Here is a 72,089-nt window from a genome sequence, read left to right as displayed (position 1 = left end):
ATCTTAAAACAATGTGTTTGTTATCTCAATTAATGCAACGCTTTAACTTGGGTTTTCTTTTGATTTTACTTTTATTTTACCCTTCTCTAATGGTTGATCTGTAGACCATGGTTTACCATACGCGATCAAAGGAAGCTCTTCCTTCTCTTCCATATGAGAACCACAAAGGGAAGAGAAAAGCGACTAATGAGAAGGTTATGAGTAAGACTATTGAAAAGAAGCATCCTTCAGATGAGTTGGTCTCAAGCCTGAAAAAGAAAATAATGGAACTAGAAGAAGAAGTGTCTGATATGCGCGGGTGGGCCAAGATGTTACTCTCTGTCGATCCCACTCTAGAGACAAACATAGATAAGTCGCCTGTCACAAGTCAAGTCACTCTCCAAGGCAACCCTCCACTCACTCACCCTATTTCTCATCCTCCACCAACTTACCCCACTTCTCAAAATCAACCAAGCTCCATTCAAATGCCTCTAGAGAACACTCACATTTCAAATTACCCATATCCTCCTCAATATCATGCTTATGGTTCCAGACCTCCATATCTTACTCCGAGCCTGCTGAGTCCTCCCTTACACGCTCCTCAATATCAAACACCTCTACACCAAGTTCCTTGGTATTGTGCACCACTTCAAATGCCTCCATATCAAATACCTCCATCCCAAAGGCCTCCTCTACCATATCAAAAGCCTATTTATCCTGTTCACAATGTCAAAACCCTCACTCAAAAACATATTCACAAAAATCTATTCAACGTGGAGAAAAGGCCCATCAAAATGTACACTCCTTTGACTGAGCCCATGGATAAATTCTATGAAAAGTTGAGGATTGTTGCTCACATCGCCCCTGTCAGTGAAATAAGGATGAACACACGTGGAAGGTGGATTGAAATTTCTAAGGGTTGCGCTTACCACTCATGAATGAAAGGACATACCATAGTAGAATGTTGTGATCTGAAAGACAAGATTCAACAATTGATTGATACCAAAATCATATGCTTTGAGGACTTTGCACCAAAGAAATCCCAACAGAAAACATGTTGAAGGTCTTTTGAAGCACTTTCCAATAAAGGCTTACGCCATTTAAGCTTAAGTTCTCTACATTCATGTTTCGTCAAGCTCTGACAAGGAAGATACCCATGTTAGCATATGGAAAATAAAGTTTGGTTAGAATCTATCTTTTGGCTGTTGCTATATGCTCTGTTTAATGTCTTGAACTATGCTCTTTGTATTTGGAACTACGTCAGACCTGATTCCCGTTTAAGAGGGGATACGTAGGCGCTCCTTTGGAGTTCGGTCTTATCATAATAAAAATCTCATTTTCCCCCTTGGACTGTGTAACTGGGGCAGAATTTTTGAGAGGGTCTCAAAAATTCTGCCCAAGAGCATTCTCCTTGCTAAATCTCGATACTGGGGCAAAATTTTTGAAAGAGTTTCAAAAATTCTTTCAAAGACATATTTTCTTGTAAATCAAGACTGGAACAGAATTTTTGAGATCCTCTCAAAAATTCACAACTCTACATCTACAACAGAACAACAGAAGTTCTACACTGGGGCAGAAAATTTTGAGGGGACCTCAAAAATTTTGGCAAACACTACAAAAGACATTCTAGCAGACGTCAAAGGAGCATGCTACGTCGAATCTGGGATACAGATCAACCTCCCCTTAACTAACTATTTTTCTTTGAATGCAGAAAAAACAGGTACATATACAAGAAGCAACTTCAACACTACTTGAAGGATCAATGTGCCGATATATCCGACAATTCGCTAATCAATGGCGAAGGACCAAACTCAGCTATACTGATCTCAATCACCAGTCAAATGACATACTATCCTTCCAACAGTATGAAGGATCAAGTTATTTTGAACCCGACAATCGCCAGTCAAATGACATATTGTCCTTCCGACGTGATAAAGGACCAAATTACTCTATACTGAGCCTAAATCGCCAGTCAAATGGCATATTGTCCTTCCGACGTGATGAAAGACCAAATTACTCTATACTGAGCCTAAATTGTCAGTCAAATGGCATACTATCCTTCTGACAAGATGAAGGACCAAGTTATTTTGAGCTCGACAAATTGCCAATAAACGGCGCCCTATCCTTCTAACATGCATGAAGGACCAAGTTATTTTGAGCCTGACAAATCGCTAATTATTGGTACATCTTTCCAATCAGACGAAAGAATCAAGCTACTTCATATCAAGCCTGACAAATCAACATGCAGCTGCACTCACTCCTTACAATAGGACGAAGGGTCAAAGCTACAATATTCTGAATTCGTCAACAAATGACACTTAATCTTTTCAATAAGACGAAGGTCTATACCTCCAATCATCATTGCATGTGCCTGATATTGCATGTGCCCGAGAATTGCATTGTGCCCGATATTGTATGTGCCCGAGATTGCATTATGCCCGAGATTGCATTGTGACCGAGATCTGCATGTACCCGAGAATTACATCATTGCATGTGCCCGAGAATTGCATTGTGCCCGATATTGCATGTGCCCGATATTGCATTGTGCCCGATATTGCATGTGCCCGAGATTGCATTATGCCCGAGATTGCATTGTGCCCGAGAATTACATCATCTGCATGTGCCCGAAGATTGCATTGTGCCCGATATTGCATGTGCCCGAGATTGCATTATGCCCGAGATCTGCATGTGCCCGAGAATTACATCATCTGCATGTGCCCGAGATTGCATTGAGCCCGAATTTGCATGTGCCCGATATTGCATTGTGCCCGATATTACATTGAGCCCGAGGTTGCATTGTGCCCGATATTGCATTGTGCTCAAGAATTGCATATGTCCGAATAAACTCCAAACAAGCTACAAGTATCAACAAATGCTCGAATTACAGATGCGCTTTCTTTACTCATTGCTCATATTCCTAAGGCGTCATGGCCTAAAGGCATCATTTTTCATGGCCGGCAGACATCATATCATGGCCTAAGGATTTACTTTTCTGCTTATCATGATCCAAAGGTGTCATAGTCTAAAGGCATCATTTTCATGGCCCGCAAACAATATTTCATGACCTGAGTATATAATTTTTGCGTATCATGGCCCTAGACATCATAGCCTAAGACATCATTTTCATAGTCTTATGGCAAACATCATTGTCGATATGGGAAATTGCATCATGTTTACACCTACCATTTATCTGATATATATTTGCTCTAATAATATTATAAGCTACAGATTTGCAGAGACTAACATTTTGCAGGCAAGATCAATCTCCCTTTCGGCTACAATTATCGTGCTTACATCTATCACAACAAAGACCCTATCGAATTCTTTGCTACTTATATTACCGCTTTTCAATTAACCCTTGGCTACTCATATTATCGTTTCTCATCGGTTCCTTCGCGCTTAAGCTGGAAAATCTCTCTGTCATGTCTTTCATGGTACTCTAATCTTATCCATTCAAGCCAATATCGTTCCCGTTCGAATACCGTACCGCTCATTTCAATTCTTAGGAGTTTCGTCTGCTCCTGAGTCTAGAACTACACACGACCTGATTCTCGTATAACCAAAGATATGTAGACGGCTTAATACCAAAGTCTCGATCGTACCCCTTTTCAACTCTACGTAATTTCAATTGATTCCACTGACATCTCTCGTTGGTCGGACAAAATCGGTTACTAAGTCAACGTTGGTTGCCCAACAATTCATCCTTCATTCTCAAGCAACCAAGGGGCAGCTGTTGACACCCAATTTTGACCGACCTCTGACCCTTTTTGAAATGCTATTCGATTAAATACGTGTTTTTAAAATATTTCGAGTTTAGAATTTTAATTGATTTTGTCTAAAAAATATTTTTTTTTATCATGCTTGATTTATATAAATTATTGTAATTATTATTAAATTATTTTTATTGATAGCTAAACTCAAAATAATTACTTTATTTAAATATTTTAAAATATTAAATGTGTCTAATTACATGAAAATATTTTAAACATGTGTAGTATTTTATTAATGGAATAGCATTTCCTTAAACTTCCTTTAAATCATTTAAATGTTAGCCTATTTTATTCTAATTCCTTTCAATTCTAGCCTATTCAATTTCATTTTTTAGTTTAATCGTAACCACCTTTCATTTCAATTATAGCCATTCTATTTCAATTTTAGCCTATTCTTATTCAAATTTCATATTTCAAATGGTTTAATCTCATCCGTCCGTCTTTTAAGTTAAATCCTAGCCGCTGACTTAAACTAATCCTACGGTTCAGATCTAATCTCCCACAACCTTCCTATTTTAATACCTAAAGACTCCAAAAGAAACCCTAAAAAAACTTTCATTCCTCCTCTTCCTCTCAACTCTCCCTAAACGCCGCACCTCCCTCCTCCTCGCCATTTTTTCCGGCGAAAGCCATCGGAGGCGAACCTCTCCTTTCTCCTCTTCCTCTCTTCCTCTCTTCCTCCCTTTCTCCCCCTCCTCACTCTGCTTTCGGACGAAGCAAGCAGAGAAGGCTGCTGTCCGACCAGCAGCTGCAGGAGGCCAAATCGGCACCTCCTCTCTGTCCTTTTTCCGGCGAGGACCACCAACCAACAGTTCCAACCAGCTACCAGTGAGCCCCGATGAGCAGCGCCGGCCACCAACTCCGACCAGCAGCCTGAAAAGCAAGCAGCAGTAGTCGACGGAAACAACAACATGCCCTCTACTTCTCTGGCGAGGTTCAAACCAGCAGCAGTTGTAATGGAGAGCAAGCTCTGGTCAGCAGTGGTATAAAATTTGAATTTAGTGTTGGATAAATGACGGATCTGGACAGATCCGTCCAGGTTTGTTTCTTCTCAATTAATTATTATTCATCCCTTAACAGTCTCAATTATTGGTCCTCGATATGTTTAATGGAAAGGTATTTTCTATGCATGAGATTAACGGATGCTTTGAATTTCTTCACAGAAGGCTAAGTGGTTATTTTTATAACCTTAAGCATGTTTTGCTATAATTCGCTGATGTTTGATTGTTCTTATGTCTATATTGTCGGTTTCTGTGTAATTTGATGATCTGTAGAAGGAACTATAATTAGTATGTTCTTGATTCGGAATTGCTGACCTCTGCTTTTCAATTGATTATCCTCTCTAATTAATATGCTGCAAATTTGGTCCAACTTTTATTCCCTTTGTATGCGATGATTAGTTAATCGAGTGATGCTTATGAAATTGTTCTTAATATAGTAATTTTGATTATATTCCTTAAAGTTACCTTAAATTGATGCAATGTGCTAATTCGGTGCCATTCGCTTGCTGATTAATGTTGATCTTATCATATATATTTCGTATCAATTTATGATTTATTTGATTGTGTTAAAATATTGTGATATATGAACAAATCTGAATGTAATCCCCTCCTTCCTTAAATAATTATGTCTATCTGTTTAAGTATATCAATTTACCGTCTAAATTTACTCTTTCCTAGCTTGTTTTACATGGTGTATTATTAGTAATCGATTTCCTTTACCTTAATTAAGTGGGCAGATTTCTTGTTTATACTTGGTAAAAATAAATCAAAATAAGGCTGATTTTTTGTTTCCTTCTTAACAAGAAAAATATATGTTAGTGAATATTTCTCACCTTAATTAAAGCTTAACCAGATTTTCTTACTTGCTTATATTTGGTAGACAATAAATTAAAATAAGTCTAATTTTGGCTCTCCTTTAAAATAAGGAAAACTAATTCTAAATGTCTCCTTAATTATTTCTTTTCCTTTTATGTTGTGCCCTCCCTTTTGTATATAAATAAGGCTCATAATTCCTTATAACAGAGAGAACACTCTTCCACTCAATCTTACACACGGAAAGGAGACTCTCACATTGCTTACACCTCTCACATTACTCATACATGAATAAAAACACTCTCACATCTAGGGATTTGGCACATACTTACTTGCTTTAAGAATAAAATTTATAGCTACTCATAAAAGAAAATAAGAACTCTAGTAAAGCTTAGGATCTCTCTTTGTCTCTTATTGTTGTGTTGTTGTTTTGGATCTGACATTTCCATTCAAATAACTTCATTGCTGATATCTAATTTTGCATAACTGGTTAGTATCCTTTTACTAGTTTAACTTTTAGCATTGTTTGCATTGTTATGTGTTTAGTCGAATACAAGGGAGCATCCGATTTAGTTTTCGTTCCTCTCTTTCAATGTGTAACAATATGTCTATAGTCGCTCTTTATTGGATTTCTTATGTGTCTTGCTTAGTTATGAAAGTAAATTTGTTGCTATGAATATTTGATGTTGCTAGTATTTTGCTATTATATGTATGTGTTACTTTATCCCTTTTAGCAGGTTTTGAACTTAGAGTTCAAGATGTTGAAGAGTCTCCTAGAAGAATTTCGGATGAGTTGTTGTATTTAAGTTTATTTTAATGTTGTATATTTTAGTCATTTGTTTTTTATTTCGATTTGTAATATTTGTATAACTCTAACTCATATTTTAGTCATTTGTTTTTTATTTCGATTTGTAATATTTGTATAACTCTAACTCTTTAATATTATATGAAATAATTTGGGGATCGTCTAAAGGGGGAGGGGAATTACGTGCTACTTGTTTATTTTATTGACTATGCTTACAAGTTTGTTGATTTGTTTGTTAGTCCTTTTTATTTACAAATATGTTTTAGATCCAATTAAAATAAATAATATGTCATTGTCTTGATCATCTATTTAACCTTTAATTATAGTTTTGAAAGTTGGTTGGTTTTTTTTTTAATTGGTTATTATAATATTATGGGTTATTGTAATATATCATCCATCATCTTAATTATTAATAAATAAAATGATGTGTCGGCTCTTTGTTCAACTAGTTCCTTTAAATAAATAAATAAGATTGTGAAATTTGTCATAATACTTGGAATTATTTTTCTGCTTTTTTTAGAAGCCATGTCTATGTGTTTAAATAACTAAATAAATTATGCGTGTGTTATAAAAAGTGTTGTAATAAAATAATAATAAAAAATTCTATAACATTCATTGCTCATGGGATCTTTAAATAATTAAATTTGTATTTAAAATTGGAATTTATATGTTGAAGATATTTTGTTAATTGTTTTTTTTTATATGTTATATGAAGGTAGAAAGCATGCCTATAGGATTATGTTTAGATGAAAATCGTTCCTATTCTAATAATTTCACTCAAGATTGGTCTAAAATAAAATAAGTTATCTGTCGCTTGTCCACTTTTAGTGTAAAATTAATTATGTAATTAAATACTTTAACTACCCATCATAATTTGCTTTAGACAACTTATATGATTGCCCTCTTAAATTAATAATGCCTAAAATAATGTATGGCTGCTCCTTGCTTCACTTACTCAATTTAAGCTACTCAATATAATAAAATGAACAACGTGTGATTATTGTCTTAATTTTTTTTAAGAATTCTGCCATTTTTAAAATATGTCAATAGGGATTTAAATAATTTTATAACATTTTATTTGAGTGTAGTATTTATGCATATAGGTTTAAATAGTTCTAACACATGCCTAAGAAAATAAATCTCAACTTGTGCACTTAGATACCATGCCTATAGGAGTTAGATAATTTTTAATACATTATTTGGGTGTAAAATTATGCATAGAGGTTTCGAGCTACTTCTTTTTTCTTATCTAGAAATCATGTCTATAGGTTGTAGAGTTGTCTTATTTATTTATAATATTTTGTCTATAGGTTATATGCAATATTCTTAAAACACCTAGAAATCATGTCAATAGGTATCATTAAATAATTTCCAGCACGTTTAATAATATAAACAAAACTAATGTGAATATTTCTCTGCCTATTGTTAACTGATTTCTGCAAATAAATTACCTGCTGTCATTTTAAAAAATAGAAATAATAAGTCATTCCCTGCATGTTTTGAATCTGTCCTGTTGAGATAAATTTATAAAATATCTGCTACTGTTTTAATTGTTTCTGCCCACATGTTCCTATTTAAATAATTTGTCCTAATTAATCTAACCAATAATTTAATTAAATCTGCTCTGTAATAATCTTGCCCCCCTACTTGAGTTATTTTTGTTGTTGTAGCATTGTTATGCTGCCTGTTTATATGCCCACACTAAACATGAGACCTTCATTCTATGTGTGTTTGCTAGCATGTTTAAATTAAAATCTAGAGGCCAATATGAGACCTTACGTGCTAAACGATCGTCCAACTTGTTTGACTTGGTGTCTAGGTGGGCCTATTAAGATTTTATCTTTTGTCTAAACCCATCCTAGTAACAATCCAATGCCTCTTGGACCTTAAACGGGGAAGATAGGCACCTTTTAGAGACGTAAAGCATGCGGTGGTGGGGTAGGGGTAGTTTAGGCCCTATGGAGATGATGACATCGACTCGGTCTAAATGACAAAACTTGATTTTGTCTGTCCCTACGAGAAGCCGACCGAAATAAGAAAGTCGAGTGCTGATCCTAAAGTCCTTCAGAGTCTCCCTTTCCTTTTCCCTTTTATATGTTTATAATAATTATATTTATTTGGGGTAGTTTAATAAAAAATAAAAATTATTTGCTTATCTATTTGTGTAATTTCTATCTCCTCGCTTATCTCCTTATTGTTTAATATTTATTTATTATATTATCACTTAGTCTCGCATGTCTATCTAATTAACTAAAATAATTTAAGTGCCCTTAATTGCTTAATGTTGTTATCACCTAGTTTTGCATGCTTAATTTATTAAATTAATAATTTAAGTGATCTTAATTGTTTAATATTAGTTATCACCTAGTTAGCATGCTAATTAAATAAATAATAAATGAAGTGACCTTAACTGCTACCTGTAACCCCCACATAAATTGCATAAGATACGGCCGGGACCCACATTTGTGGACCTCGAGGGATGCCTAACACCTTTCCTTCGAGGTAATTTGAACTCTTACCCTGATCTCTGGTTCGTAGACCTTAGTTAGAATTAGCTAGGTTAGATAGGTGCCCTAACGCGCCTTAATTCGTTAGGTGGCGACTCTTCAATCAACCCAAAGCCCAAAAGAGTTGATATGTCGAGCACCAAAACCCGTTTTGCGAAAAACGGGGCGCGACAATAGTAACAGAGAGAGTAAAGAGATGAGGTGATCAACGAAGTCAAAATAAAATGGTATCGGATCTGATCTCTATTGTGCAACAAACGGACCTTGGAGTCGACCACATTGTCGTACTGAGAAAAAGCTTCTTCTAGGGTTCTATCATTGGTAGCCCATGCGAGCCCACCTACGAAGCATCTGTATTCAACCTCAGCAGACATTCTTTTTCAATTTTAATTCAATAGACAAGATGAGTTGATGTGCATTTTCTGGGTACAAAATGCTGGCTTTTATAGGCCAAGGAGACTACTTTTTTGCTTTCACCCTTAATTTTATGTGCACAGAGCACTAGAAGTGCTAGTTTGTTACCGATTGCGACGCTAATGGATAACTACTTGTGGCTACCACTAGTTAAAACTTAAAATTGTTGATTAACAGTCATTTTGATCACATACTGTTAATAGAAATTACCCCGTTTGGTTATCTGAGATGAACTAATGATATAAAATCATGTTTTGATATGTAATTTGGGTGATTTTATTGATACAAAATAAAGTTTAATAACTTTTTTAGATAATTTTTCATAGTTCAATGACATTTCAAGATTTTAACAAAATTATCAAAATTATATCAATTCTTTATATAATTTTATACCAAATAAATAAAAATTCATAACAAACTACAAAGTATAAATACACTATTACAAAGCTACCAATACTTATTGATCCAATTTTAGTTTAATAAAAAGTAGAATTGAACATGAGTTGTAGTATATTTATATTACAACTCTCATAAGTTGTGAAAACTATCAAAAATATATCAATCATATCATATCATATATATATATATATATATATATATATATATAAAGGAGTATCTTCATCCCGCTGATGTGGCATGCCTCAATGATCAGAAAGGGTATTTATCTATTTTCTTAGAATTTAGGCATTCTATTTTTTATACAATTATATTATTAATTATTAATTAATGATCAAATATAACTTTCTTAAAATAAAGAACCCCAAAAGGCTATCAGTTTTGCTGATTTTTAATTGCATCTTTTATCTCATGTTTTAACTCTCATTTGATTCTCCATAATCAACATTTACTTCTCCATAATTAGTGTGCTTAATTATGGAAAAAATAGTTACAAAATTTTATTAAAAAACTATATTCACTTAATTGCAATCCTTTAATGAAAAAGATAATGCAACATTTCAAAATTCTACTACATAATAATGCAATATTTCATGATTCTGACACAATTCCTTTATTTTTCTTTCTGAACTACTTTCTCATTATTCCTATTTATTCATTTTATATCTCTTCCTTTATTCTCTTTATTTAGCATTGCAATATTTTATTTTTATCTTCATATTTATTTACCTTAAGCAATGAATTTTAATTGTTTACAGGTTAATTGTTTAAAATTATCTTTTTATTGATTTTTCAGAGGAGTCGAAACATGAGCAAGTACAAGTAGTTGTTTAACCATGCTTTTGGTTGGTGTTCAATGTTTACCAAACAAATTTACTATTTAATTTTTCATCACAAGTATTTCTAAAAATTGTACAATGAATTTTCATTGTTGATTATTGATAAGGATGATAAATTGTAATTACGTAATAATTTGTTCTTCGTGAAAAAAATATAGTAATTTCGTTTAAATTTCTTATTGCAGATCACATAGATATGTGATGTTACCAAGAACACAAAGTAATATATTATTTTTTCATTATTGATTATAATTACTCATATAATCGGTTCATCGTAAATTATTGTTTTCTTTCAACTATCTATTTACTTTTTCACTGCAGATTATATGAAAATATAATGTTACCAGCGACAATATATATATATATATATATATATAAAGAGAAGATTATCAATTAAGCAAGATTAGTTTCATTCATGTGAGATTATCCTTTTGCAGATCAGTAAGTGCTTTCATGTTCATCTTCTTTTTTTAATCATTATTTTTATATGACACAAATAGTGAGAAAATAATATGAGAGATGTATGAATATCGTGGTGGACCAGTGAAAGTTCTATTTTGTAATTGCTTACGAAAACATTTGCCAAGTTTCTTATTTTCTTGTATTTATTTGTGTATTAAAACAATAAAAAGTGTCGAAAAATCTATTTAGCCATAACTTATTTTACGTTATTAAAAAATAATCTATGCAACTATTTTTTGATAATTACGGAAAATGAACTATTAGGATCAAATAGATTGTTGTAGTAGAAATTGTTAAACAAGCAACCATATAAAATTAAATAAATCTGAAATTTACTTGATACAATTAAGAGAGTGTTTTGTTCTTTTTGTTTATACTATAATAACTTAAAAAAATTATACTTTATTATCTTTGCAGGGTGTGACATTCATCTATTTTTGCAGGGTGTGACATCCATCCTTCTATATTTGTAGGGTATAATACTCATAACCTTTTAAAATAGGAAAAAGTACAACAATATGCGTATATTCAAAAAAAAAATTATAGGAATAAAGTCAAATAATAAGTGCATAAGAGATAATAATATAATTAAATATTTAAAAGATAAAATAAAAGTTCCAAAGATTATGTAAAAATAGAAATAAAAGGAAATAACGTTTTGTAAATTTGTAGAAACAAAATACAATTTTTATTTTATTAAAAATATTTGAATAAATTTTTTATAAAATATTTTAAAATCGCGCATAGCGCAGCCAAATTTACTAGTTATTTATATAATCTTAAATTAAATAAATATAAAATTATAACAAAAATATAATGCACTAGTACAAAGCTATTAATACATCCAATTTTAGTTCAATAAAAAACAGAATAGAACATGAATGGTAGTATATTTATTATATTTATTGTGGCGTTCGGTTCGTAATATAACATTTGATATTTCAAAAGTTAGTTTGAAATAAAATTTAAATATTGTTTAGCTGGAAATGTGAATTTATCGAATAATTTTTTACTTTTAATCAAACCAAGCATAAATTTACTCACACACATAACCTGATATTTTACCTTATCCCATTTAATTGAATATTATTTTATTTCACTCTAAATAAAATAAATTACTCCAAAATTATAGTCCAAATAATTAAGTTCGCCAATTAAACTAACCCAATGTATTCTTAATGAGATTAGTTATGACTTTTGGCCTTTTAAAAGCTATTTCAGCTTTAAAATACCTGACTTAAAAGCACTTTTTTATAGTATGCAAAGACACAAATAAATTAAAAAATATTATAAAAACTGATTTGACCAACTATTCCAAAGATTCTCTTGGTCGCTTGAGCAAGTAAAGGCCCATAATGAACTTCCATTAACAAAAAATTACATTATTTATATAATTAAGAAAGTATTGAAAGTATTTTTAAATTTGATACAAATTATTAGTTTTATTATCGATTATTGATAATTTTAAAAAATAAATTATTTGACTGATTAAACTTAGATATACCACCGATATGCTACATGACATAGAAAGTGATTTCAAGCTTTTGAGGATCATGAGACTCTTAATGAAAAATCGAGAGAAATGTTGAAAACGCTATTAAACTTGACGATAATTTAGGAATGTATTTCACTCATGTTACAAGATCAGAGATGTATTTAAGTTCGGATAGTCAAGTTAAGGGGTATATTTAAGGCTATCAATAGTTCGAAATGAAACTAATAATTTACGATGAACTTAAAAATATTTTTAATACTTTTCTCTTTATAATTTACAAACATATATATATATATATATATATATATATATATATATAATATTGATTTCTTCAACATTTTTATGTTTTTTTTATATTTAAATTATTTTTTTAATGAAAATTCCAAAATTAGTGCCAGTAAGCGAGATAATTTCCCTAGATAGTCATCGATGTTTGGGAAAATATCTAATAATATCACTTTTGTTTGTTTTAGGACTATAACATCACCCAACTTTGCATATTTTCCTCAAAATATACTTGACACAAAAAAATAAAACATATTTCAATCTCCTAATGAATGTCACGTCATATTATTCCCTTTTTACTAATAATTTTAAAAAATAATTACATAATGCAAAGTGAACATTTTTAAACAAACTCATATTTATTTTTTGTTATTATGATTAACACTAATTATTTATTCTAAATCATTTTTCAAATCATTTATTCTTTAAGTTCTTATAGAATGCGCAAGGTGAACATTAAAACAAGTAACAGTGAACCAAAAAAAGAAGAAAAAAAAGTGATGTTAGAGAATAATTTTCACGTACTCATAAAAAAATCAAAAGTATTATATCAACTAACTCTTTAATGGATTTTTTTCTAGCAACTATTCACTTTGTCCATTTTTATTTATTCATTTGTTACTTGTTTATTTTAGAAAATCAAGTGATAATTTATTACTTAATTCCTAATTCACTGTTATTATTAATTATAGTCATTTGCCAATGTATTTTTTAAAATATAAAATTTATTATTTTCAAAGATTGATATGGTAAAATTATATTTATTATTCCTTAAGAGATACTCCCTCTGTCCACTTTTATTTGTCATGTTGCGCTTTTCGAAAGTCAATTTGACTAATTTTTAAAGTTAAATTAGATTATGTTAATTCGATATTTTTTTAAAAAAAATTAGATATTCAAAAACTATACGAAAAGTACTATAAGTTGCAATTTTTTGCATATCAATATGCTGAAAATATATATCGTAAAATGTTAGTCAAAGTTCTTATTGTTTGACTCTAAAAAAGGAAACCATGACAATTAATTGTGGACGGAGGGAGTATGTCAAATTTATACTGAACAAGTAAAGATGTAAAGTGGACGGAAGGAGTGGAAACTAAATTTTCCAATTTAATTTTTTTAAATATTATTAAAAAAGAATAACATGATATAACATTCCATTAAAGCGTGCACTTTGCATATTCTTTAAGAAATCAATGAATGAATGAATTGAGAAATGATTTTAGAAAAATAATTAATGTTAAATGTAATAATAGAATTAAAAATGTCTATCTCTTAATATGACAAAGTGAAAAACTAAAAATGAGTTATTTTTAGTGAATATAACATATGTTATTTTTTAAAAAAATTAATTTTTTTAATAAAAATGAATAATATGGCATCTCAATAGGAGAGAGAATAATGTTTTTTCTTTGTCAAATATATTTTGAGTAAAATATGTAAAGTTGGTGATATTGTAATCCTAAAATAAACATAAGTAATATTACTAAGTAACTTTTCAAACATGAGTGACTATCTAGGAAAATTACTCGAGTAAGTGATGATATATGTGAGATATTTTTTTAGTAAGTGAAGACGTGGCGCTGGAGTGTGATAAATATTCTTAGAGCATCAGTTTCGCCTTCTGGGCCTTACTTTATCAGTGATTCCGTTTAGATAAAACGCAATGGAAAAATTACCCCATATACACATTTAAGAGTCAATATTACAGGTTTTAAATCTACTTTTAAAAAATTCTTGCTTATAACAGTTTAATTATGGGTTATAACATATCACTAATTATTTATAAATTAATTAAATTTTACTTTATTAAATAAGTAATTTTTTATAATTTTATATTATTATTAAATTATTTAAATAAAGAATATCTCATAATTATCTCTTACACAATTATAGGGATTTTACATTGATTACACTTTCTTATTTAATGTTATACTCATAACCTCCCATTAGTCAATCCCACCACCCTTCCCCCACACATATCCAACTATACACGCTATCACCCCACTTTCACCTTCTTCTCTCCCATTTTTCTCACCAGCCAACTACACCAACATTCAATCTTTCATCCAATTTTTTTCCAATAAAATTATGTCTAAGAAACCCATTGAAACGCCTCAAAAGAGTCTCAGATTGGGTGAAGGAACATCTAATGATGATGTTCATGTTTCAAATTTTAATATATTAACTCAACCCCCCCCCCCCCCCCCCCCCCCCCCCCCCCCCAACCCCACACACCAACCTCCCTTCCACTACAAAATTATTCTTTTTTTTACCCACCCCCCCCCCCCCCCCCCCCCGCCGCCTAAAATTGGTGAAAATCCAGCGAATATTCAAAATCCGACGACGGATGGTTCATCTAAGTTGAAGGAGCGACAAAGAGAGAAAAAATGAAGAAAAAAAAAGGTCACCCCTGCAACTCAAAAGGGGAAGAGAGGAAGGGGAAAATTGTTGAAACCTCTTCTGATTCCGATGTTGATTTTGTTACTGAAATCAAAAAGAAAAAAAAACAAATGTAGAAGTTGGAACATCTTCAAAACCATCAACAAGAAGAACAACAAAAAGTTATTTTTTTTAACTTTTGGACAATTTTTTTGTGTTTAAGTATTTGATGATATATAATATCATATGTTTTCTTTCAGGCAGATACTGTTTACATATGAATTACTGATTGCCTTCTACAATTTCAAGATACTATTTTAAAAATATCAGTGTGTTTCCAAACTGTACATTTATTGGATGGAATCTGTATGAAATCTGATTAATATGTGTATGACTACGCTTAAATATTTTGATTTTGAAAATTTTATGAATTGTGATATAATAATGGTATGCAAATGGTATGAATTGCGTTTTAACATTGGTGTGATTGTCTATTAACTGTGTTTATGGTATAAATTATTAAATTGGTATGAAAATGGTATGATTTGTCAAACTACTGATTTTTTCTTTAAAAAAAATCACATTATGCTTACTTTATATTCTAAACATGTTTTTGGGTGAAACAGGTATGAAATCTGATTAATACGTGTATACCTATGAGTTTAATATTTTATTGTTGGATATTGTATGAATTGTGATATAATATTGATATACAAATGGTATAAATTGTGTGATTATATGAATTTATCAATTTTTATACATGTTGTTTGGATAAAACGTGTATGAAATTTTGATTAATATGTGTATGACACTAACTGAAGTTAGTGTGGGAATGAAACACTAACTGCAATTTGTTTTAAATTTATTTATAGTAGGACACCAGTTGAAAACCAAATTAATATTCATGTAAACTTACGTTAAATTAAATACTCAAGATACCATAATTACCTTTTATAATTATCACTAATATTTACACTATCTCATGTATTAAGCTGGAATAAATTTTATTTTTAACAGTATGCAATCTATATGATTAATGAATGAACAGTGTATAAAGAATGAATGGTATATTAAACACTAAGTTTATAATGCACTTCAAACCAATTATGTTTCATATCAAAACAAAACATTAATCTAAACGACAAAATAAAATAAAAATTATATATAGTCTAAACAAATAAACAGTCATTAGTTTTGCACAGGATAATTTGAACATGCTTCAGTTGCGGCCAATTTGACAACATCTACTGCAAGTAACTTTGGACCTTTTGAATTTCACATCAGCAACCCTCTTTCATATATAATTCATTTCATTTGAAAATCAACATAATTCTCTGTTTCATTAAAAAAATAACAATTAGTCTAACATTATACAAATCAATTAGAAATATGTTAAATAATATTAACTTTTCATTCCAAAGACAATACAAATTTCATTCATAAAAATCATTATAATAACAATAAATTTATACACACTCGTCATTATTTTTTCATACAAATATCCTTCAGACAGTACATTACAAAACAAATTTCATACAAAACATAATATTTCACATTTAATACTCACTTAATACACATTTCATACAAGAATCATCATTCATACCAAATTTATACATTTTCATACTCATTTAATATACATTTCATACAAAACGATTATAAACTATATACATTTCTCGTCTCAAATAATTAATTATTGTCACCAACTTTATACAGAAATAACAAAACTAATATAAACTCAACAATTTCACATTTAATACCAATTTAAAACACTTGTAATACACTTCGTCAAGAATTTCAATTTTTTTTTACATATTTCTTAACACACTTTTTATACATAATTCATTCAACTTACTATCAAATTCATTATCAAATAAAATAAATTTTCATAAATTCGTCAACATTATAATTAAATTAATTTTACAGAATAATTAGCACACTTTCATATAAATTTCATTTAATTTATTCTATCAAATTTATTCATAAAATCACATTAAATTTATAATTTCACAAAACAACAACCGTATACAAAATAAATAAATAAACAAAAAAAAACTAAATTTTTTACATTTCACAACAGTAAACATAATATGATATCAACAGTTAACAAAATATGACTCCACCTTCAATTAATCGACAGTTTGATCATTTTTGTTTCATTTCGCTATTATTCTAAAACAAACGTTAAACAATAATAAATTCTAAATCGAAGGATCCCATCTTTTACCATGTTTGATTAAAGCTGATACGTAGTTGTCCATCACAACAAAATCAAGAATTTTCAAAGATGAAAAAAACTTCAATTACTCGAATGTGGAATTTTTTTTTGTTGAAAATTGAAGAGAGAAACGTTGAATTTTTTTTTTTTGCAAATTGAAGAGAGAGAAACGTTGAAAAAAGAAGAAGATAAAATCTGAATTTTTATTTGATTTTAACTGATTTGAGTGAATTAAGGATACTAAATAATCTTAATTAGTTTAAATCTCTTAATTCATGCTATTTATTAATTATCTACAAAAAAAATGATATGATCTGATTTTTTAGTTTATCTTAACTGATTTTGAGTGAATTAAGGATAAAAAATATTGTTAATTTGTTTGAATCCCTTATTTCATGCTAATCATTAATTATCTACAATAAATTCAAATTAAATTACAGGCCACACTTTCAGTTTTTACTTTATTATCTCTAATTCCGTTTTTTTAAAAAAAAATTCGTTTATCTTTTCTTTTTCTTTTTTAACTTTTTTTCGAATTAATAAAAATATTTCTTTTATTTGTGAATTTGTTATAACCTGAAAATTTTAATGTTATAGCTTGAAAGTCTAAATCTACTGTTATAGCCTGAAAATAGTACTATAATATATGTCATATATGAAATTTACACAAACGCAATCCCACCCAAAGTTGCACTAGCATGATTTCTAAATTACCATCCTACCCATTCTTCATATCAAAATTACTATCCTCCCAATTCTTCATTTTTCTTTAATGGATTTTGGATATTTTTCAACCCCATCACAAGTGAGGTCATAAGCTTGCAACATATGATAATTGAATGAACTCCTAAAAATTAATATGTCAAGTTTAATAGTTTCCCATCACAAGTAAGGCCATAAGCTTGCAACATATGATAATTGAATGAACTCCTTCGTGCTCCCTCCATTTCAAATTAATAAAATTATTAAAATATTTTTATTTTTCAAATTAACTTAATTGTTCAATCTTCAATACTACTTTTAGAATCTTCTTCCAATTTTACCCTTGATTAATTAGTATTGGAATTAGTAATTATAATTAATATTTAGTTATTTTAATCAATTTGATAATAATTACTAAGGGTAAAAATGGAAAGGTATGCCTAAGTTATGTCTTAATCTTCTTTTCTTAAAGGGTGTGAAACAACAATTCAATTAATTTGAAATGAAGGAAGTAACATTTTAGGTATTCTTTAACAATACAAGAAGAAGAAGAAAAGAAGTAGTAATAATAATATCACCAGATAAACTAGTTATTTATTTTCAACGAATCCAAGAAAGTGAGTTTCCATATATACAAAATGAAATTGAGCAATTATCAGTTTGACAAAATTATATTTATTTATTTTTAAAATTAAAAAAAAGTTGGAATATTTTCTTGAAGTGGGGTGTGAATTTATGTGATGATGCTTTTTATGGGCTCACGGGATCATACATCCTATTCGGTTCTTTTTGGATAAGAAAGAAAACCCAATTCGAATAAGAACATTGGTGGGCCAAGATTCAAACATTTACGGCCCAACAAGTTAAAAATTTCTAGGAATTTATGAAGTATACAAATAAACATTACGGAGAATCACCTATATACATACAAAATGTGACTTATTTTACGAAATATAATTGGAAATTTTCATTTACTAAACATAATAGAAGTCATCTTTCAAAATATGTACGAAATTTCGTGGATGAAAAATGTAGGAAATATGGGTATCATTGTATAAATTTTGTATAAGCCACAATTGTGGAGTGTAGTCTCTACTTCCGACTAATATTCTTCCTTTGCTTTAAGAAGCAGAAAAACTTTATGAAAAAAAGGTGATTTAAATTTCACTCACAATTTCGTATAAAAATTATGTATGAAATATGGGTATAACTGTATGAAGTTAATTTAGGTTTCTGAAGAAAATTTAATACAACTATGATAACATTGTGTATAACTTTCCTATATTATTCATACAAATTAAATACAAATACAATAATATACAAAACTTAAAATATATTTTTCATAAAATCAACATATAATTATCATACAACTCTCATACATACAATGCAACCGTAATTTCGAACTTCAACTTAAGACTGAAATTCAGGCCAAAACTAACTCAAATCTTATCCAAATTTTAGTTTTAAACCCCCTTCGGCATGCCGATTCTATTGAGATACTCAAAACGAAGTACATTTACAACAAATTAATTCTTAGAGCTTGAACTTCGAGTTTCTTTGAAAGTTGACAATGGAGTTTTTTTTTTTATTCTGATTCGTCTCTATACTAGGATGGACTTTTATTTTTTCATCTTTATCTGTATAAAATACAAATAATGAGAAAACAAAGAAGAGGAACAAAATGACTAGAAATAAGAATATAAATGTGTAATTTTAGATATTAATTTCTTCACACTATTATTTTCGGGAAAACATATTGTCTCTTGAAGTTTATATCCAAACAAAGGAGATGCAAATTTGTTATATTTTATAAAATTTTATTAGGCTTATTGAATAAAAACATATATGTAAATTTAGTAATATAGAATTTTATTTGATTATAGTAATAATTTTTCCTAGCTATATTTAACCCTCTCTTTAGAATATATGTTAATTAATCTATATAATATTTAGATAATTATATTCCTGCAAAATACTTCTTGCTTTTTCCTGCCCCCACCTCCACAACTTTTGAACATATTCTAAAGCATTTATACTTTTTATCTTTCAATAAATAAAATAAGTTATTCCTTGCATTTAAAATTTACTACATTCTCACATAAAATACAACACTCATATCTTACGTCTGCATGACTACAGCATTGGGGCTAATTAATGGCCAAATTCTTATTCTAGAGGTATTAAGTTAGCGTTGGGTTGTAATTTTAATATATTTTTGAAAAAAATAAATTTTGGCAAAGTTTGGATTGAAGTATCAAAAAGTGTTAGGCCGCGATATTCAAAACGTTTTGCATTTTTTTTTTTTTGTATAACAACATGTAACATGAATTATACTCGTAGATTTTACAAACTATAAAAAATATTCAATCACACCAAATAAACATACCTGTTAATCTCGAATTATCCAGAACTTCCACTTTTGTTATTCATTATCATTATCACAAATTATAATTTTATATGCAGATAAATTTAACACAAAAATATCATTTTTATAATGAATTAGATATGCATTATTATAACACAATATTTTAATAAAACTGCTAATAACACAATTATTGGATACTATAATTGGTTACGAAGACTCATCGATAAAAATATATATATATATTAAAAATACCTCTGAACTTGGCACAAATTATCAGTTTCGTCTCTGACCTATTGACAGTCTTACACATCTTGACTTAACTAACTAAACTTAGATCCACCCCAATCTGCCACATTACATATCAAGTGGTCTCAAACTCTTGTAGGAGCATGAAACTCTTAATAGAAAGTCGAGAGAAGTGTTGGAAACAAGCGAGAATTTAGGATTGTATTTCACTCATGTTGCAAGATCGGGGTGTATATTTTGAGTTCAGTTAGTCAAGTAAAAGGTATTTTTAAGGCGGTTATAAATAGTTTGGATATAAAACTAATAATCTACGTCGAATTTAAAGGTGTTTTCAATACTTCTCTAAAAAATAAATAATCACAATGATAGACATTTCTTTAGTATAATCTTCTCAAAACTCTTGAAAAGTTGATTCATCGATCAACATTTTATCCCGAAAGAACATAGATACATGAGAAGATATACGAAAGAGGAAGGCACACAATACAAAAGACGATAAAAAAAATTAAGTAGCTTTTAAAAAGTGCAGCCTGCCTGCTGAAGATCGTAACATAAGTAATTCAGTGCTTCATACGGAGGGAAATGAAAGCAGAATTCGTTCGAATCTTCCGTCATGTTCAATCTTTTTTTAGCGGTTTCCCCTTAAAACTGAACATTCATAATAGATAGCAAATTTTAATCTAAATTTTCTTGGAAATTCATTCATTAAAAAGAAAGTTGTATAACATATAATATAAAATCATTATGTGAATTACAATCATGTCTACGTCATAATAAAGAACACCTAATTTATGATATACCTTTTTAAATATGAAATCATAAATGAAATATTTCATAATAATAATGATTCTCAAATGAATTTTTATACTTTTTATATCTGATGTGTACAATTTCATTAATACTGACCGATACAAATACACAGCCTCTCTATCAAAGAATAATACTAAACTTTTGAGAACTCCTGACTAAAGAAATGGAAAATAACATTGTAGCTACTACCGAATGATCAGTGGCGGATTCAGAATTCGAAGGTTATGGATGCTTACTTCCTTTAACGTGAATTTGTTTGCCAATAAGGATTCCTTCTAGAAGCTTACTAATATTTTTATAGAAACATACACAACATATACAATACATATACATTGTAGAAACTCATCTTTCTAATTTTTTTGAAGTCTCGGTTAACCTAATCTCATCTAAACAATCCTAAATTTTAGTTATGAGTTCTTCCTGATGTTTCATGTCTTTTAAAATATTATTCGCTTGAAATAAACATTTATGGCTGGTTAAATTTTAAAATTTAAGCTTCAAATTTCTTCAGTGACGAAAAAGGTGAGAAATTATTGTTGTAATTAAAATTTTAAATACTTGAAAGCACCCAAAAAAGTTTAATGGTTTTTTTCATATATGTTGTGGTTCGAAAGTCCGAAGAGTGCAAGACAAGAGAAAAGGAAAGAAGAGAAGAGAAGAAACGAGGCTCACTGGTAGAACAAAGTTTCGAAGATTGTTATGATAAATTTGTATAATGTATTAAAAGAGAATTATGCATGCAATATAGATGTATTATGTGTGTTTTAAAATATATTATGTTTGTTTGACAAGAAAAATTGACACAATATATTATAAATGTATTAAAATGTGTGATAAATATATTATCCATTAATAAAATTTGTATTATATGTGTTTTATAAATTGTGTTTTGTAATATGTATTAAAATTGTATTATAAATGTATTGTAAGTGTTCAAGTGAAAAAATGTTATTGCTATTAATGATATTCTCTCTGTCCAACAATAGTTGTCCACTATTAAATTGACACAAAGATTAAAAAACACTAAATGACATGAGTAATGTTACCAAATCAACCTTAATAAATACTCCCTTCATTCCATATTAATTGAATTTTTGAGGTGTTTCACACCCTTTAAGAAAAGTAGATTAAGACATAAATTGAACATAGTTTTCTATTTTTACTCTTATTAATTATTGTCAAATTTATTGAAGTCATCACATTGAAAATCCAAATGAAGGGTAAAATTAGAAGAACACTCTAAAAGTAGTCTTGAAAACTGAACAATTAAGTTAATTTGAAAAATGGAAAATGCCTAAAAAATTCAATTAATATGGAATGGAAGGAGTATAAGTCATTTAAACAATGAAAAATGAATACGCCCTCTGTCCCTAATTACTTTTCCACATTTCTTTTTTTAGTTGTCCCTAATTACTTGTCCATTTTGATAAATCAAGAAAGGACAATTTTTTTTACCTAATATACCCTCAATTAATTATTTTGAAAAAGGTAGAACTTCTTGAAAATATAAAGTTTTTAATTCATCCACTTCATCATTAATAGGGATAAAATGGTAAACTTACTATGTCAATTATTGATTTTTTAATAGGTGTGCCAATTTAAAAGTGAACAAGTAATTAGGGACAGAGGGAGTAGTATTTAATAACAAGGGTAAAATATACACAACATAGTAAATTATTCAATTGTTTTATAAAATGAATACGTATTGTTCGATATCTCAAAATAATATAGTGGACAAGTAAAGATAGAATATATTTTCTCAGTATAGCATATTTATGTTTTGGATAAGGAATTTTGGTTCATTGGACCATTTGTCTAATTTTTTTCCTTTTATGAATATGAGTGAAATTGCAAGTTGTAAATCCAACTAATATGGTAATATAATAAATTATTTTATTTATAAGGTTAACAAATAGTTATACTGTACTAAATTTGCATGTGTAGCATTAAAAAGGATTTTGACAATCCACTAGTCAAACCTTATATTAGTAGGTAAAAAAAAAAGATTAGAATTTTCAAAGTCCAATGAGGCACCAATTGAGTTTTCTTTGTTTTGTGCTTTTCTTATTATTTGATTCTACATTTTCATTGAGTTTGAGAGAAGAGAGAAAAGCTTTGTTTCTATTGAGATCTACTTTAGGATTAAGAAGGAATGAATGGCCTAGGCCTAGAATGGTAAACCCATGCACAGATTGGAAAGGCATTCGTTGCAAAAATGGTCGTGTCACCGAAATTAACATATCTGGTTTCAGACGAACCACAATTGGTCAAGATAATCCTCAATTCTCTATTGAAGCCCTTCAAAACATAACATTTTTGGAGAGATTTAACGCATCGAATTTCAAACTTCCAGGTCCTATTCCTGTATGGTTTGGATCTAGAGTTGCACCTTCTCTACAAATTCTTGATCTTAGATTTTGTTCAATTACTGGTCTTATTCCATCAAGTCTTGGCAATTTGGGTAATTTAACTATTGTGTACTTGTCCAATAATGCTATTACTGGACCATTGCCAATGAGTTTGGGCCAATTATCGAATCTTGCTGTACTTGATCTTTCACATAATTCGCTCGTTGGATCGATTCCTGCGTCATTTAGGTACCTAGAGAACCTTATTATGCTTGATATGTCATCAAATTATTTAACAGGGCCAATTCCTCCTAGTGTTGTGACATGGCCTCATTTGCAATACTTGAATCTTTTTAATAATAGTTTCTCTTATTTGTCAAAAGATTGAAGAATGTCAATTGGAAAGAATCCCTTATAAACCTTGTTTGGATGGTTGTTATTCGTTATATTGTTAGTTTAAAATAATTAAATACAATGTTTGTTTTGGTTGTTACTTAATTTTTATTGTATTGTATCATTTAAATTCATTGTTCGGTAAGGATGAAAAATTTCAAACGATCGATTTTGTGTGATTGTGTCGTTGCCTTTATATTTTCTTCTCATTTTATCTTTATTTATTATTTAATAATAATCCAATTATATCCTTTGCTCTATCTTTCCCCATAACTCTACTAGTACCCTACATTTTTTTTGTACGTTTATCATTCAAATCATCGATGTGTGATATTGTGTAATGATTGAGAACAATATAATTATTCCAAACATTATGTTTATTAAAACAATATCATACGATACAATATAACACAAGACAATACAATAAGATAAATTAACCATCATAAAGTGAAGTATATCAATCATTTGATATGCTGCATTGGTATTTTTTTATTTTTACTACATAACATTCCAACAAATACCCACAATAAAAAATAATCATATTCATTTTTAATGTATAATTACTGTGTAATTTGTGGATAATTCGTGTATAATCTTGGAAAAACTATATATGGATCATAAAATTCAAAATAATTACATGTTCGTGCCTCAATCCAAAGTAATTCAAGAAATACACATTCTATCAAAAAAAAATTACAACTCATACCCCACATTCATTAAGGCTGATAATTTTCACTTAACTGATATTAAATCAATATCATATACTAGTATATTGGTATCATTAAGGCTGACACTTTTGCTTAATTGATGCTAAATTATTATTATTATTAATAATATATATATAGAGAGAGAGAGAGAAAGAGTATATTGTTGTAGTATCATTAAGATTTCAAGTTTACTCAACTTCTAAGTTAGAATGAAAAATTGACAACAACATATAACTAGAGTTGTCAAAAAGGGTCAGCCTAGTCCTATTCAGCTCAAGCCTCGTGGGTCAAGGAATTTGATGGGCTAACCCTTCATTTGAAAGGGTTTGAAAATTTTCAACCCAACCCAATCCAACCCTAGAAGAGTCGCGGGCTAGCCCTTTTTTTTTCTTTTCAAACTTAATTTCTATGACGTCAAGAAAATGAAAAGATTTTTTAATCAAATATAACAACAATGGCGGTGTTTCAATAACACTAGCAAAAGTTTAGTGTGATTAACATGTATCTAGGATACTAGATACACGAGATGCATGAATCTGGTGTGATGCAGCTCAAATACAAAAGCGAGATAAGAGCGAGATGGGAGGGAGGCGAGGGCGCGAGATTTGTCAATGTATCCAGATACATGCGAATCCACTTGGATACAATGTATCTAGAATAAATTACACCTAATTTTGAGTCCATGTATCTAGACACACCATAATCTGGTAAAATTATACTATTACAACATAGTATACATCTAAGTAATTAGCTTATACGCTAGTGAAATTTCTGTAATTTACCCTTAAATAAATTTTTTTAGCCCATGGGCTGACCCGACCCAACCTCAATCAAGCCTCACAGGTCAAAGACATATATGGATAGGACTTATAAGCCCTACTTTTAAATGGACTTGTAAAGTTGTATCCCAATCCTACCTCAATAATGGATTGAGTTGAACCGGCCTCATGGGCTAAGGCGCTAAGCCCATTTTGACGGCTCTACATATAATTAAGAGTAAATTTTAGGTTTAGCAAACATAAAAATCACATTTGTATGCTATATCTATAGTTTGTATAATTGCGTTTATGTTTGCTATGACTATTAATATGTATATTTCGATATACATATACAAAATAATCAATTGTATCATCTGTTTCGGTATACATATACAAAAGAATCAATTGTATAATCTGTTTTTGTATAAAGCGAGAAAGACAAAAGAAAACTGGGCAGAGAAAAATCTGTATATGTATAATTATAAATGTATATGACAAAAATATATGTATTTATATTTGTATATACAATTTTCTCTCACTTTATACAAACACAAATGTATAATTTGTGTTTGTATAAAGTGAGAGAGGCGAGTGAGAGTAACGAACGAGATCTGGGAGAGTGGCGAGCGAGATTCTATGGGGAGAGAGACGAACGAAAAGATATGTATGCGCTTGTATAACAGTGACCAGCAGAAAACAAGAGTGGCGAGCGAGAATTTCAAGGAGAGAGGCAAATGACAACAGTTTGCTACAGATTACAATTAAATCAAACTGTGATTATAACATTTAATTTGAATTAATAATTTGTTATTTTATATAATTTTCCCTATAATTATTTAAAATAAGTGTCTAAAAAGGAAATGAAAAAAGTAGGGGTGCTGGCAAGTGAGGCCAAAGTGACCACAATACATGTCCATGTCAGTGGCCACTACCTTCTAACCTGCCCGGAGAAATTCAACTCTGAGAACTGACACACGCATAGGCATCGGTGTTTCTTTTGTTTGGCACAACTGGGGGAAAACACCGGGCAAACCACCCCCTTTAAATTAAATCTTCTGATTACAGAAGCGGTTTAGGGTTGGAAGGGGAATCGCGTGCAGTTCTCAGCTCCACACCCCCGTGTGACATCTTCGCTTATGCTTTTACTTTTAAATCACTGTGTTTCCTTTTGAATATCCGATGTGGGACAAAGAGGCCACTAAAGTGATTTTGTATTGCATTATGAAGTGAAGGCTGTATTTTGTTCTCTTTGACTGCCTCTGTTTTTATCCAACCTCCATCGAAGTGGGAGCATACACACTGTATAAAAGTAGAAAAATGGAGAGGTTCGCGCTTAACTACTTCTCCCTCCCCTTTTCACTATTTTTAAGTATTTTCTGTGTCACCCATCAACTGATAGAAAAGAATAACCCAACTATTATAGCACTTGTATACTTTTCAAGACCAAGAATCAAACCCCAGACCTTCTGATTCAGTACAGCGCTGAATGATAAGCAGTGGGGTTTTGCCTCACTTGTATTCATATTTGTATACCCCAAACCTTCACAAGTTTCAATGAAGGTTCACCAAGAATGAGGCACCTACTGGGTTACCTTTCTTTCCTCCTTTTCTTGCTTTTTCATTCTACATTCCAGCAGCAAGAAGATAGATTGGCTTTACTTCAATTGAGATCGTCTTTAGGATTGAGAGCCAGAGAGTGGCCTATTAAGGGTACCCCTTGTTCAAATTGGAGAGGTATTTCTTGCAACAATGGTAGAGTTACTGGGATTAACATTTCTGGTTTTAAGCGAACACGAACTGGGAATCAAAATCCTCAATTCTTGGTTGATGCCCTTCAAAATTTGACTCTGTTGGAGTCATTTAATGCATCTAATTTTGCACTTCTGGGTTCTATTCCTGATTGGTTTGGCATTGGACTTGCATCTCTACAGGTTCTTGATCTTAGCTTCTGTTCAATAACTGGTGCTATTCCTTCAACTATTGGTAATTTGAGAAGTTTAGCTGTTTTATACATATCTAATAATGGTCTTAGTGGAATGGTGCCTTCAAGTTTGAGTCAATTGTTAAGTCTTTCAGTTCTTGATGTTTCACACAATGCACTTGGTGGGTCAATTCCTGCATCATTTGGGTCTCTTGGGAATCTTACTTTGCTTGATATGTCTTCAAATGTTTTGTCTGGGGCTATTCCTCCTGTAATTGGGACTTTATCACAGTTGAAATTCTTGAATCTTTCTCGGAATATGTTGTATGGGAATCTGCCGCCTGTAATTGGGAGATTCAGTTTTCTTGATATATCAAACAACTATTTTCAAGGCAAAGTTCCTCAGTACTGGCAAAGCAATGTGACCCTTAATAGAAATTGCCTACAAAGATTGGAAAGTCAAAGGGATACAAGAGAATGTGCATCTTTCTATGATGAGCGGGGCTTGATATTTGACAATTTTGGAATGCCTAATGCTATGGAGCTTCCGGTTCCTATATCTGAAAAGAAGAGTCCCAAAAATGTGATCATATCAGCTGCTGTTCTAGGGGTTGTCGGATTTATTGCTACTGTGATGCTCTTTGTAGTGCTGCTGATTTGTTGCTGCAAGAGGGGCGCGGCGAATCAAAGGGTCACTGGTGTAGGGCCTGTTCCTACTACTGCAAGTCCTCCCCCACCTCCAGGACCATCATTGAAATTTTCAAGTTTAGGAGTAGCATTTAACTACCAGCAGATCCTTCAAACAGCCGGTCATTTCAGTGATGTAAATCTTATTAAGCATGGACATTCAGGTGATATTTTCCGCGGAATCCTGAAAGGTGGAGTTCATGTAGTAGTTAAAAGAATTGATTCCAGCTCAGTTAAAAAGGAAGCATACTTGTTAGAATTGGACTTCTTCAGCAAAGTTTCTCATTCTAGAGTAGTCCCTTTTCTGGGACATTGTTTAGAGAGTGAAAATGAAAAGTTTCTGGTATACAAATATATGCCAAATGGAGATCTCTCTAGTTCTTTGTTAAGAAAAAACAATGCAGATGATGATAGTTTGCAGTCACTTGATTGGATAACGAGACTGAAAATCGCTATTGGAGTTGCTGAGGGTTTGTCTTATCTGCATCATGAATGTAATCCACCTCTTGTGCACAGGTATTTTAGAGCTTGTTGTGATGCATTACTCTTACTTCCACTTATCACGCTTAATCTGACAACTTTTAAATTGCAGTAACAAACCAAATCTATTATCTTTATACTGCCTATCTGAATCATAAGTTATCATTGTGATGGGACACTTGATCATGAATCTTGGAAGAGTAGTTGCATATTCCTCTACATATGTTTCTTTGGTTGTAGACTTTTGGCGAATTAGCATAATAAATGATATGCATGTTTTATTAATACATGATATTTCAGAAAATTAAAAACATCCATTATTCATGAAAGATGAAGTGCTTAAGTTTCCTCCATACTAATTGGCGTCACTGAAAACGTCACTGAAAAAGCCTCTTCTTACTGATAAAATTTGGCCAAGTTAATGCTGGCACCATTTTGTACTTCATGAATTTCAACTGTCTATCAGTGCCAATTAGGTCAATACTATAAGAGACATGAGTGAAAGATATAAGCTAGAGCTGGATGGTTTGGCAATTAAATATACTCTGAGGTGTTCTTTCTTTGGAACTAAGTGGCCACATGATACAAACCGGAGCTGGATATTTAGCAATTATATACAATCCAAAACTGTTCTTATCAGTGATCTAAAAGCTTGCTAGGACACATGAATTGGGCGAATCCAATCATAAACTATTTTCAGAAAATATGAAACCAAACTTTGTCTTGAGATACCCCTGTTACAACTTACAAGAGTAAGGGTGAATAGAATAAGCCCTTTACTCTTTTGGCCGTGTATTACTTCACAATCTTGGGCTAACTACTCCAGACGTACTGAGTGAAACCTAATGACAAAAAAACTCCTATTGGCAACTCGGTCTAAATTTTGACAAAACTCCTATCACTGCCATCTTTCCTGAACAACTTGGATCACAGCCCAAATGTTAACCAACAACAACAACAACATACCCAGTGAAATCCCACTAGGTGGGGTCTGGGGAGGGTAGAGTGTACGCAGACCTTGCCACTACCTCGTAAAGGTAGAGAGGCTGTTTCCGAGGGACCCTCAGCTCAAGTACATCAAATCCAAGTGAAAGGCGAGGAAAACAGTGAATAAAACATAAGATCCAATAAGAAAGAAAGTATATAATCAACAAAGGAGACAGTAACATCCATAGAACAATGTGATAAGTGAAACGCAGTAAACAACAAAAGGTTAGGACTACTACAGACACTAACAACCCATACCCTCTCAAGGGAGGACAACATGCTAGCCCTACTAACCTTCAACCTTAATACGCGACCTCCACTCCTTCCTATCTAGAGTCATGTCTTCGGTAATGCGAAGCTGAGCCAAGTCTTGTCTAATCACCTCTCCCCAATACTTCTTAGGCCTACCTCTACCCCTCCGCGTACCATCTACAACCAACCCCTCACACCTCCTCACTGGGGCGTCTGCGCACCGTTTCTTCACATGTCCAAACCATCTCAATCTCGCTTCCCTCAGCTTGTCCACCACAGAGGCCACAGCCCAAATGTTAACCCTTCTCCGGAATTGTCCTTTTTAGAAAAGATTTCTATTTAATTTTCTCATATTGTTTCAGCAGAAGCTTGTAGAGAATGATAACTCAATGAACAACTTTGTGGATTTAATAACATGTCTGGTTGTTTGAAATTGATCCAGTATGTAGATAAATAGCAAAATATCAGATGACAGCTGCGACAATTAGCTTCATGAAATTTTACAAAGACAAAGAAAAGGAATAGACAAGACTTCATCCTTGTTTTGCTCTTCATTATATGTTCTCTATGTGTTATTCACGTGCAATAAATTACAAATTTTCCATAACAAGACGATTTGGCCAATGAGGGGCCATGGTTATGTACACTTGTACTAGCTATTCTCTCTAGTTGCATGCATGTCTATTTCCACTTTAGCAAGTTCTGATTTCTTCTAGATTCTATATCTAGTGACATGGCTTAAGGTTCACTGTTACTAGATCTCTTACTGCTCTAGCATATTAAAATTTATTTCTGAAACTACGGCGAATTGAGGTAGCTTTGCTTATTAATTTTTTGAAAACTTTCTAACATCAAGGTCTTCTTGTGTTTGACATGGGTGCCACTTTTGATACTGAGATTTTATGAGATCGCTATACTTGTTTAGTTGAGTACTAGCTGGTAAATATGTTAGGTAGGTCATTTAGAAATCTCATAATGTAGAAGTGACCTTTTCTTATTCTTTCATCAAAGGATTTCTAATAGGATAGCACTTTGACTGACTTTTTTCATTTTAAAACATCAGCATAGCTCCTTGACATATCACATCTCGTGATAAACTATGTACAGATTGATTGAGCTGGTATAACCGTGACTATCAAATTTATTTCTTGGATTTCCTTTGTACTTCAGTAGACCCATCGAGCTTCTTTCTGAAGTTAGTTTGAATATTTACTAAACTTGCAAAACAGGTTTAGATATCACCATGATTTATGTCCATTTCTTCCTTCCAATTTTAATCATCTTCCAATTTTAATCATGAATGTACTCTATTTCACTATAGGTTACTACACTTTCCTCAAGATGTTCACCACATTTTTTCAGTTAAGTATTTTTTTTTTTATGTGGCAACTAGAATTTCTTAAGCACATGGATAAATAATTATATTCTTATCTTCTCTCTGTTTCTTTTCCACCATACCACGTGGTAGACAAAAGATGGTCTAAGCTGGAACTTCCCAAACGCCTCATAATAGACCATACTTAAGGTAGTGCATGAAAAGGAGAAACCAATTGCACAAATTTCTGCATTTTCCCTGAGCTATATCAGTGAACTGTAAAAAAGACGGGTTTTATACTATTCGTAATGGTTACATTGTCTTTCTGCTGCATTGCAGATGAAAATTCACATAATCTCGGTTATATAATTTATGCCTTGGGGTACTATGGTGAAACACCTTTTTTGAACCTTGTCTTGCTATATTTGCAGAGATGTCCAAGCAAGCAGCATACTTCTTGATGATAAATTTGAAGTACGGTTAGGGAGTTTGAGTGAGGTCTGTGCACAAGAAGGAGACACCCATCAAAACAAGATTTCCAGGATGTTGCGGCTGCCACAGTGAGTAGTTGTCGCTTTTCTTTTCATTTTCTTTTATATGACAATATCTTTATTTGGGATTGAGGCATAAGTGGCTCTTTTCTCTAATCTTCTTTCTACTCTACCAAGATTTATTTATAGCCTACATTCTCCCCACAGGAAACATTTTTCTCAATTCTTGTATGTGTTTTAGATATATGAGTGGTTGTGATTGTCTTTTTCCTGCAAGATATCTAGCTCATTTAGTAGTAACAAGTAATTATGTTATTACCTCTCAACTGGAACTACATATTGATAGTCTTTTCTTCCTACTATGCAGAACATCGGAACAAGGCGCATCAGGTACACTTGCCACTTGTTAATTCAATTATGATGAGTAAAGTTTACTCGATATTTTAACATTTATTAAGTCCTGCTTTTCGGTAATAGCGTACTGTTTAAAATGATGAAATTTGACTTTCTAATCTTCTTTTCTGATGGACAGGTACGCCTAATGCCACTTGTGCATACGATGTTTATTGTTTTGGAAAGGTTTTGCTTGAGCTGGTAACTGGCAAGTTGGGTATCAGTTCATCTAGTGATGCTACCATAAAAGATTGGTTGGACAAATCACTATCTTGCATTAGTATGGATGATAAGGAACTTGTAACAAATATAGTAGATCCTTTCCTAATCGTAGATGACGATTTATTAAAGGAAGTATGGGCCATGGCAATTGTTGCCAGATCTTGTCTCAATCCCAAGCCTTCGAGGAGGCCGTTAATGAGGTATATCCTCAAAGCTTTGGAAAACCCATTGAAGGTATTTAGGCAAGAACATGCTATTTCCGAACGACTTAGAGCAACTTCATCCAGAGGGTCATGGAATGCTACTCTATTTGGGAGCTGGCGTCACAGCTTCTCGGATATAGTAGCTCCACCAGCTAATAAGGTGGAAGGTGCAAGTAGTTTTAAGAAGTCAGCAATTATGGGGTCTCAGGGAATTGGTCAAGTTGCAGAAGGGGGTCCTTCTTTCTCAACTGGACGACACTCAAAGGAGATATTCCCCGAACCATTGGACGTGCAGGATGCAGAGAGAACGCATGATGAATAGAAGGTTATCGTTCTTGATTCTTTGGGTGCCTAGCCTGTTTGTTGGTATCCTGTACATTATCCTCCCATTCTGGATCCTTGGGTTACTCCAGGTTACCATGTTCAAATTTCAAATACAGCATCAATTGTGTATGGCTTTAGCTGTGAAGGTTCTTTAGGTACAGTTTGATACAGCAGGATTTAGCAGTGTGTTGCTTCTTTTTGCTCAATTGTTTTAATAGTTTCTATTTGGGCTCATTCTTTTCTGTAATTGTTCTTCTCTTTTGCCTGTCCCTCCATGAAATGTAAATTATAAATGGAGAAGTGAATAGGAAAAATGGAATTTCTTTTTTTTTTCAATCTGTGAATAGATTTGACATATTATACAATTAAAATCAAAGGCTTACCCTTATTCTCTTGTGCCAACTTTGTAACTTGTGGCTACAGTATATTATTTACTTTTATGCTTTTGTTAAACTCTACTAAGAACTATTCTAATCTTCAAATTTTACTTTAAGCCTTCAGACTTTTGAAGCAAAGTAAAAAGGAAGTTTGGTGTACGAAACATTGTGAGATCATCATATAGGCGTAAGAAGTATTGGGATGAGGCAATTAGGCAAGATATGATGCAATTTCAACTCATCGAAGACATGACCTTTGATAGAAAGGTCACTAAGGTATGCAGGACAAGGATTATGGTAGAATGTTAGTTATTAGTAGTCGAGAGTATTTACCTTTCCTTTCCGTAGTTGAGAGTATTTACCTTTCTTTTCCTTAAGTTTAGTATTATTCTTTTCCCCCCTTATTTTTGAATTTCTATCACTACTTGTTGTTTCGCCTCAATATCTTAATATTTTGATGTTGATTTTATTTGTTGTTATTACCTCTTTTTTATTGTTGTTCAAGTTACAGGTCTTTCAAAACAGTTTTTCCACCTTCTCAAAGGTATCTATATCTATGTAAGGTTTGTATGCATTCTACTTTTTTTGAACTCCAGTTGTGAAATTATACTGAATTCATTGTTATTGTATATGATAGACAACCTATCCAAATGCAAGCATGATTCTATAGGTCGAAGTCCTGACTTAGTGGTCATATGAAAAAAAAATTACCATCGGAAAATGGTCAAAAATGCCTTTAAACTATATGAAATGAACAAAAATGCCTCCCGTTTATACTTTGGCTAAAAAATGTTCTTACCGTCAATACTTTGGTTCAAAAATGTCTTTGCAATCAATACTTTGGTTTAGAAGTGCCTATAGTTACTAAATGGGTCAAATATGCCCTTTTAAATATTTTTTTTCTTTTTAAACACATCTTCTTCCTAATAAAAATACTATTAAAGAACCCTATTCTCGTTTTCTTTCTTTTAAAATCACTATTTTCTTCTTAAACCCATTTTATCAATTAAAATAGAATAACATCATGTACCCCTTTAACATATAATATATGGCATATTTATATAATGTCATAGTAAATCCATCATTAATTTTTATTTATATAACGATAAAAAATAATTATAATAAAATAAGAAAAAAATTATTATTTTTTATTTTTTCTGAATTGAAGTAGGATAAACATTTGCTAATTTTTTTTTAAAAAAATTATTATAAAAAGAATGTGTTATAACTAATATATTTATTTGGAAAAAGGGAACTTTTGACCCATTAAATAACAATAAGGACATTTTTTGACCAAAATATTGACGACAAAGATATTTTTAGACCAAAACATAAACAAAGGACATTTTTATTCATTTCACACCGTTAAAAGGGCCCTTTTCCGTTTTACTATTGATATAAAAATTTCGCTTTTTTAAAGCAAAGTAAATGGAAAAAGAAAGATACTATAGAAATGAGCTAGTCTAAAATTTGGAAGTTTACTGTATTTGTTTTAAAATAAGATATTTTTGACAATAACAAACTAAAATTGCACATAAAAGAGAAAGAAAATACGGAGAAAATAAATGCCAAAAATGTAAAGGTCCCACCGAGACTTGAACTCGGGTTACTGGATTCAGAGTCCAATGTCCTAACCACTAGACCATGGGACCATCTTGCATGCTTGTTAATCTAAAAAATACCTATTCTATATTTTCAATTTGTTTGTGTTTGTTTTAAATTGATAAGGGAAGCAATTTTTTTTTGAATTTTATAATTTTAAATTGAAAATATATAGAATATAACAAAATGATACTATTTAACTTTGTGGTTTTAAAAATATCAGGTGGAAAGTTAAAAAAAAATTAAAGAATTGTTAAAAAAAAGAGACATTGTTTTTTAAACTTATTAAAAAGAAATGTAAGAAAACTATATTTGGATGGAGGGAGTATTTATTTATTGCAAGAGTCTAATTACTATCTTAATAACAGGCGGCGACAAGCACACAACTCTTGACATTAGTTGATTATAAAATGAGTAACTTTCACATATACAAAACATAAAAATCATATGTGTATGTTATAATTATAGTTTGTATAATTGCGCTTCATAGCAAACTTTATATTTGCTATGGAGCATCAGAATGAATAACTCGCTGGCAATAGCTTCAAATTTGTATAATCTCGTTGGCAGACCATTTGTATAAATCGTTGGCAACCTATCGTTTGTATAAATCGCTGACAGCCTCTCAATTCAATTTTATGTGTTTGTATATCTGCATAAATTTTGAATTTGTATACAAATGAATCGAAATAAAACATTTGGATATCAAATCTCTCTCTCTCTTTATACAACACAAATTATACATTGTAATTTGTACAATCTGTGTTTGTATAAAGCGAGAAAGAGAGAAGGCAAAAGAGAACTGGGCAGGGGAAAATCTGTATTTGTATAATTATAAGTGAATATGACGAAAATATATGTATTCGTATTTGTATATACAATTCTCTCTCTCTTTATACAGACACAAACACATTTTATACATTTGTGTTTGTATAAAAGCGAGAGAGGCGGGGGAGAGACTGGCGAGCGAGAAATCTAGAGAGAGAGGTGAATGACAATTATTTTCTATGGGTTACAATTAAATCAAACCATAATTATAACATTTAATTTAAATTAATAATTTGCTATTTTATACAATTTTCCCAAATAAAATTCTATAAGTATAGATTTTATGAATAAAAAGAAATGTGAAATTGTGAAACATAAATGCTAGTCAATAGGGAGTGCTGGTAGGCGAGGGTGATTTGCTCGAAATGTGTGGACCCACTTCAATTAGAAGCAGATAACTGTTCATTTACATGTTTGCTTCTTATTAAAGGTATTTCTAAAAGAATTCGTATTTTTTTTTTATATTTAAAAATTGCGTTAAAAAGTACTACTATAACTCACAATAATAACAACTTAAAATATCGAGTTATATATTTTAAAATAATGTAAAAAGTACTATAAATCACAATAATTAATTACCTAAATTTTTTTTTAAAAAAAATAATGAAAGAGAAGATAATTAACCAAAAGCTATAATAAAAAAAAACATGTATAATCAGTTTAGCAAACACTAAAGTATAGAGACTGTATTGGTGCAGTAGATGGACTGCTCCTCTTTTAACTAAAGATCTCTTAACTAGAGATCTCGAGTTTCAAAGCTAAAATCCTTAAGAACGCTATCTTTAAATGGGCCCTACTCGGTGCGAAATTGTCTTCCCGGGCATCTATGTTATTAGGAAATTTTTCGCATATAGCCACTCAAAATAACTTAATTATGCTCCATAATTATAGTTTGATAATTACAATTCGTAACTACATATTAGAAGGAGGAGAGAGGCGAGCAAGATTGTGAGAGGGAGAAGGGAGGTGAGCGAGAGAGGGTAGAGTGTAGAGAGGTGAACTGTATATATATGTCAGTTAGATAATTATATACATGTAACTAATATGTATATTATCAATGATTGTATTTGTATATAAACATACAATTTGTATTCGTATACAATTGATGGAGTTCAAACATTTGTATTTGTATATTCAGTCACTCTCTCGCTTTCTACAAACACAAATTATACATTTGTATTAAGTGAGAGAGAGACTGACAAAAGATAGGCGAGAGAGATACTGGGCAGGGAGAGGAGAGATGACTGAAAATGAGGAGAGAGGCGAGCGAGATTCTAGAGAGAGTGGAGAGAGACGAGAGAGGGAGGAAGAGAGGAGAGAGGAGAGAGAGGAAGAGAGGAGAGAGGCGAGAGAGAATGTAATTATAACCAGAAGTAAGTTTTGAATTTTAATTAATGCAAACTGTAGCTATATTAGTTAATTAACTAATACATGTTTGTTTCGTGTAATTTTCCCATGTTATTTTCCCTCATTTTATGACAAAAGAATAAAACGCAGCGTTTTGACCATAAGCTCGCCTTTCAGTTGTTGCCGATCGCAAGGAAGAAGCCTATTTGCATCTCCAATGGCTGCCATCTTAGCTCGCAAATCTCTATCTGCTTTACGTTCTCGTCAGCTTGTAAGTTTCCAATTCTCTTTTTACACATTCCAATCCATCAATCAATCGATCCCAAATTAGTTGGGATTGACTATCTGCTATTCATGGTATGTTCTTCCTGTCCAATTGAAACCTAACTGTATATCTTCATGAAGATTTCAATTGACGGTGTTTGATTATCCGATAATTTTTTTTTCTTTTTATCAATACAGTTGTGCATTATCTACAAATAACAATTTCTGTAAGATTATGTGCATCTAATTAACGTGAACTTACCTGCAAAGTATTGGAAGGAATTAAGTTTGAAAAGAGGTAATAGATATAGATGATTCATAGAGTGGAACTGAACTAGTTTGGTTAAGAGGAAGCTGATTGATTGAAATCTCCCTGAATGACACTAGATTATATCAGCTTTCGCTTTAATCCATTGTTCCCTTAGCCTAATTTGTCTTGTAAAATTAGTGTTTGCTTTTGAAAATGTGCTATCAAACAGTAAGGGATGCCAACAATGGTCGACAAATTTGTTTTGCATACTGATATTTTTGCGATTGGAATTCCCTCGAGGCACATTTTCTTTATTCTGGAATTATTTCTGAAAAAGTAGGATAAAGAATGGTCTTGTGCTGCATTTCCCTACCCTTTAAAAAACACAAACCCTGATAAGATATTTTGGCTGGTTTGATGTTTGGATTAGCTTAACTGTGTCGGGAGGAGAACAGGTTTTGGGTTGGTGAGATTAGAAAGGCAAGAAGATAATAGATATCTATTATTGCCTACTTCTACTCATGATTATCACCACTAAGATATGCTCTCTGTTTGAGAAATTTTGGTGGAAATGAGAGAGGTGACAGGGACTTGGCTACTTTAGTCTTTTGTTGTGTCATTGTCGCTCCCAACTACATAGGTAAGTGTACGCGGTCGTACAAGTAATATAGTGATTGGAAGCAATCAGATGTAGAATCCACAAGGACTTATGATTGACCGTTTACTGTATTAAACTAGTTCTAATTATTTATTCAAGCTATAAAATCTGAAGATTTGTTTGTGGGTTGACTAAACTAAAACTAAAAAAGAAAATAACTGATGAACATAGTTTTGGTTAACACAATAAAAGACAGATTCCAGGGTTATGACACTTCTATGTACTCAGTTGTGTCTACGCCTTTGTTCTCTTGCAAATCACTGATATGTAAGCTCCCACAAATGCATTTACATCTCCCGTAGATGAGTCAAATAGGGAAAACTAGGTATATTCCTATCCTAGCTGCAAATCCACTCCCCCAGGATCACATCCTATTCTATTTGACCCTTGTTTTATCTTAACTTTCCTCTCCCGAGTTCTGTTACGGAGTATAAATTTATTCTACTAGTAAGCACAAAATCAAATAAACGTGGCCGTTTATTCTACTAGGTAAATCCACAAAGACATGCTTACATCTTCATACTTGGCCATTTTCTTGAACATTTTGCCAACAAAATCCACATAGCACATCAATTAGTCTTATAGTGTGAGAAGGAACAATAGTTAGGAGTATTGAACGTGTTTATTCTCAAAACAGGGTATAAACGTGGGTGAGATATGGCTAATAGATGTATAAATACGCCTAACATCAATCACAAAGATCATTTCGTTCCACTTTTAGTAAAATAGTGAAGGATATTCCATTAGTAATGATAAAAGGGGTGGAGGGGATCTGTATATGTTGTTCAGGATGCATAATGTGTTTATAAAATATGTCAAAAAACTCGAAGCTGAGTGGTTTGATCGTTTCTACTATGTTTGGGAAATTCAGGTTTTGGCAGGACACACAATTGAAGGAACTAATGGCTACAACAGAACTCTGCTTGGCACCCGATCATTTGCTACCAAGCATTCATTTTCTACTGACAAAGGTCTGTGCTAAGCTCTTCGACCCCCCCTCCAATCCCCCAAGTTGAAATCCCCTTTTTACTTTGCATATCGTAAAATAGAAAGCATCTATATTACTGACCTAGCCTAGACTAATGTTGTATTGGGCCTAGTGGCTACTGATGAGGGCCCAGAGGTGCATGGTTTTTGATCTCCTAGATTTCACATCAACATGCTGTGTAGTATAGGACCTCTACAATCAAGAAAAAATATATTAATGTTTTGTACTGTGCGGATGCCCATATTAACTATCAATTGTGATTAAGGACAAAATGAATTTGGCTTTACTGGTTTCATGGTAGCATATGATGACCTATTCCAGATGTACAATGTTGCAAGTGAAATCTAATTTCTAGGTTCATTTTGTAGAATAAATGATTCTAGTTATCTTTTCTCATGCATCAGATGATGAAGAAAGAGAGCAGCTAGCAAAGGAGTTATCAAAAGATTGGAATTCAGGTAAAGACCTTTTCAAAGATCTCTACTTGGCTTTGCATTTTGGTTTCTCTGCACTGCTTTATGCATTATTGAGTTGCTGAATGTTGTTGAATAAATGCAGTTTTTGAGCGAAGCATCAATACATTATTTTTGACTGAAATGGTTCGAGGTCTAATGCTGACGCTGAAGTACTTCTTTGAGAAGAAAGTAACGGTACTGGATCGATTTTTTATATCATTGTCTTGTTTTCTTCCTGTCTGCTGATTAGCTGTGCTCCACCTAATTAAACCATGGTTGTATTTTACATTTTATGGTGTCTCTCCATCAATTGAGCAGAAAATCCAATAACCATTTTCACTGTGCAGATTAACTATCCATTTGAGAAGGGTCCTTTAAGTCCTCGTTTTCGTGGAGAACATGCTCTTCGACGTTATGCAACTGGAGAGGAAAGATGCATTGCATGTAAACTTTGTGAAGCTGTAAGTGCTAGTTTGAAATGACTTATATCAGCTGTAATAGTGATATACATTTGCCAGAGGGGCTTTGCTGCTTTTGCCTTGCGGTAAAGGAAGTACAATGTGGAATATGTGGTATGCACCATGTCCTTGAGTTTAAACCCAGCTGATGAATAAAACCTGGTGCTTAAGTGGGAGGAGGGTAGAGGGATGGGCCTATTCTCTCCCAAGTGTTGAACCTATGCACCAACTGGGGCTGGGCCAGCTAAACCACAGGGGATTTCTCAGTTATCAAAAAAAGAAAAAGAAAATGAGAGTGATAAATCTTTTTTTTTGCATCCTGCTTACATTGATAGCTGTTGGTTACCCTCATGAAAGTTATTGTTTATGTTATTTAAAAAAATGCATTCATAGGCATGGTTACTATCATGTTTCAAAGGTGAGACTTTGCGAAGGTAGAATGTGAAAGTTGATCTTTTATTTTTGAGATTGATAATAATTATTTGTGTCTTAGCTAACTGCTATTTTAGTTTTCTAGGGAGTGTATGCACTTAAGTTTACAAGTCTCGATGTATTTTTGCCATGGACTTTTTATTCTTCTAACTGTGCTTCCCCACAAAAAAAGGGTGTAGCAAAATAGAGGTTAAGTAAAGTTAAAAAATGACCCAGGACTTTGGTCTAGTGGTAAGGTCGCAACATGTGATATGTGAATTAGGTGCACATCATAGGTTTAATCCAGCCGTAGACGAAAGCAGTGTTTTAAGTGGATAAAGGGTAGAGGGGTAGGCCCAATATCCACTGAGTTTAGAAACATGCACCACTTCGACCCTTGGGATTTCTCGATTATAAAAAAAGTTCAAAATGCCCAAAAGATGATTCGATACAATGTAGTTAGTTTATTGCATCAACCTTGAAACATCTCCTCTTCTCCAGATCAAGTATCCTGATCAGTTAGTCTGGTGATTAAAAGGGAGAGTTGACAATGCATGCTTTACAATGTTGCGAAAGCAGTGACTATTACATCATTCTCGTCTGGGAAGAGTATGCAGTTTATAGAGCAGCTCCAAGAAGTGTAAAAGCAGACAATCACGTAAATTTTCTTTATACAATGGTCACTAGTATGGTCAATGTTTATACTTTTTAGTTGGCATTGCGACAGCCCAAACTAGAAAGAAAGAGCTGCCATAACCAGTGATCTTTTATCCTTTCTTCAAAAGGTTGTTGTGTCCACCACTATGAACCATGGTGCTGCCAGATTATGTGACTTGTGCGATGATGTTTCTTGCCTACTTCAGTTCTATATGGTATGATTTGTCTTAAGTAGTGAAACAAATAAAATTTGAATTCTAACAGATTTGCCCTGCCCAAGCCATCACCATTGAGGCCGAGGAGCGAGAGGATGGAAGTCGTCGCACAACTAGGTAGATGATGGTAGTTTTCTCAATATCATACTACTAGCTATTAGGACATCCATCACCCATGCTTATCTGTAGATTGAATTTTACAGGTATGATATTGACATGACAAAATGCATTTACTGTGGATTCTGCCAAGAAGCCTGCCCTGTTGATGCAATCGTTGAAGGGCCCAACTTTGAATTTGCAACCGAAACTCATGAGGTTTGTGGAATCAAGTAAATTAACCTTGTATCAGAGTTAAGGTTGACATGAATAAATATTTTATATCCTAAAGCATGGAAAATGTGGATGATAACTACACGACTTTTTAACTAACGTATTGCTTAACCCATTAGGAACTTCTTTACGACAAGGAGAAGCTTCTTGAGAATGGTGATCGATGGGAAACTGAGATTGCCGAGAATCTGAGATCCGAAAGCCTCTACCGCTGAGTACTTTTTTTTGAGTTGAGATACAATGAAACTTTCTAGCTTCTGAGGAATTAATAAAATAAAGGGATCTACTGAAGGATGTTCTCTTTTTGTTGTTTCCGTTGCCTTTCCATTATTGAGATGGCTCTATTTAAGTATACATATTGATTGGTGAAAATATGAAGCATCTTATTATATTTGATGACATTTTGTGAAGGTTCTTGTTCATTCAAGTTGCTGTGAAACTAAACATGGTGTCTCTTTTAGTTTTAAGGAATTGGTGTTTATTGTATGAGCCGTGTGTAACTCATCTATTTGTTCATTACTTCCTTTTTGTACACCATGGAAGTGAAGTAAATTCAAATGTAAGTGTTAGATTATTACAAGCTTACATACTATTAACTACTGTACTTTGTTTAAATTATAGTATTTTATTAAAAAAAAAAAAGATTAGAACAGGAAAAGCTTCAGATTGAAGTAATAAAGTTGTAGAAAATGGATTCGATGACTGATTCAACAATTTAGTGTTTATTTACATTTATACTAGTTTTTTTTTTTTAATAAATAAGAGGTTATTATTTGTGTTTTCTAATTCAAATGCGATTAACTATTACTAAAATTTAATCATGTAGAGACAAATTATTCCTAGATATGGTCGTTTGAAAATATTTTCAGAGAATTATCCAAACGTCAAAAATGATAATTCGTAGGTTTATTATATCCACTGAAAATAATTCAACAGTAACTTGCCACTGTTAACCTTTTGGGACCCTCTTTCAATTTTGTGTTTTCATGCTACATCTTTTTGTATTATTTCAATTTCAGTTTTATCCATTTCTTTGAAAAGTCACTTTTTATCTAGGACAATTTTAATAACTCAATTGATTGATATTTTTATTTTATTAGCTTGAATCTGAAAATTATTTTTTTTTAAAAAATAAAAATAATAATACTTCCACGTGTGTTACAAGTTACAACGCAGAGAAGAGTGAAATTCATCATTTTCCACCTTCTAGACACGTGTAGGCCCTCAAATTGCCCATACTTTAGAGAGCAACAATATTCCACATATATTCAAAAGAAATTCTCGTTTTCCCTTTCGGCGTTTCAAAGTAACTTTTCCGCAAACATTCTGCACAAGTCCACACAACAACAAATACTCACCAGATCTACTCTATCCCAACTTCATTTTATTTCTAGAGATAGAAAGAGAAAGAGGAGGTCATAGGCTTTCACCGCGCGTTCTGATGGATGAGAAGTTGATACAGCGATTGGAGTCCGCCGTGTCAAGGCTGGAGGCGCTTTCAGTCGGCGGCGGAGTTTCACTTGGAGATGGAGAAGCTGCGGCGGCTTTAGATCCATCCATTATTGCCTTTGACGATCTGAGGTCACAGTTTGTCGGGAGAGTTTGCACTGCTGCAGAGAAGATTGGTGGACAGGTTTTGGATGTTACTAAGATTGTTGAGGAGGCTTTTGAAGCTCAGAGAGAACTTCTTATCAAAATCAAAGAAACTCAGGTTAGCTTCTAATTAGTTTGGAATGGATAGAAAGGATTACTATATCTGATTCTAACTAGTTCAGGATATGCTGATGGTTAACACAAAATTACAGTTGGATTTATTTACTGTCACTGTCTGGTATACGAGTTGAGTGTGTTAGTATACAGTTGAAGAATTGTGACCTTTTTTGTTATGATAACTAATGCAAGTGATATTTTCTTCGGTTTGTCTATTCAATTAAGTAGAACAAATGTGAGGACTTATATATCATGTACCTTTTTGTTTTCTCGTTGTTGTATTTCTTGTGCTTTGTGCATCATGAGAGTGGAAAAAGCGCGAGTGATTCTTACAGTAGATGAGTAGTCTAACATGGAGGGTAGGGAGACTCGTTCCAGGTGCATCAAGGTGTTAGTACTCAAGAGTTGGATAAGGTCTTGTTGCCGAGTTTCTGCTAATTGAAACAGTTGTGAGGTTTCTCTTTGGATTGGACTTGTAATTTCTCTTGAAAAAAAAGTTCATTTGGAGCATAAGAAGTCTCGTTTCAACTGCATTATTAAGATAGAGCTCAGAAGCACAATAAGTTTTACTGGTAACTTCTGTATCCAAAAAAAGGAGTCTTATTTGTAGCTTTTGCAGTTCTGCTAATTGAAACTATCATGAACTATCTAAGTTATGGACCGACATACAAATTTTTGTCGAAAGAGGTGTTCAATTTATCACTTTGAGATTGTCCATAGTGCATGAAGTGTAATTACTTGTGCAATTATGCAAAATCTTTCAAGTTTATCTCCTTTTATTTAATGCGAGACACATACTGCTGCTATAGACTGGTTAAGAGATCATCTGTTAAGTAGTGTGCTATTTATTTTATTGAAAACAAAGTGAAATAGGGACCTAGAGGTGTTGTGATGATGCACTCTGATTAGCACAAGAATCTGTTCCATGTTTGAAATATACTGCTTCTAACACTGTTGATATAATGCTCACGTTTGGTCTTCATCTGCAGAAACCTAGCATGTCTGGTTTGGCTGAATTTCTTAAGCCTCTGAATGATGTGATAGTGAAAGGTACAAAAATGACAGAAGGACGGCGATCTGATTTCTTCAACCACTTGAAGGCTGCTGTTGATAGTCTAACAGCCCTGGCATGGATTGCGTACACTGGAAAAGATTGCGGTAGGGTATTCTCTATCTTCTTCGCTTTGTTACTTACCAGTCCACTTTTTGACGATGCTGGTCTCCTCTAGGTATGAGTATGCCTATTGCACACGTGGAAGAAAGTTGGCAGATGGCTGAGTTTTACAATAACAAGGTAAGTAGACTTTCTCTAGCTGTTCACTTTTTCTTCTGATTATTCTCTTGGTTAAGAAAGTCTTTGAAATATTTTTGTGCCACCTGGCCAACGTTAGGTGGAAAAGGAACCATGATTACTTATATTTCGTTCATAAATCCATTTGCACTTTTTATCCTTCTTGCCATATGCCCTCTTAAGCACTATGAAGAAGTGAATGCTATTTTTGGTGCTTTTGGAATGGGGAAAATTTTTATGGGAAATATTTAACTTTCAAAATTGTTTTTATTTATCAGTTTCTAGTGTTTAGTTGGGTTAAAATTTGTGATATATGATAATAGTACAAGGTGTAGTATAGGGTACAAAGATAGTGTTCTGGTGATATATTTTTATTATTGAAGGTAATTGTCAATTTCTAAATAGTAGGCGCATGACATGAGTTCAAACCCTGCCACAAACAAAAATCTGGTCTTTTAGTGGAGATAGGATAGATGGGCGGGTCCATTATCCTCCAAGTTTCCAACTGTGTACAGCTGCCCCTCAGGGAATTCTCGGTTATCAAAAAAGTGGTTATTGAAACAAGTTATATGGAGTAAAGTTGGGTGTTTGTAAGTGAAAATGGATTCACTGATGTGATGGAATCATACTTCTTCCTTTTTAACGGAATGTATTTTCTTCAGAGTAACTGGACATGCAGAACATTTTCCTTCTTACCAAACTTTTTGAATCAAAAGAAAAATGAGCTTTATCACAGCCTTGTCAGCGACTAAGTCGGTAATTCTTCATTGGCACTTCATGAAACTTAAAGTGTGTGCTTATATAACATTTAAGGAATCTTGTGAGATGATTTGTAATAGAAACCATGTTTGTTCTTTCTCATTGAAAACCAAAACACAAACATAATTGGGTCACATTTGAAATGGAGCTGGTGATTGGGGACCTCTCTGGTCCACCGTGTCTCTTTCTTATTGATGATTGGAAACAAGCAATCTTACATGGGATTTTCAACAGCAGAGTTAGTACAAAATGTATGGCAGACTCACATTACAAGGACGGATTTTAAACCGTGAATCTAACCTGGTATTTAAGTGGAGATGTCAGTAGAGTGATGGGTCCAATATCCATCGAGTTTTGAAGTTGGAAACACGGACTTCTTGGTTATCAAAGAGAGGAAAGAAGAAAGACGTCATCATGAGAGTTTGTTTCAATTTGTAATCTTACCCCTCTTAAAGAAAAATTTGTCGCAATTTGAAGTGAAGACTGAGGGCATCTAAAAGAGTGGAAGAGGATGGGAACTCAACCTCCAAAGAGGGAGGAGAGGCTAAAAGGCCCAATAGCAGCCATGGACAACGAGAATTCTTCAGACTTTGAGTTCTCTAAAGGCCTCCTAAGGATTGGTGGTATCTTATCTTAGAATTTTGGGAGAAAACTCGAGGCTTTCCCACTATAAAAAAAGTAGTAGTGAATTGAGGCCTTCCATATACCAAGTTCTCAATTTGTTGGAGGGGCTACACAAGGTAGTCAAAGTTAGAGTCACCAAAATAAGGTCGGAGGTGAGAGTGGTGGAAAGGATAAAGAATTGACAAGAGAGATTGAACTTGTAGCTTATTGTGTTGTCTGGAAGTGTTCCCAAACTAGTGTAACATCCACTTTTTAAGTTAAGAAAAAAATCACTGTTTAAGACATTCTCCTGTTTCCTTTCTTTGCTATTGATTAATGAATAATCCCAACTATCTGGGATAGATGTGTAATTGTTGGTGTTGATTGAAAAAACAAAGAAAGCAATTATTAAATGTAATTTCTTAGTCAGTGGTGTTCATGCCCCAACTTGTGCACACCTTGTCTAATCCACCTTTAAACCTGTTCAGCCTGCAAGTATAAGTTGCCAAAGTAATCCTGCTTGTCGAGGTCAGAGCAAATAGGCTCACCCCTAATGTTATAACTGGAATTTGAACCTGGAAGCTCAAGGTTATTACTCAAATGCCTTGACCACTAGATCATCTCCTAGGTTACAAATGTACGTTTTATCTTTGTTTCCATAATTTTGGTCCTCCAAAAGAGAACCAACAACAACAACAACATGCACAGTGAAATCCCACAAAATAGAGTCTGGGGAGGCTGGGGAGGGTAGAGTGTACACAGACCTCACCACTACCTCATGGAGGTAGAGAGGCTGTTTCTGGAAGATCCTTTGCTCAAGTGCATCAATCCCAAATAAACGAAGAAAAAAACCAGTGGAGAAAGCATAATGGTTAATAAGAAAAGCAGTATAAAGTCTACCGGGGAGAAACAATAATAAAAGCAAAATAGTGTGATAACCGAAATACAATAAACAACATATGGCAAGAACTACAAGGGTATGACTAGTTCTACACCAAGCACTAAACCTTGCAAGGCAAGACAACACTCTTACCCTACTACCCTTCTACCGTAATACACAACCTCCACAATAAATTGAGTTGCCTTTAGCTAGAGCAAGACAGTACTGTGAGTCCATAATCAGTTCCTGATGGAAAAGGATTTTTGCTTCGAATTTTCTTCCGAGTTGAAAGATCATATTCCAATTTATGCTCTGTTGTTTGGTTGTTTTTTATGTATGTTTTCCTCTCAATAATTAATATGGTGGTATAGTGCACAATATAAAATTGCATACTGTTCTAACTTCTATTAAATTTCATGATATATAGGTCCTTGTGGAGTTCAGAAACAAAGACGCAAATCATGTTGAATGGGCGAAAGCTTTGAAAGAGATTTATCTCCCTGGCTTGCGGGATTACGTTAAGAGTCACTACCCATTGGGCCCTGTGTGGAGTGCTACAGGGAAAGTTGCTGTATCTGCACCACCAAAAGCTCCCTCACCAAGTCGTCCCATGCCTCCTCCGCCGCCGCCAGCTTCTCTATTCAGCTCTGAATCTCCCCAGGCTTCATCATCACGCCCGAAGAAAGGGATGTCAGCTGTTTTTGATGAAATTAATTCGGGGATGCCAGTGACTGGTGGTAATGCTCAGCTATGCTCCCTCCCTTTTTAATGTAAGACAGTTTTACCCTTGGGTTGATTTTTTTTTTTGGGTCTAGGATTGAGAAAGGTGACAGATGATATGAAGACAAAGAATCGTGCAGATAGAACGGGTGTCATTAGTGCAGGAGAAAAGGAACGTCGCGTTAGCTCACCATCTTTCTCTAAAGCTGGACCTCCAAAACTGGAGCTTCAGATGGGTCGTAAGTGAGTAAAAACTCTTCTTTCAATTGATCTATGCTTGAGATTAGGCAAATATGTTTCTGACTTTGATGTCTTGTTTCCTCCAAGATGGGTGGTTGAGAATCAAATAGGAAGAAAAAATCTAGTCATTGATGATTGTGATGCAAAGCAATCTGTCTATATTTTTGGGTGCAAAGATTCAGTCTTGCAGATCCAAGGTAACTTCATTTTCCTTCTAATATAAAGTAGTGGCACAAACTGGAATGTGTTAGTTTTCAGCGCTCTAACATGCAGATGATCTCATTTGATGTCACACAGGGAAAGTCAACAACATAACAATTGATAAGTGTACTAAAATGGGAGTTGTATTCTCGGTCAGTGATTGATTTCAAAAGGAGGGTTGTTTAAGTATCGGAGACTATTATGTCCTATACCAAAGTGTTTAATTTGATTTATAAATTTCATGGACAGGATGTTGTGGCAGCTTGTGAGGTTGTCAACTGTAATGGTGTGGAGGTTCAATGTCAGGTATCCAAATAATGCTTCCTCAGAGGTTTGGTAATGTTTTCATTGGAATTTCAATTTTATGTATAATAACATCATCATTTTATTTGGTCCCTTGTGTGGGTACTTTAGGGTTCAGCACCGACTATTTCAGTTGATAATACAACTGGATGCCAATTATACTTGAGCAAAGATTCTTTGGAGACTTCCATTACAACCGCCAAGTCAAGTGAAATTAATGTTTTGGTTCCAGGTGCAGGGGCTGATAGTGATTGGGTATGTTCTTTTTTTTCTTTTTCTTAATTATCTATTCATGTATATCTTTTTGTGCTTGGTGCTAACTGGTAAGCATCAAGCTCAGATGGGATGAACTTAGAAGCTTATGACCTCTAAAAACATTGTGGGTGATAAGTTCTTAGTTGAAATGTACCTTTCGAGTGTTTACATGAAGATAACTTGTGCAAGTTTTGGACATATATTTGAAGTTGAAGTCAGAAAAAGAATTGAATCAGAAGTTGGCGAAAAGTTTCATTAGGTTGGAAATTGTGCATGGATATTGGTAGTTCTTTGAAACAAATAAGGTTTGTGAAAGTAGAAGATCTGAGTAGAAGTAGATTTGAAAAACTTCAACCACAATTCAACTTGAAATTTTCTTTTTAAGCTTAAATTTTTTTCTCAGTTTCACTAATGCCAACTTGCAAGGTGGAACCTCTTTATGTGAAAGTGAGGTCATTGACAAATGCCACCTTAGTGTTTTGCTACGTGGCAGAACAGAAAAGGAGCTGTATCAACTCATAATCTGAGTTTCTGTTATAGTGTTTGAAGCATTGTTTCTGTATTTCTGGTGGCGTTACATCTCTCCGTATTTCCTGTTTCGATCTAACTAGTTCCTTTTTTGGGGGTATAAGTATTAACTAGTTTAACATATGGACAATTATTGCAGGGGGAGCACGCTTTGCCACAGCAGTTTTCCCATGTATATAAGAATGGCCAATTTGTGACTACACCCGTCTCCCATTCAGGAGGTTAACCGGTGACAATTTCCACCTTCAATTGCATATGCTTTTTCTTATTATATACCAATTTGATTTTTCTAGAAGAGTTTAAAGGGTGGTTGATTATTTTCTTTCTTGAGTGTAAGTCATGTTCTGGTCATTGTATCTTTTGCCTTTTGTCCACATCCCATGTTGGCTATTTTTTCCAAAATGAGACTCTGTGACCTTTTTCTGTGGTCACACGTCTGGCTTCTTTTTTTTTTTTTTTTTTAATTATTTTGTATGACGAGCTTGATTTTTGTAAGGTATCAATTTTCTTGGCAGATATTCCTTTTAAATGTTTTAAATAGTGAAGTGGTCCAGAGTTGTTTAGATAATGTAACACCATTTCTTAGCAAAAAACATAAGCTATAGTCTTATATTGTATTTGACAAGGGGAGGCAATCTCTGTAACACAGATATCCGCTGCCATTGTCCAATTTTTCCTCAAATACGTGCATTTAATGAGAGCATGTTCAGTTTCTGTCGACTTATTTCTCTTCTAGCTAAAACTTGCCTACAAAACAGTACGTTAAATAACAAGAATCAAGAAACATAACACATTAATTGACAATATATGTGCACTATTGTTGTATTAAATTCCAAAAAAACAAATAACTACTTATACATGAACTTAACCAGAAAATTTGTATGTAGTCAGCCGCATCTGATGAACAGATACATTTACCACTGTCAGTCTAATCTATGTTTCATGATAGAAGTATATATACAAAAAGAGAAAAAAAAAACTATTTTTCATTACCTAAAATCATCCTTTTAAGTCTAGTGTATCGGTATATGTGTTGTGTCTACAATTTATTGCTTAAGATTGAGCCTTGGACTGGACAAACTCACCAGTTGATCCATGTTCACTACTTGTGTATTCTTCACTTGATATTTCAGATTTTTTCAACTTTTTAATATTGCCATATGAGGAACCAGCTCCATCACATTCTGAACTTTCTCCTGATCCAGATATTCCTGGCGTTGATCCTTTATATAAATCATTCAATAAAGCAACATCACCTTCTAAAGTACGTACAATCTGCAAATTATATACCAATACATCAATCAACCAATCTTTTCTATGGTGATTTGAGCATAAAAAATAGTACTGGAGTAATAAAAAAAAGAAACTAACTTGACTCATTTTTGGTCGTCTTTTTGAAGAATGTCTGATGGATGCAGCAGCACAAATGACCATGCATAACATTTGTTGTCTATCAAATTTTCCTTCCAAACGTGGATCTATTAATTCATCATAATTTCCACCTTCTATTGCACGATTTAGAATTGGCCTAGCCTGAGTGTACCAATAATTTAAAAGTTAATGTACATTATTTTCCAAAATTATAACGTAACGTTGAAAATCTACGTACCCAATCAACTAAGTTATCACCGTCACTGTTGACATCAGTAGGACGATGTCCTGTTATAAGTTCTAGAAGCATAACACCATAAGAATATACATCAGATTTTTCTGTTAATTTCCCCGTCGAAGCATACTCTGGTGCCAAATACCTGAAAAAAATAACATTTCAAATTTTATTCAACTTTTGACAGTAATTCAGAATTATCCTCTGGTTGAAACTTGTTAGGGTCAAGCAAAGTTTAGATTGTTTACCCGAAAGTTCCCATGATACGAGTAGACACATGAGTAAAGTTATCGGCTGCAAGCTTAGCTAACCCAAAATCAGCCACCTGATCGATGATACATAATTTTTGTTTAGAATTTATATTACCGTATTGTAACTTTAAATTATGGTGTAAAATAATAATATATATACCTTGGCTTCAAAGTTGTTGTCCAATAGGATGTTTGCACCTTTAATGTCTCTGTGAATAATTCGAGGGTGACCTAAAATTTATACAAGACCAATTAGCTAGCCTTCAAAGGAAAATTATATATATTATCCAAAGGGAAAATAATAATAATAATAATAATAATAATATAATTGACTTACAATCTTCATGAATATAAGCAAACCCTTTAGCTGTTCCTGTTGCAATTTTAAGCCTCGTTGGGAAATTCATAACTGGGTTTCCAGATCCTACAATTATTATATATATGTAAATGAGATACATATATATTTTTTTAAAAAAAACTTATAACTATGTTACAATATTTAACGTATATCATACCATGAAGGTGATATTCAAGAGTGTCGTTAGGAATAAACTCATAGACAAGCATCCTTTGAGATCCAGCAATACAATAACCAACTAAAGACACAAGATGTCGATGATTTACACGGCTTATAGTTTCAACTTCAGTTTGAAATTCCCTTTCTCCTTGTCCACTATTTGATTTCAAACTTTTTACCGCGATTTCTTTACCATTAGGTAAAATTCCTTTATGTACATATCCAAATCCACCTTGTCCAAGAAGATTGGTCTTGGAAAATCCTCCCGTCGCATTTGCCAAGTCATCATAAGTATAATTTTTTTGGTTAATAAAACCAGAAGATACATTTGATGGCGTTGAAGGAGGTGGCACATTAAGAGTTTGTTGTTGTTGTTGAGTGCTTGAGAAATTTGAGGAGCTTGTGTTGCTCATTGATGGTGGTGGCGGTGGTGGTGCTAATGGCAAATTATATTCTGAGCTAACTCCAGCACTAGTAGTTGGAGGGGGTATCTTAACAACATGTTCGGTAGATCGGACACTGTAGTTGTCATTATAATCATTTCCTGTTCAAATATATGAAACATCCATTGAAAGGGGAAATCACAATAAGCAAGAAAGCAAACAACAAGAGATTAAATATTTCTATATACTATCAAGTGCAATTTAACATTTTATAGAAAGTCATATACTTTTTAAGTCACTAATTTCACTTATTATGAATAGTTATTCGCGATTTTCTTTTAAATGTTGTTAGTGTATGAAAAATCAAACACTTTACCACATTGGGGTAAGATGGACTTATGAGAACTTATGATAATTAAAGAACTTATGATATACTCAAATTCAAACACTATAAATATATTTCAAATTGTGATCAATACAAGGAAATGATAAAAGTAAGAAGAGATATGCATTATTTGCATATTTTCCATCATGAATTTATATAGCTAAAAGGTGATCTCACAAAAAAAAACATATTAATATCTACAAGACAATTAATTAAAAATACAAGGTAATTAATTAATTAAAAGATGAAAAAAGAATAGATTTATACTCTTGGGTCTATAAGAATTGTCCATGTATAAGCCCATTTGATCATGTGGTCTTCTTCTTCTTCTTTTCTTTTTACACAAAGATATGAGGAAAACTAGCATAAGAAGTAATAATAATCCAACAGCAACACCTATTCCTATAAAAAGAGCTTTATGATTATTATTGTTGGATGAGTCACTATCATTTTTTGGTTGTGGTGGTGACTTATGTCCATGAGGGGTAAGTGAATGAGAGCCGGGAGGAGGTGGTGGAGGCGGCGGTGGGGGTGGAGGTGGAGGTGGAGGTGGTGGGGGTGGAGGGGATTGTGATCCTGAATCTGACAATTTAGATGAAGTATGTAATTTAATACTATTATTGTTGTCGTTGTTATCATTAGAAGAATAGTTGTAACTATTTCCAGATAGCGGGATAGGTGATGAATCCTTGTTATATAAAAATGATTTAGAATTTGAATTATTGGATGAAGAGTTATCGTGTGACGGTGGGGACGAGGAGGAGGAAGGTGGAGATTCCTTATATTGTGACAAAAGCATTTTTGAAGAATCCTTGATTAACCCTAACTAGGTAAAATCACATCAAATAAATCCTTGTCACTCTCCAAGAATAATAATTTTCTATCGAAAATCATACTAAATTATCAAATGAAAAAAATGCATGCAATTGCATGCGAAATCAATTACAAACCCTAGTATTTTAATATAACCTAATTCTATCTAAACAATGAACAAAATGATAATGTAAAACTCATATATTTCATATTATTCTTTTGCATAGTCTAGTAAAGAGATATTTGAAGAAAGAGAAGTCATGTCAAAAAAAGAATTAGAGAGAACTGAGAAAAAAAATAGAAAAGATGATTGATACTTTTGGGAGAATTCTCAAAGAAAAGAAAAGAGAAAGTGAATATTTTTTATGTAATAATAGTTTTTACTATGAGTCATCTTCCCTTCCTCATTCTCCTCCTAAAGTAAAGGAATAATCACTATTTTTTTTTTGTTTATTAATATTTTTTAAGGAGAAATAACAAATTTGGTTCATACGAGCTTTCGATCTTAATTTATGTGACATACTTATAAACAATTGAAGAAAAGATGAAACTACATTTATTAAAAGTCTTAGTGAACTTAATACACATTATTTAAAAAAAATACTCATTATATTAATTATTAGGAGTGTGTAAATCAAAATATAATAGACTATCCTAACTAAAATCCAACTTTTTATAAAATATTTATATCAAATAATAATTTATGCTAAAAGGAAGAAATAAGAAATAAACATAAATGACATAGTTTAAGATAAACATAAATGATGTGTTAGATGATGTGCCACTAAATCTAACTTGAAAAAATTACGATCGAATGCAAGTTTGATTAGAGCTCTGATAAGAGTGTCATTAAGTTGATCATCATCATGAATAACACAAATCCCATTCTTTTCAACATGCTTGTGCACAAAATGAAAGTTTACATCAACATGTTTCATCATATGATTGTGAAAGAAGTAGAGAAAAAAATAAACGAATAAAGAAATAAATGAGAAAAAATAAGTATATGAAATAAATATTGAATATAATTCAGATTATGGTATAAAAAAGAAATAAAGAATAAATTAAACAATTTAAATAAACAAAGAAACATAAAAAGAAAAAAGAAAAAAGAAAAGTAGAGAAATAAAAAGCAATAGAATTAAAAATGAGCTAAATAACTAAAGCTATAAAGATTGGACATTTATTGTAATTAGTTAGGGGACATAAATGTAAGGGGGTATAGGCCTGTAATTTGTTTGCTTTTATGGGTCATATGATTAGTTACCCCTTAGTTTTTTTTTGTTGGAAAAATTACATAGTTAAGATAAACATGTGATATGTATTTATTATACAGAATTATAGTTTAAGAAAATTACAATTCGTAGCTATAATTAGAATTTTATAGCATATTCCCCCCTCCCCTCTCTCTCTCCTCTCTTTTCCCTCTCTCACTTGCCTCATCTTCTCTCTCTACAATACAAATGGTAGCAATAAATAATACAAATACAAATAGTAACAATCAGTAATACAAATGGTAATTGACAACTGAACAAATCATTCTTAGTGATATCAAATACAATGATATATTTCAATAATACAGATCATGTTTTATAATTCAAAATGCAAATATTATATTTCAGTGATATAAATACAAATGATAACTTTTTCAAGGCAACAAATGGCAGCATATACATACATAAATACAAATGCACAAGGTAACAAATACAAACACACATGGTAACATATAAATACAAATACACAAGACAACACATGAATACATACAATTTTATGAAATACAACATTGATATAATTATATTTGTTGATACAAATTGTATTTCATTAATAAACTTGAACCTGATACAATTATATTCATTGATACAAATCATTTGTGCTAATTGTATATGTGATACAATTATAGATCAGATATACATATAAATTGTATCTCTCTCATTTCTTTCCTTTCTCTCCCAAATCTCGCTCGCCTCTCTCCTCCCTCTCCCAATTTTGCTCACCTCTCTCCTCTGTCTAACATGTAGTTGGTTTTTGATTCATTAATTGTACTCGTTGATACAAATCAATTGTATTCATGATGCAATAATCAATCATATATGCAAATCAATTGTATATCTCTCACCTCTCTCCTAGATCTCTCGTCTCTTTCCTCCCACTCCAGTCTTGCTCGCTTCTTTTCTTCTTCTAACATTTAGCTATGAATCGTAAACAAGCAAATTATAACTATATATCCTTAATTAAGCCGACCATGTATAGACCACTAAAAAAAGGCATTTGTGTGAATGATGACCATACTAGTTAGGGAAAATTACGTGGATAAACAATATATACTAGTTAATTAGTTAACATAGCTACATTTTAATTAAATTACCATTCGCCACTAACTTATAGTCATAATTACATGACCCACATCCAGAATTTGTATAATTCGACTCCTAATTATATAAATTCAGAATTTTCCTAATTGTATAGATTCAAAATTTGTATTTGCCTTGAATTTTATATCATTATTTTATTGATACATTTGATTTGTATAAGTTTTGAAAAATTGTTAAATGTATAAATATTAGAGCTGTCAATATGGGCTAGCCCACCCCATCCGGGCTAACCCATACAGGCTTTGACATTTTACGGGTCAGGCCAGGCTAGCCCATTTTTGGTGTGGGCCAGAAAATGGTTGGCCTAACCCACAAGTACGTGGGTTACAGACTTGCCGGGCCAGCCCACTTTTTAAAAGTTATATATATTTTTATAATTATTATTTTAAATTATAAATTATAATTTAAAAATATTATCATAAATATCGACAAAACAATATTACATGGTGTTAATGTTACTACTTGTTAATCAAATCCACAAATAAAATTATCTTTATAATATTTATTAAGTTTTTTTTCAAGTAAAAGTATAAATATCTAAATAGAAATATTAACCTAATTGTTTTGCAATGATCACAATAAAACACAAAAAATATGATAATATTCCAACCATAAAAAAGTAAAAAATAAACTCCTTAAAAAATCATGAAACTTATGGCGTATCTAACACTACATGAAACCTATGACGTATCTAACACTTCATGATCATTTTCATCAAGCATATCTAAATCAACTTGTGGGAAGGTTGTCTTAACATCTTAATTTTCATCTGCAATTTATATGCGGTTTCAATTAGTTAAATATTAAAAAGTAACTAAATTGAGAATTATAATATTTAAATGTACACAAAAATATATTACTAGTTTGAGAAAAACCATGTAACCAGTTTCGAGTAGCAACAAGTGTTTGGACATTTTCATGGTGGATGCAACTTCTATACTTAGTGGTTTCCTAAAAAACTTTAAATAGATTTTGAGTTTGAATCTCTTTAATTTTAAATTTTAATATTATATTATATTATATTTTTTATTTAATTTTTATTGGCCCACGGGCCGGCCCTACCTATATTTCTCAAGCCCCACAAATCAGCAGACTTATTTAGGCCAGGCTAAAAAACCCTTTTCTTAAATGGGCTCCAAAATTTTTAGCCCAACCCTATTAAATCCCGCGTTAGGCCAGGCCAGGCCGGCCCAACAGGCCTAGCCCATATTGACAGCTCTAATAAATATAGAATTTATATATACTTACCATGTTTGTAAATTGGCAAGGGAATTATATACAAGTTAATTATACAAACAAAAATACTCATAACAAACGAAACTATAGTTATATGAAGAGTAATTAGGCAAACTGTAACTAAGGAGACTTATTAAAATTAATCTCTTTACTATTTATGAAATTTTCCCCGATTAGTTAATTATGACAAGATGTGGAATTTGGGATAGACGTCCATTAGCACTTAGGTGGGCTTTAGACCACAAAGCTAGTAAGCCCAATAAAGATCCAACAGTGGTTCGGGTTTTCCCGAGTCCTTATCCCGTTTTACCAGCACGCTTCTACCTTCGCCGGCGAAGACTCTTCCTTCAGTTCTCCGTCACTGAACCCTCGCCGGAGCATCAAAATGGTAACGTCTGCAATTGCTGGAACGTCAATTGTACCAGTCTCTTTCCGGCACCGAACGTCTTCTTCGTCTCTGCTTTCCTCTAGGTATTTCATTGCCTTGATATATTGAAGAAATTAATACTAACTCCGTATCTGCAAAAAGAATGACTGGCGTTTGTAGTAGAAAAGTCAGTATTTGAATTTTCTCTGTGAATTGATACAGTAAATATCGGTTTTTGTTGTTTTTGAATGCCGAGAAGGAATTAACAGTAGTTTTTTTTTTCCGCAGAAGCTTAAGGAAACATGTAGTTTCTGTTCTCCGAAGTCCATATTCTGATTCATCAGCTATTGGTAAGTTAGGGTCTGGATTAGCAACAGAATTGAGTTTAGTTAAACTACTTAGTTAGCTACTTAATTATCCTGAACTGGAATATTCTATGAATCTTTGGGTTGTATTTTGCCAATTTCTAGGATTTTCAAGCAAGAAGTTGAGGATCCCATTAAAGTTCAATGAGCACGAATCCGGTGCTCATACCAATTCAAGGTTTTATCTTCTATCCTCAGACTGCATATGCTAGTAGTCGAACTTTTTTTAATCAGTACCTTAATGCTAAAAAAGGTGTGTACTTGCTATTATTTTGCTCTTATCATATTGCCTTAAAAAGGTTATATTTTCGTAAAATATACTGCCAGATGCAGCACTGATGTAGTTTTGAAAGAAAATAAGAATATAGAGACATTCTCCACACTAGATCTTCTAACAGATGTTCTTTGATCTAGATTTTAGAAGGTTAATTTTCCCTTGCTCTTGAGATGTGTGTACTGTTGTTTTCATTAACTGATAATGCTTTATGTTCTTCCTTCAATACTCGCTAGAAATATAGTTTTTGAAATTAGTTATGAGTATCTTCCCATTCACGGCATTGGTTTATGGTACGTTGTTAGAAATTGAGAACATGTCAGAGAAAAAATTATCATGTCCGCTTTACTATTGTTATGGTGCTTACTAGGTCTCAGACAACTGGACTAAATAGGTCAAAAGACAACAATCTCTCGTAGGAAAGTGTTGAAGCAATTTATCCAAAATATATAAGTCCATATTACACAATAAATAAATAAATAAGACACGAGCATAGACCAAAATGTGCATGGAGAAAAGATGGTCAGCCAGCCTGCACTGAACTAGCAAGCAGAAATATTGCATTGTGAATTTCTCTTGTGTACTTGGAGGTCTCTGAAAATTTGCTTGGTCAATGTTCACACACAGACCAAATGATTGATTGAAACATGTCACCTAGAAAATATAACAGCTGCTGTTTTGAAATTCATGGGAACAGCTATGGTGTTATCGTAGCAAAAGAGGGGGGTAATCCACCCATCATGCCCGCCGTGTTGACACCAGGGGGCGCGTTGGATCTTTCTACCGTGTTATTCAGGAATCGAATTATCTTCATTGGACAACCAGTCAACTCTGCAGTTGCTCAGAAAGTAATATCACAACTTGTGACCCTTGCAACTATAGATGAAAACGCAGATATTTTGGTACTGCTTTGCTTTATCATAACTGTATAGCTTGATTTTTATCAAGTTGAATGTAGAAAGGAATTGCTTACAATTACATCCATGTTTTGCAATATCAGATCTATCTTAACTGTCCTGGTGGAAGCACGTACTCTGTCTTGGCAATATATGACTGCATGTCATGGGTAAGTATGCCACTTTATAGTATCTATAATCATTCCGTTTAATCAACTTTGAACAACTTTCAATTGCAGAATATGCTCTACTGCCTGACATTACGTTCTTATGAGTTACAATAATTATGCTATCAAGCAATGACTTTTTTTTCCAGATAAAGCCTAAGGTTGGTACAGTATGTTTTGGAGCTGCTGCAAGCCAAGGAGCACTTCTTCTTGCCGGTGGAGAAAAGGGCATGAGGTATGCAATGCCAAATGCACGTATAATGATTCATCAACCTCAAAGTGGCTGTGGAGTAAGTTCTCGTCTCTTTTGCTGAGAGTTTCAGTTAAGATGTGTTACTTTGAGTGAGTTACAACTACCTTTCCTCTGATCTGGCAATATTACAAACACCCCCCAACCCTCCCCCTCTCTCCCCTAAAAAGATCTTTTTACTTCCAATTAGTTGGATGATCACTCTTTGTTACCTTTTTCTTTTCTAGTATAAATTTCTCAAACAGTGAAAAAGGGAAACAGCTAATTTGATACGACATAAACTTTGTATAATTGATTGTAAATTTGTACTACTAAACTTTGTATTAGTGCAATACTACTAAACACTTGGTTTGTGCCAATCTGTGATATATTTATCTTTTTCCATCAGGCATAATGAAAGGGAATTTTCATTTTTTCTGATAAATTCTTGTTCTTTATCTCAATATACTCAAATATCTTTTAGAATATTACTCCTAGTTCAAAACCCTCAGGGGTTGGCCTGCTGGCAATTGACTTGAGCCTTGGGGTTTGCTCCCTTTCAAGGTCTCAAGTTCAAAACCCACTAGATGCAAACAATTTCTGAGGGCCATCGGACTGGGTAAAACCTGAATTAACCGTGGTGCACTTGCGGGAAACTCCTTGCCGAGGGCCTGTGCACCCCCGGGATTAGTCGGGGCTCAAAGAGACTCGGACACCCGGTGCAAATCAAAAATAAAATAAAATATTACTCCTAGTTCAAAACGGTATGAAGATGCTCCCTTATAGCGACTTAAACTAGTTTTATTTCTATTAAAAGTCTACTTGCACTAACTGCTTTAGGGGCATGTGGAGGATGTGCGGCGCCAAGTAAACGAAGCGGTTCAATCTCGCCAGGTTAGTACTATTTCTTATTCTACCTTCTGTTTCTGATAATCTACAAGTGGGTTTCGAACAAGATTATCTTTGCTCAGCTCCAAATTTAAATTTAATGCTCTCCTTATCTTGATCTTTTTCTTGGTACCCGCTATACAACGGGAAATGAAATTATAAAGAATACTAGAGAGTTCTCGTTTCATGGGCACCAACCTTAAATTTGCAAGCGAAGTTAATTTCCAATTCCTGAAAGACTTAAAGCTTAATATCATAGTTATCAGATTAGGATGTGCATCATGTACCACATTTAGTGAAAATGATTATGATAATAACCAAAGAATACTCGGGAAATATCATGGTTACAGATTCAACAGTTACGTACATAGTTACATAGCCCTTTGAAAGATTTGATACCAACCTAATTTTCATATCATAATGTAGGCAAGAGCAAGTTACAATGGTACAACCAAAGTAAACAATAACAAAAATGAACAATAAACTGAAAGCCTTCTGATAAATTTATCATGCATCATTTATATTGATATCAGCAATATCACCAACATGACTCTTCCTAGATTTAACATGGCTCAGAAAATTTTGACGACTCATAGTAGACGTAGGGAAATTGTAAGATACAAATAAAATGTATGCACTATATAAACATGATCAAAATATAGGGATTGTTTTGTTATCTTTTAAAGAAAAAGGATAGGAATTGTTGGTATTTTTGACAAACCATATGTACGGATACAGAACTTGTCTACTAGGGTATAAAGCTAAGTTGATGGAGGTCCACTTGGTATTTGTGGTACTCTACTAAATCATTGTTATACTACATCATAAAAAAATGAATACAATCATTGTTATACGATCATCCAGATTAAGCATAGTGGTGATTAGATTGAGAATTCAGCACAGAAGGTTCCATGGACTTCCTATTCCATGTGTATAATTTTGAAAAACACAATGACACAGCATAGGATCATGATGACCATAAAGAAGTGTTCTTGTAAACTTCAGTTTCAGTCTTACTGGTTTGTGTCTAGGCTCTTATTTTAACTTATTAAAAAAAAGATTGTTGATGGGAATGCATGTGTGCTCGAATGAATCACCAAATTTTTCAGTTCATCTTTATACATGGGTGTCAAACTTCTGGGTATTATTTTAAGCTGACATTGATGGCCCTCCCTTCACAGATAGCATGTTTATTTTTTACCCTCTCCCTAGGAGCTCCCTCCTTTTTTTCTCCCTTGGTGATTCGAACTCACAACATTATGTTGGAAGTGAGGGGTACTTACCATCCGAGCAACTCCATCTTGTCTCACAGAGAGCATGTGACTTTGTGAACTTGAATGATATGATGCACCAGACTTGTGACTAGGACATAAGGTTGTTAAATTGGGATAATTGGAAATAGGATATGGTAGTTCACCTTTAAAATTAAGCAAGCTCCAACAGAGTAGTTGCTTCCGTCCAAGTTTGGGATGGTATTTCATTTTTAGTCTATCTCAGATAGAACGACACCTTTCTATATGTAGAAATAGTTAAGACTGAGAGCTTTTCACTTATCGTTAATGAGATATTTATTACCAAACAAATATTTATAGATGGTTATAGTTTACAAGTTTCAAAAGTTTGTCTTTCTTTCTTGAACTCCGTGTCCAGTCAAGCATCGTCCCAATTTTTTGGGATAGGAGTAGTATAGTTTCCAGAATTTTTTATGATTGAGTTGATATATCTATGTGACTATACAGAAAGTCGACAAAATGTATGCTGCCTTTACTGGCCAACCAATTGAGAAGATACAAGCATACACTGAAAGGGATCGTTTTATGTCTTCCTCTGAGGTAATGTTGTTGCTCATGCTATAACTTTTATGCTGGTGTTTTAGATGCTACTCCTTGCTCTATAGTGTTTCTAAATGCCCCAAAAAAACTTGTTACCAATTTCATAAGTAGTAATTTCTCACGGTGTAAATGTGGTGCCGTTTTATCTGATCTCATTTCCTTCATTGTCAATTTTAGCTGGGCATGATACCAAAATCCATCTGATTAATCAAACATTCTCTTTCTTTACTGCTCTATGGCAGGCCATGGAGTTTGGTCTCATCGACGGGGTGCTAGAAACTGAATACTAGTTGCAAATGAATTGCTTGGAGAACATGATAGCTTGCTTTCAGAAGATGAAAAAACTGCAGTTGATCATTAACCACTTCGAAACACAAGAAGCTGGCTTCGTGTCGTAGTTCCTCACATACTTCCAATCGATGAATGTTCAAGATCTCCGAAAGCATAATTTTGAAGGCAATCTTGTATTTACTAATTAGTCTCTCCTGCAGATTCACTCAAGCACTTTTACCTGAATTGATCAAAGTCTCAGTTTATTTATATCACTAAATTGCAATTCAGAGGTTGTGGTGTACTTTTGCCAAATATATATACAAGTACTTTTAATGCACATGCAAACTCTTGGGAAACAACGAAAGCTAAATGAGGCAACCTCCATATGATAAAGTATAACGTCTTGACTCTAATAAAAAGTTCGTTTTTTCCCCAGAATGAACAAGTTTCAACTATCTGAGATTTTGAGAGCATTATCCACCTGGCTTCTCGCACGTGAAAAATGTTAAGAGTTAATTGTATCATTTTTTTGTACTTGAAATTTGTCGTTATTAATTCATAGGTCTTCATTGAAAAGTTCATAACGTCACTAGTCTATTTTCTTTCAATCAATTATCACTTGTTATCAACATGAACATAAGGCTTTTAGCACCGTTTTAGCAGACAACAAGCACTTGATTTGTATATTAATAATTTTCTGTAACTCATATCAAGGTTCAAAAGGTCTTTTAAGCATTAAATTTTTCATCATACTATGATTAAATTAAGGAAACTTTAGAGTTTAGAAAATGATACTAAGCAAAATAACTATCATGGGAATACTGTAAAATATAGAGGTACAATATGTTCATTTTATTTAGGCAAAGTACACTTCAGATTCACAACTAAATTAATAGGCACATAATCAAAACCTAATAAGTATAAATTAAATCTTGTAAGGCCAAGTTTCCATTATACTTTATTGTAATAAAATTGAACGACTTGTAATAGATATCATCATGTTTTGGATTATTCAATGCGGAAATTTTTATTTTACTCCCACTTATTGTGCACAACACCGATCACTTGGGTATTTGTCGTCACAACACTTTTCACATTAGTGATGTTATAAAATTCTATCAAGGTTCAAAAGATTTGATTTTAATTACAATAAACAATAGCTTAAATTGAAATTAAAGATATATATAAGTTCTAGTAACAAAATTTTAGTTTGAAAATTGTTAATGTTATTCTTTTGCATAGGGGTCTGATGAGTCATTGGCTGATGCAATCAAAGTGAAAGGTATATCGATAGTTAATCCTTTCAATTATCTGTCCATTAGAAAAATCATATGCGGAATCGAAAAGTATTTTTAGTAAGACAATTTAACTTAGGTCGGAATTTACCAAAATTCTTTTTTATCATATGCTAGAGATGTGATCATCATTTAAAGATAAAAACTGAGATTTTGAAAAAAATTTTAATTTTGAAGAATAGTTAATTTACCTTCAGAACCAATTTATTTAGTAAAGGAACAAGATGATCCCTAAATAGAATAATCAGATACAAAATACTCATATAGTCCACCAAATTGGTTTCAAATTAAGATATAGCTAATTGATTGATTAATAGTTATTATTTGGCTTAAACATTTTCAAAAGGAGAATCGAACCGAAAAAACTCCTTTGAAAATTCATTAAATTTATGCATAAAAAATAAAAATAAATTTGAAATTTGTATCTTATAATCACTAACGATAACAAATCCCATGGCATGGATGAAGTTAAATTTAAGTAACAAAAAGAAAGTTAAAAAATAAAAGAATGAAGGGAGGGGGGAATTGCAATGATCGATATAACTGAGGAGTTAATTAATGCGTTTGCAAAGATCAATACAACTAAGTATGAGGGGAAAGGGGGATTGCAAAGATCGATACAACTGAGGAGAGACAGAAAATTGCAAAGATTGAATAGAACTAAGGAAGGTGGAGTTGGAAAGATCAATACAATTGAGGTGATTGATAATTTTTTTTGATCAGATAAAGAATTTCAATTGAGGTGATAGATAAATATACAAACAAGGATGATAATGTAATTAAATATTTTTTTACTAGAGGACAAAAAAGAGAAACCTTTAGATTATACTTAAGAGCATCGTCTCTCCACTCCTCATGGCATTAGGTACCGCCAACCCCTCCAGAATGGATATTGACATTTTTTTTCATCATGATTTCTCTTATTTATCAACATGAACGAAAAAAATTTAGTGTTATTTCAACACATAACAAGCACTTGATTTGCTCATTACTAATTTTCTTTAACTTTTTTTTTCTTTTATTTTAGAATACCTATATCATTGATTTTTTCTTTTTACCAACCTTAAACCTTGACTTAGTGGTTAGGAGAAAACTCTTCAACCAGTCAACTACTATAATCAAGAAGGCCAATTAATTTTCTTTAACTCATATCAAGGTTAAAAAGGTTTTTTTAGTATCAAATTTTTATGATATCGTGACAATTAAGAAAAATAGAGAGTTTAGATAATTGTACCAAGACAAATAAACTACCAAGGGAACCTTGTAAAATATAGAGATAACTAAATGCTCATTTTATTTCAGCAAAATGAATTTCACGAGTTCACAATCAAATTGTCGGCTACTTAACAAGATCAGATAGAAATAATCTCAAAGTTTGACGCATATTTGAACCTTTTCTCTTATTATTATTTTTTTTAAAGGGAAGGGTTTCAAAGATCAATAAAATTGAGGAGGGTGTTTGCAAAGATCAATACAACTAAGTATGAGGGGAAGGGGGGGGGGGGAGGGATTGCAAAGATCGATACAACTGACGAGAAACAGAAAATTACGATGATTGAATAGAACTAAGGAAGGTGGAATTGCAAAGATCAATACGATTGAGGTGATTGATAACTTTTTTTTATCTAATAAAGAATTTCAATTGAGGTGATAGATAAATATACAAACAAGGATGATAGTGTAAATATCTTTTACTAGACGACAAGAAAGAGAAACCTTTAGATTATACTTAAGATCACTGTCTCTCCACTCCCCATATCATTAGGGTACCGTCAACCCCTCCAGATGGACATTGACATTTTTTTCATCATGATTTTTCTTGTTTATCAACATGAACAAAAAAATTTAGCACTATTTCAACACATAACAAGCACTTAATTTGCTCATTACTAATTTTCTTTAACTCCTTTTTTCCTTTTATTTTAGAATATCTACGTCATTGATTTTCTTCTGTTTACCAGCCGCCTTGAACCCTTGACTGAGTGGTTAGGAGAAAACTCCTCAGTCAGTCAACTACTATGATCAAGAAGGCCGATTAATTTTCTTTAACTCATATCAAGGTTTAAAAGTTTTTTTTAGTATCAATTTTTTATGATACTGTGACAATTAAGAAAAGTAGAGAGTTTAGACAATTATACTAAGACAAATAAACTACTAAGGAAACCTTGTAATATTTAGAGGTAGACTAAATGCTCATTTTATTTCAGCGAAATACATTTCACGAGTTCACAATCAAACTGACGACTACATAACAATATCAGATACAAAGTCTCATAGGTACCAAGTGTCCTTATACTTTATTGTAAATGGTCTGATGAACCCTTATACTTGTATCAGTTTGTATTCTGGACCCTTTTACTTAACCATTTGTCAACTAAACCATTAGACTCGATTAAAATGAGATTTTTAAGCCCCTCCAACCATGTGTGTAGCTCACTCTCCTTTACATAAATGACATGTCATATCCACGTTATATATATTAGTGCCATGTCATAATTATTTCATAACTATTTTTTTAAAATTATTAACCAAAACAATTTAATAAAAGATAAAATAATAAAATTTTAATTTATTCTTTAAAGTAAAACTCCATAGATTCTCCCAATTTTCACTATTCACGGCCAACATCTATGGGAGAAGCCATCGCCGCCACTTTTGCCGGAGAAATCACATATACTCTCTCTCTCACCTGTCTTCATCTCCGCCGCACACCATCACCATTTCCTTTCCTCCTCCAACCTTCACAAAACCAACAACCTAAGTCACTGCACCACTAGATCTGGCCAAGAAACCTCTTCGCCACCATGACCTAGCACTCTCACCCACCTCGTTCTCCTCTCCACTGACTAGTGCCACCTCTCTCTCTCACTCTATGTACTGCAAAGCAGTGGTCTCCGGTTCACTGCCGTCGACGTAAATTGCTTTTTCAAATCCTCCATCTCCGACATAGTTCCTTCTCACCAGAATCCACGATGGTGGATGCAAAGAAGACCAAGAAGACTCATGAGAGCATCAACAAAAACTTGCTCTTGTTATGAAGAGCAGTGAAGAGGCATTTTGTTTGATGCTATTTTGGATCCTATTCGGAAGTTGCCCGATTGTTATTAAGAAAAGTACCTACGATTGATGAGTTTGACAACTTTATTTATCACTTGTTAGAAGAAAGTTTTGATGATGTTTAATCTGATTTTAACAATTTTCTTGAGTTATTGTTCAATCTACTATGTAGACTTTGATCTGTTAAAAAAAAAAAAATTAACCCAAAAATTTGCTTTTCCACCTTGCTTGGAAGACATGGTTGATTTTCTAGTTGGATCTGTTGATGAAAACTTTCTCTCCTAACCCAAATAGTTACGTTTTTGTTAACTTTTGGGATGTTTCTATGCTGACGGAATGAATAAGGATGGGGCACATGCTCCTTTCCAATATATATTGACATGTATTATGGTGCCTTTGCCTATCAATAATTCATATTGGCGTTAAAAAAAAGTTATTCACTCACCTAAAGGAGCGTGGAGTTACACACTTTTGCCAACTCAGATATTTTAATGCCACATAAGCGTGATCAATGGTCAGAGGGATCTGTTAAGTTGTGTTTTATTGAGTCTAAGGGTTCAGTTGACAAATGGTTAAGTAAAAGGGTCCAGAATACAAATTGATACAAGTAGAAGGGTCCGTTAGACCATTTCACCTACTTTTATTGAACAACTTGCGATAGAGATTTCCATCATTTAGGCCGTTCAACACAATTTCTTAAACTCTCATTTAATGTGCACAAGACAAGCACTTGCATTGCACACCGGTGATTTTAGAAAGATGTTATCAGGTTCAAAAGGTATAATTAATGGTAATAAGCAAGACGATTAAATTGAAATTAAGATATATACAAGTTGTAGTAACTAATTTTTAGTCTGAAATCCTTACAGTTCTAATGTGAAATAAATACTAGTGGCATTGACAATTTCATCCATGATTCCTTTATGAAGGAGGATGAGATCCTTAGGATTGATTTCGCGTATCAGGACACTTCATCCAATACTAAGTGCCAATGATCGTGAGTAGTAATATAATCCAACTAAGTGAGTTGGGATCATTCCCACAGGGAGTGGTTTGAGAATCAAGAGTCAAGCATGAATATGCTCAAGTCAATCATAGCTAAAAATATTTACGAATAAAAACATGGTTCAAGTTTGGGGTGACACAAGTGTCAAATATCTAAGGGGGTTTTGTATTCAATTATCAACTAAAACAGCAAATAACACAAAAATATGAATATGGAGACGGGATTCTTAGGATGTGATTGGATTATGGGATAAGGTAAACAACTGGGTAATTGTAATTAATTGTAAACAACTGCAAATCGGTGAATAAAGCTAGACTTTAGTGGGGGTAAACTTTCTCTCGAACAATTTACTTCGAATCAAATTGGTTTCTCTCGAACACTAATAAGCAGCAATGAAGCACAACCTTTGCTTTAGTCCATTCACTCTCTCGAGCTGAATGTGTGGAAAAGGGTTTAGGATTCACTCTCTCGAGCTGAACCCATGACAACCTAATACCCACAGACCATCGATTCAGTAATTTTAGTTTTAAAACCTCTCTCTCGAGCAAGACAAAAACAAGACGTTAAGATTGTATTTGCAACTACACCTATTAAATTCAACCACAATTATTGAACAAAATCACTTTTAAGCAGCAAATAAACTATCAATTAAAATACCCAGCAGTTAAATCAACCCATAATCACATAATCACACCCCAAGAATTGAGGTTTTAGCTAGACATAGTAAAAAGGTAAAAATCGTTACCAAGTTGTGTTTCCATCAACTGGGTAGGATTGATACAGTCTTTACAAAGGTCTAAGATGAAAAATCTTCAACACCCACTTCCAATTTCTCAGAAATGAAAATCTTCAAATCTTCAAAGCTAAGGAAATATTGTCTCTCTATTCAGTTCTAAGCTCTCAAACTTGAAAACTGAACAATATTAAAAACTACTGAATGTTTGATACTAAACTAAGAATTTAAAAACGTATTTATAGTTGTCAAAAAGTGTGATGAGAAGGTCCAGTCGATGCAGTTAGTCGGGATCACCGATCCCATCGGCGAGATTGGAAATCCGTCCTTTGGTCATTTCATCGCCGTTTTACTTTTGCCTTCAACATCTTCAGGTTCTATAACTTCGGGGCGATATGACACTGCATCGCGGAACCGTTCGGTGACTCGCTGACTGCTCCTTTCTCTCGCTGACTAGATTTTCTCCTTCATGGCTTGGCACTCTGGAACATTAGGCGAGACTCTGGCCGTTCGGCGACTTGCCTAATGGGTTAGGCGATCCTAAGGCCTTCTTTCCTTCGTTCTTTCAGCTGCCTTGTTCCTTTTTGCTCAATAGTGTTCATGCTTTGTTCCTCAATCCAAATACCTGGAATTCAAGGATTTACATCAGTTATTGGAACAAAATATGCATTTGAGGACACTAAATCTATAAAATAAAGCCCTAAATGAGTCCAAATCGTAGACTCATTAACACTTCCAACTTAAAATTTTGCTTGTCCTCAAGTAAAACTCAAGTTCAGCAATTTAAAAAGGATGTCTTTAACAGTGCTACATAAGACTCAATCATGAATGCACACAACAAAACTCAACTTACTCATGCAATGACCAAGTGTGCACTCAAAGACTCAAGTTGTGACTCACCATTACCAAAGAATCTCAAGCTCACATTACTTGCTTCAAATGCAAGTTCAAGCTCAACAAAGGTTATCAAATGCCCACACACAAAGAATGATTCCATATTCACACACAATGGTTCAACAATTTAAAGTTTCGGAATCAAATGCAACGCTTACACTCACAAAGATGATTATAATGCATGATTTCACCCATAGGTTTGCCCGTATTTTCCAACCAACATTTGTTTCAGCTCACTCAAGATCAAAATGGTTTTTTCAAGTCTTGTAATAGATCTGAGTGCAAAGGTATGGTTATTTAGGCTCAATGACTATAGTCCTCATGAAATGTGGTGTGAACAACACTTCCTTTTCTTTTCTTCATCAATTTTCATTCGTGCTCATAAGCCATCCCATTATTCACTTTCCATGGACTGTTGGAAACCCCATTTCTTTTTGCATTTTCACAACTTCCTTTTCTTTTTCATTCCTTTCTTCTTTTTCATCTTTTTTTTTGTATGAAGAGGTTCCATTTTTCTCAAAACATGGGTAAAAGGGGACTTTCTTGCACTCCTTGATTTACCTTCTCTTTTCACCACACCCCCAACTTAGGCTTTTGGCCTAAGTTGGCTATTCAAACAAGCCACAAATCATAAGGATTATGGGTAATGGATCAATAAAAGGTCACAATGTCATCAAGTTTCTTCCAAGAAAAGGTTAAGGCTCAAAGGGTGCTCAAGCGGGGTTCACACACTCATAAGGTAGGCCACAAAAAGAGATATAATGTCAAATTGGTTCACACTCTTTAAAGTTGCCTAAGATCATCTCAAGAGTTCACATCACTTAATCAACCGGACCAACGGGGCAAATTCTAGGTGTCATCATGCATGGTTCACGGTAAGCTCATCACACAAGGCATTGACACTAAAGCCAAACAAGACTCCACACTTTCGCTAGTGTCCAATGTTCATCATAAGAGACTCAATTCTATACTTGGCTAGTCACAATGAGATGCAAAGAATTCACATATTGTTTATGCAACTTTATTTGGCCTCATCGTAGCTGCACATTCATTTTTGTTCGATTATGAGCACTATTCAAGTCACCGGTATTGATCAAAACCGATACTTAAATTTGCAAAAGAACAACCACATTCAACACAAACAAGAGGTGGCAAGATTTTTTGGTGTTCGGAAGGGTCAAAAATCATTTACAATTAAAAACACGGAGCCACAAGCTCAAATATTCCACAAAAGCAGTGTACAACACAATTTCAGCTCAAAACCCAATATATAAACAAAACCAATATTCACAAAAGATCACACAAAAGGTGGGCCTCACCCCACCACAAATAAAGTCATTTGTCCTCAACTGCAAACAAAAATATCCAAAAGTCAAAATAAAGTAAGACAAAGAGGGAGGTAAAGAGGGGATTCTGTCTGCACTATCGCTCCATCTGTCTGGGAATCAGTGCCCAGAGTCTTCTTCGAAGAAACAACAGTACCAGACCCACTAGGAGTTACCATAGTCCTCTCGGTCAGCGCACTGACTGCATAATCGTCTTCCCAAGATCCGGCAAGTCTCCATATATGCTTTCCTCCAATATCTCTATCTGCTCCTCGTAGGTCTCAACATCCGACTCATCAACTGCTGCCTCATCCCTGTGTACATCTCCGGTGGTAGCCGGAGGCATCTCTGAAGTCTCAGGAGCTTCCAAATCATCTGCAACCTCCAGTAATGAAGTGAAGTCGGTAGACTTCAGATAGTCTATGTCTTTCCTCAAGTCTGCTACCTCGGCTTTTAAAGCCGTAACCTCGGAGGTCTCCCCCTGACTTCTCTCACAAGCCTTGACTCTCGTGGTGAGAGTGTCAATGGAAGTTTGAAGGGGGGCCAGTGTAGCTAAAGTGACAACCTCAATCATAAAAGGGACGTCTCTCACAAGTCTAGTAGCCCTCACGTCATCTGGATGGACTAGATGCCCCATTTTCAGGATCATCGCCTGAGTAATCTTGGTCTGCTAGGAGAAAGTGAATGTGCCTGGAGCATGTGAAGAAGCGGTAGGGGCAGTACCTGAAGGCCAGAGTACGCACAGAGGCCTCTGCAAGTATAAAATCAACATCAACCTCCAGAGAAGTATCTGTCGGAGCTTCTCTCCTTCTGTCAGCCTCCTCACGGATGTTAGTGGAAAAGGAAGGGGTAACATCAAAATCTCTAGCAGCATCTCGAGGAACTCCAGCACGCCGACACAACTTCGTGATTAGGACTGGGAATGACAAAGAAGTCTACCTCTACTTGGCCCTCATGGCCATCTCTTGCTCAATAATGAGACCCATATCAATGCTCTTCCTAGAGATAATTGACCCAAGGCAGGCCGCCTTAGGATGACGGAGAATGGACTCATCTGGGAAGGCATAATAGAGCTGCTGATGAATTCGAACAAAACACGAACAACTACACTCAAGTCACTCTTCTCAATCGGGACTCCTACCTCTATCCACCTCGGGGTGGTATCTGAAATAAGGGGCGCAAGCCAACTCTTAAGCTCATCCAATGAAGCTGTAGCGGTAGTCAAGTTGGTGTAGTAAAACTCATACCTCCTGTCAAGTACGTTGTTGATGTACTCGCTATTGCATCCAACTTTCTTGCCCCGGACCATGACCGACTTCACCGATCTAAACTCGCTCGCCTTTTTCTTGCTCTTCGGGACCAAGTCACCGTAGGCTGTATAGAACTCCTGGACCTATGAAGGAATGTAAGGGCCTCGGGGCCTGGTAAACTGATCAAACCTATGGTAGTGGAGGGTGTCCCTCACATCTGAGTAGTTGCCTTCTAAGCCTTCTGTCGAGAGCAACTTCTCCTCTAAGATGGTTTGCAAACCATCACCTTTTAACCAATTCAGAAGCCTGGGAGGAGGAATGACAGGTGGCATAGGGTCACATGAGATGCTTGAGCTGGCACTGGGTCTGCTAGTGTGG

The 72,089-nt window shown here is 33.2% G+C and overlaps 6 protein-coding genes and 1 non-coding gene across 7 annotated transcripts in view; 4 read left to right on the top strand and 3 right to left on the bottom strand.

Annotated features, from left to right (window-relative positions):
* Positions 1-9,273, bottom strand: part of LOC125865895 (glycine-rich RNA-binding protein-like) — a 17,852-nt gene extending 8,579 nt beyond the window's left edge. Inside the window, exon 1 of the mRNA XM_049546160.1 lies at positions 9,139-9,273. Within this exon, the coding sequence (XP_049402117.1) occupies positions 9,139-9,249 (111 nt within the window). The 5' untranslated portion in view covers positions 9,250-9,273. The remainder of the gene's footprint in view (positions 1-9,138) is intronic.
* A 17,304-nt stretch (positions 9,274-26,577) lies between these two features.
* LOC125865882 (probable LRR receptor-like serine/threonine-protein kinase At2g16250) lies at positions 26,578-33,097 on the top strand. The gene is made up of 4 exons (XM_049546149.1): positions 26,578-28,816; positions 31,766-31,894; positions 32,193-32,215; positions 32,358-33,097. Exons 1-4 carry the CDS (start codon positions 27,264-27,266, stop codon positions 32,963-32,965), a joined length of 2,313 nt encoding a protein of 770 aa, XP_049402106.1. The 5' UTR covers positions 26,578-27,263; the 3' UTR covers positions 32,966-33,097.
* A 1,827-nt stretch (positions 33,098-34,924) lies between these two features.
* Positions 34,925-34,996, bottom strand: TRNAQ-CUG (transfer RNA glutamine (anticodon CUG)). Its single transcript has one exon. It is a non-coding gene; the product is annotated as a tRNA-Gln (tRNA).
* A 2,236-nt stretch (positions 34,997-37,232) lies between these two features.
* Positions 37,233-42,253, top strand: LOC125865890 (NADH dehydrogenase [ubiquinone] iron-sulfur protein 8, mitochondrial). Its single transcript, XM_049546157.1, has 8 exons — positions 37,233-37,392; positions 39,165-39,264; positions 39,686-39,739; positions 39,840-39,931; positions 40,084-40,197; positions 41,527-41,594; positions 41,681-41,792; positions 41,927-42,253. The coding sequence occupies exons 1-8, from the start codon at positions 37,339-37,341 to the stop codon at positions 42,020-42,022; spliced, it is 690 nt and encodes a 229-aa protein (XP_049402114.1). The 5' UTR covers positions 37,233-37,338; the 3' UTR covers positions 42,023-42,253.
* An 862-nt stretch (positions 42,254-43,115) lies between these two features.
* Positions 43,116-49,979, top strand: LOC125865884 (cyclase-associated protein 1-like). The gene is made up of 10 exons (XM_049546152.1): positions 43,116-43,518; positions 44,507-44,675; positions 44,747-44,811; positions 47,478-47,787; positions 47,866-48,013; positions 48,098-48,207; positions 48,308-48,363; positions 48,461-48,517; positions 48,626-48,769; positions 49,437-49,979. Exons 1-10 carry the CDS (start codon positions 43,249-43,251, stop codon positions 49,521-49,523), a joined length of 1,416 nt encoding a protein of 471 aa, XP_049402109.1. The 5' UTR covers positions 43,116-43,248; the 3' UTR covers positions 49,524-49,979.
* A 329-nt stretch (positions 49,980-50,308) lies between these two features.
* On the bottom strand, positions 50,309-53,238 carry LOC125864040 (putative proline-rich receptor-like protein kinase PERK6). The gene is made up of 8 exons (XM_049543988.1): positions 52,707-53,238; positions 51,670-52,215; positions 51,492-51,578; positions 51,315-51,385; positions 51,152-51,228; positions 50,907-51,048; positions 50,669-50,830; positions 50,309-50,572 (listed from the first exon to the last, which is right to left on the bottom strand). The coding sequence occupies exons 1-8, from the start codon at positions 53,236-53,238 to the stop codon at positions 50,351-50,353; spliced, it is 1,839 nt and encodes a 612-aa protein (XP_049399945.1). The 3' UTR covers positions 50,309-50,350.
* A 3,865-nt stretch (positions 53,239-57,103) lies between these two features.
* On the top strand, positions 57,104-62,406 carry LOC125865587 (ATP-dependent Clp protease proteolytic subunit 6, chloroplastic). The gene is made up of 9 exons (XM_049545787.1): positions 57,104-57,331; positions 57,516-57,577; positions 57,698-57,770; positions 58,564-58,768; positions 58,867-58,932; positions 59,079-59,219; positions 59,999-60,052; positions 61,786-61,878; positions 62,121-62,406. Exons 1-9 carry the CDS (start codon positions 57,246-57,248, stop codon positions 62,166-62,168), a joined length of 828 nt encoding a protein of 275 aa, XP_049401744.1. The 5' UTR covers positions 57,104-57,245; the 3' UTR covers positions 62,169-62,406.
* Positions 62,407-72,089: the final 9,683 nt, after the last annotated feature.

This window comes from Solanum stenotomum, chromosome 5 (genome assembly GCF_019186545.1).
Source record: "Solanum stenotomum isolate F172 chromosome 5, ASM1918654v1, whole genome shotgun sequence".
NCBI lineage: Eukaryota > Viridiplantae > Streptophyta > Magnoliopsida > Solanales > Solanaceae > Solanum > Solanum stenotomum.
The sequence above is the reverse complement of the archived record's forward strand: the minus strand, read 5'-3'. Positions and strand labels throughout refer to the sequence as shown.

Excerpts from the sequence above, each read along its gene's own strand:
- LOC125864040 (XM_049543988.1), bottom strand. The coding sequence starts at position 53,238 with ATGCTTTTGTCACAATATAAGGAATCTCCACCTTCCTCCTCCTCGTCC. Across the intron at positions 51,579-51,669 it reads TCTTGAATATCACCTTCATG|GATCTGGAAACCCAGTTATG; the intron begins GTATGATATACG and ends TAATAATTGTAG. Across the intron at positions 51,229-51,314 it reads ACAACAACTTTGAAGCCAAG|GTGGCTGATTTTGGGTTAGC; the intron begins GTATATATATTA and ends ATCATCGATCAG.
- LOC125865587 (XM_049545787.1), top strand. The coding sequence starts at position 57,246 with ATGGTAACGTCTGCAATTGCTGGAACGTCAATTGTACCAGTCTCTTTC. Across the intron at positions 57,332-57,515 it reads TCGTCTCTGCTTTCCTCTAG|AAGCTTAAGGAAACATGTAG; the intron begins GTATTTCATTGC and ends TTTTTTCCGCAG. Across the intron at positions 58,769-58,866 it reads ATGAAAACGCAGATATTTTG|ATCTATCTTAACTGTCCTGG; the intron begins GTACTGCTTTGC and ends TTGCAATATCAG.
- LOC125865882 (XM_049546149.1), top strand. The coding sequence starts at position 27,264 with ATGAGGCACCTACTGGGTTACCTTTCTTTCCTCCTTTTCTTGCTTTTT. Across the intron at positions 28,817-31,765 it reads AATCCACCTCTTGTGCACAG|AGATGTCCAAGCAAGCAGCA; the intron begins GTATTTTAGAGC and ends CTATATTTGCAG. Across the intron at positions 31,895-32,192 it reads AGGATGTTGCGGCTGCCACA|AACATCGGAACAAGGCGCAT; the intron begins GTGAGTAGTTGT and ends CCTACTATGCAG.
- LOC125865884 (XM_049546152.1), top strand. The coding sequence starts at position 43,249 with ATGGATGAGAAGTTGATACAGCGATTGGAGTCCGCCGTGTCAAGGCTG. Across the intron at positions 43,519-44,506 it reads TCAAAATCAAAGAAACTCAG|AAACCTAGCATGTCTGGTTT; the intron begins GTTAGCTTCTAA and ends CTTCATCTGCAG. Across the intron at positions 48,014-48,097 it reads GAGCTTCAGATGGGTCGTAA|ATGGGTGGTTGAGAATCAAA; the intron begins GTGAGTAAAAAC and ends GTTTCCTCCAAG.
- LOC125865890 (XM_049546157.1), top strand. The coding sequence starts at position 37,339 with ATGGCTGCCATCTTAGCTCGCAAATCTCTATCTGCTTTACGTTCTCGT. Across the intron at positions 37,393-39,164 it reads CTTTACGTTCTCGTCAGCTT|GTTTTGGCAGGACACACAAT; the intron begins GTAAGTTTCCAA and ends TGGGAAATTCAG. Across the intron at positions 39,932-40,083 it reads TCTTTGAGAAGAAAGTAACG|ATTAACTATCCATTTGAGAA; the intron begins GTACTGGATCGA and ends TTCACTGTGCAG.